The following is a 72,089-nucleotide window of genomic DNA, read 5'->3' on the forward strand; positions in this document are numbered from 1 at the left end:
TCAAGTATGATATAATCAAATTTGTCAAAAATTTCATTTACCGTTCTTTTGTCAGTTTCACATTCAAGGAAACGAGGTAGAGACCACAAGAATTATTCAAGTCAAGACATCAATCAATTGAATATCACCAATTGGAACAAGTCAAATGAAATTTTAACATCCATTCATTCATCAATCTCAATGCTTATAACTCAACACCTTACCGGGATTCACTCAAATCACTAATGTGTTTGGGGTAAAGAAACGCTCAATGTCAGAACCGACATGATATTACCATAGGCCTGCAAGTAAATCAAATCTCCACTACTAATAAGAACAAGATATAAATCAAAGGGTCTTTTATTGGTTATAAAGGGGCTTAGGTAAAGGTGGGGAAAAGGCTAATTAATATGGCTAGAATTCAAGGAAAGGAACTAACAAATAACAAGTTCAACTACATCAAAACATTAAGCACAACAAGATAAAAAGACAAATTGTTAAACAACAAAATTCTTTTCGAAATGCATTTTTTTGTCTTTGTTGTTGTTTCGTTTTCCATTTTTTCACGACTTTTTTCTTTTCTTTTTTTCTTTCGAACAACTTTTTTTTTCAAAATACTGTTTTTTTTGATGAAGCATACAATGGTAAAATTATCACTTTTCCTGAAAAGGGTAGAAAAGAGGGATAAAATAAAAGGCTCGGGTTTATGAAATATGGTTGAAAACAAAGAATGAGAATATGCTCAGAGGTGGTTAACTAGGGAAATTCATGGGTAGGAAATTTAGTGGGGAAAATGGAATGGTTAATCCTAAGGTGCCCAAATCATTTTTAAGCATCATGTTCATGTGTAATTCGACAGTATTTAACATGCAGGTTCTAGAATATTAACGCCAAATTCGACACACTCAATCCAATAAAATGAGAGTGCAAATGATATGCTCGTAAAGGCTCAAATCTCACCAAATTGTTTTCATGCATTGAGCTAATCACATTACAACCAACAAAGTCATGGAATATCACAAAATATCAACTTATCATAATTCATGCTATCCATTATCAAGAACATCCTAACTTAAAAATCATGTGTTCCCAAACAAGCATAGCATTCCAAAATATTCATCAAGAGAAGAATTCAATGTAATTTCCGCAAATCCAGCCAACACATACTAGCATCAAAACATAAAGATAAGCAAGGGAAAATTCAACCTACACTCTACCCCCTCACTTAAAGCGTTTTTCCCTCAAAACGTTAATATAAAATGGAAGAAAAGGAATAGAGGACTCCCCGGAGTTAGTGTCAACCACGGCCATGGCCTCAGCCGCGGTAGGAGGCGCTAGGATGTAGGTAGGATAATCTCAGTGATGTTTGTCTCAATGGAATGGAGGAGGCTGTGGACTTCATCCATATGAGAATCCACATCCGGGCGGGGTACTGCAGGTGGCAGCACCGGCGTATTATGGTGCATGAAGACTCGCTCACTATGAGGAGTGAGGATACCTGGTGGAATGAAGTATGGTACGTTCAGGGTTCCAGCAAGTAGGCCCATCAAATCCAAGCATCGCTCATCCAAAGCATATGTAGAAAAAGCATAAGTAAATCGTGTAACGTCAAAATTAGCGATGCGAGAAGCTAAATGAGTAATGTAAGAGCCAAGGATAAGTGGGCAATGGATCGAATAACGATCTCAAAGGCACGAGCAAACCAAAATCCCAAGTTCACATGCTCGCCAGCTGACATGTACCATAAGAAGAATAGCTCAACTTGGCTTAAGAAGGAGGAGTTTCGGCCGGAATAATTGCAAGCGAGGAAGTGATGGATGTAGCGCAAGGCTGGGTCATGGATAAGATGGGATCGAGTCAAGCGAGCGTTGAATGTATGGCTAGCTAAGCCGGTAAGAGCTTCATAGGCCATGTCGATATCGAAATTCTGCAGAATCTTAAGTAAGCAGTTAAACACTCATGATTCGTGACATTAACCACGAACCCCATAGCAAGATTAAATTCCGATATAGACATTGAAAAATAACTTCCACATAGTCGGAATGCAATAACATCAGCTGAATTAAATTAGAAGACGTTGCAGCGAAAAATTAAAAATGCCATCGAATTCAAACACAAGTTCATAAAGCGTTCCACAGTTAATCATCGGATATAAATTCCAACTAATGGCAGTGAAATATGCGTGAACAGACTCATGTAATGCAATGTTTCTAAAGTTTGAGTCGGAATATACTAAGTTACACAGAAAGGACGATGTCTTACCGACTCAAAATGTACCAATTCGTTATCTAAAAATTACAAATACCCGTGCAGCGTCTCTTCGGGGGACAGCGTATGACCGACCCTTTGGTTGTACTTCGGGTCTCGTAGGCTGGCGGTGGGCTGTCAGGAGCATCACCCAGGCTAGGAGAATGATTCGGCGAAGCATCACACCTCATTGCTGTCGAGAGCTCGATGTCGTAGGTGATGGATCGGGGGTAAAAATTAGCAGCAAAGTCCCCATAACAAGGTTTGATAGCTGACGGATTCATCAGTTTCAGAACGTGATTTATCAAGATTGTAAAGTATTTAGATATTTTTCGGAGGCACTATGTAATCAGAAAGGTATTCAGAATCCTATGCAACATAGTTACTTATGTCATTCCGAAGCCTACCATCGTGTTCCTTGTGTCATTTCGAGTCTACCAGTGTCTGTCGCATCTCCGTCATCATCGGCGCGTGAGGGAGGTGGGGAAGTCAAAGTTTTCGACGTGTTGAAATCGAGATCTCCGCCGTTCAAATTTTGAACCGAGCTTGTTAAGTGTCTCAAAATTACTTAAATATTGTTAGGAATTTTTCGGGAATTTTTAGGGCGCCTTATGACTGTTCACGCGCGCCGACCCTGCGTGTGGGAAGTTTCGTAAATGGGGGAATATAGTTTGACCCGTTTGACCCGACCGCCGACTGCCCGAACCAATTGCCGATTCGTTGATCGTTTAACCGTTGATCGTTGACTTGACCAAAAAGTTAAAATTTTCAAAAAGTCATATATATGTTTTTCGACATCTTGAGTTCGATTCCGAAGTCTGTTTTCCAAATTCGAACCTGAAAGCCTCGAAATTGTCAATCAAACCCGTTGACTTTTGACTTTGACCACCTCTCGTATAAAACTAAAAGCGACTTGATAAAATAAACAGCGACTTGATAAAATAAAACATGAAATAAATCCGGAGCATCATAAATCAAATATCAGTAGCAAAAGCAGTAAGATTATAAAACGATAAATACTTCTAAAATAAGGGCACATGCCACTATATTAAAAACAGTTTGGAAGACAAACTACTACAACAGAATTGTTTGAACTAAATGTACCAATCTACAAGTGCCTGATACGGAGTGTCTATCCGAATATGTGAAAGGGGTAAAACAATTTGAAAGTGAGTTAGAGGCTCAGTGTGTCCCAACAGTGTAGAAATAAAAATATACATTTATGATTTTTAAAACCAGTAAGATCAAAGTCATTAAAACATCATAGTTTTTAATTTAAAACAACACATCATCCTTCAACGAATGGCATGTGCAGTTCCCTAGAACTGCACAGCCTAAGGGAGTACCTCAGGGCTTGCGAGCCTACCCAAGACAATTCTCGAGGCCACAAAGGCTTACCCAAGAAAATCACAGGGCCGCAAGCCTACTCAAGGGTCTCTTCAGGTCCTATAATTACCAGGCGATGCTGAACCTATTTGAGGAATTACCAACATCGACTGAACCTGTCAAAGTCTTCATACCAAAACCCAGAGTACCCCGAAGAAAAATTTTTGAAAAATTTTGACTTTTGGTCAAAGTCAACGGTCAACTGCCGATCAACGACTGTCGGTCAACGGTCAACGGGTCGGGCAGTCGATTCGGGCAGTCGGGTTGGATGTGTCAGGTCGGGTCGGACCGGGTCGGGTCAAACGGGTCAAAACTATTTTCCCCCATTTACGAAACTTCCCACGCGTATGGGCGGCACATGAACAGTAATAGGGCATCCCAAAAATTCCCAAAAAATTCCTAAAAATATTTTATGCGATTTTGAGACACTTACCAAGCTCGGTTCAAAATTTTGAACGATGAAGAAGTCAATTTCAACACGTCGGAAACTTTGCATTCCCCACCTCCCTTACGCGCTGGTGACGATGGAGGCGCGACGGACATCGGTGAACTCGGAACGACACAAGGAACACGATGGTTCGAGAGGTGTAAAAAATGGAGTAACGATCGATGATGAGTTAACAATTTTCACACTAGTGGTATTAAAAACGTCAAAACTTTGAATCAAAATTCATGACGTTAGAGAACGTTTCGATACGATCAATTTACGGGGTTTTGTTCACCACTTGATAATAAACACGATGGTCGTTTCGTATCAACGATCGGTGGCCAAACAGTGGAGAGATTGAAGCTCAAAGGAAGGGTACGGGGGAGGAAATTTTGTTAATTTGATTTCTCATTTAGTCAACAGAAACCAAATTCACGTATATAAAGGAGTGTATACCGACACTAAATGGTCAAATTCAAGGCTAGGTCCCTAAATTTTCTTCAACTTTAAAATAGCCTACAAGTTCTGAAAAGTTTTAATTTGATCCTCAAATTTCACCCAATTGCTTAAATTTTTAAAAAAAATTCTTGGGTTATTACATTTACGATTTGTATCGATCTATCACAATATCGAGGTAACACGAATTGTACAAGTCCCAGCAATGATACCTTTCAACCGGTCAAAACGTTGCACTTCAAGGGTATTCACTCTTTAATACAGACAATTCTTGTCAAATGATCATCTTTTGAATCATTGCTGAATGGATCTTAGGGAGACGAACATGTAATTTCAATGGCATTTATTTCACTCATGTATTGCAACGATATAAGAAATATCGATGTGCTTGATACGTGGTTCATAACCCTTAGGGATGGTACATCATATAAGATTATCAGTGTTTCCAGACTTATCCAAGTTATTCACTTAATTCAAGGTCATCGGGGGTACTTAGGTCATTTAATGGTCAAGTCTATCCTCGTTACTTCGGAGTTACCAGAGTAATTTGGTCATTTCTGAAATTTAGACACATACAATTCTTCCATTCAGTTCAACTAGGTTATATAATTTAGTCATTCCAGGGCTTAAAGATAGTTTAGATTATTTTACTCTTCAGGGGAATTTTTGTCATTTAGCGGTTTAAGGATATTTCATTCCTTTCATTCAGTCATGTCTTTCCATTTAATAAAATTTGTCTGAACAATGTAAACATAAATAATACTTTTGATGTTTTAGCCTTTAGGTATTTGCTGATAAATCGATAATTCTAGGCATTGTACCTTCTCGGATGTAAGATCTGATTAATAGTGACTTTCCAAACATATCAGGAATTTAACAGGTGAATCAACAATTTATCAGATTAAATATGAATTCTCAGGGTATTTTTCACTGTAAGGGTCAGTCTGAACCATTTTACTTCACAAGGTAATTTCGTAACTTCTTAACCAGGCGATTCCGATATTAAAGCTTTTAACAAGAACAAATAGAATTTACAGATTATGAGGTTATTTCATTTTCCAGATAATCACTGAACTTTAAATCATTTCTTATCAGTCTTCTTGTGTCTATGGATATAGTCTGAGCCTTATTCAATTTACTTTATTTCACTAGAAAATGATCAACTACATACATGTGACCAATTATATTCATCCAAGCAGTAATCAATACCAACATGTTCTATAAAGCATGAAAAGGTAGTAATGTATTACCTTGATTTCTATGCCCTACCGATCGAACATTTAAACTCCATTTGATCACTCACAAACTTGAATTTAACGTCCAATAATTCCTCAAATACATAGCAACCAAATTTACGTAAGAAACTGAACTAAATTGAGAAATCATATTGAATCTGAAGGTAAATCACTTAAAAACGGTGTATCGGGTGTGAATTTGGAAAAAGTTAAACAGATCTGGTCAAAGTCAATGGTCAGACTGGTCAAAGTCAACGGTCAACAGTTAATCAGTCAAGTCAATGAGTTGACTCAGTGAGTTGACTCAACCAAGTAACTCAGTGAATTGAACAGACCAGGTGGGTTGGTGAGACAAGATGATAGAACGGCGGCGGCTCGCACCGTTGACCTTGGGGTTTTGGTCAGACGACGTCGGTGCTTCAAATGGAGGTGGCGGTGACACTCACTATCGATCGATTGATGAAGAAACGACGAATGAAACGACAACTTCTCTCTCTCAATTCGGCAAAATGGTTGCCGATTTCGGTGAGCCAACAGACAGGGTTGGGTCGCGGGAGGATGTCAGAGCTGTTAGTGGTATCGGCACCATCCATAATTGGCTGGAGATGGATGAACGGAGCTAGAAATAAGGAATAGTTAAATGAGGTTTGGGGTTTCAGATTTCACAGGAGAGGGCGTTTATTTTTCACTACAAACTAAAAATAGGATAATTCAGGTTTGAGTCCCTGAACTTCCCACAAGTTCCAAAACAGAACTGCAACCTTTTAAAAACTTAAAATTTAGCCCTCATCCTTCCCTTGATACCACTTTAATTCGACACTTTAAAATTAATAAATTATAGCCCCTAAATTTAGGGTGTGTACAATCATATTGAGAATAGTAATATCTTTTCATTTCGGTTGGAGTAATAAATGACTGCTTTAATGCATGAGAGGTCATTTATTCTCGATTGAAAATAATTCGATATTACCGTTTTCTCTCTAATCAATATTGATATTTAAGACGAAATAGTAATATCTTTTCATTTCGGTTGGAATAATAAATGATTGCTTTAAGGCATGAGAGGTCATTTATTCTTGATTGGAAATAATTTGATATTATCGTTTTCTCTCGAATCAATATTGATTTTTAAAACGAAATAGTGATATCTCTTCATTTCGATTGGAGTAATAAATGACTGCTTTAAGGTATGAGATGTCATTTATTCTCAATTGGAAATCATTAGATTATCGTTTTCACTCGAATCGATATTGAATTTTAAGAGGAAATAGCTATATCTCTTCATTTTGATTGGAGTAATAAATGACTGCTTTAAGGCATAAGAGGTCATTTATCCTCGATAGGAAATAATTAGATATTATCGTTTTCTCTCTTAGAATTATTTTGTGTTATTATTTTGAATTAATAATGAACTTTATAATGGAATTTTTAATATTTCTTTATTTCGATTAGAGTAAGAATCGATTGCTTTAAGGTATGAGATGTCGATTCTTCTCGCTAGGAAATAATTAAATATTATTGTGATTCATCCTAAAATTCAAAGAATATTACTTGTAGAGGATCTTAAATTAAATTAGACTTGCAAAGACAACTAATAATCAACTACGTATCGATTTAGGGTGTTGTGGTGGTGGTGGTAATCCTTCCCCACATGTAATTGACTCCCGAACTCAAATTTTGGTAATGCACACTGCAAATTTGTTGTTTTAATTAAAATAATTGTTTTTTTTAAATGAAAAATACTTTTTGGGTGCCCAATCACATTCTAATCAAAGGTTGGTGGCAACTCCTCGAACCACATTTTATCGTTAACTGGTCATCAGATTATTCGAAACGAGACCCCTTTCTTTTTCCAAAAACCGTTTCGACATAAAGAAAATGAATAATTATTAAAATTCATATGATATTTGATATCACATTTGTTATAACATTCAATTATGTTATTACTACTATTATTGTTATTATTATTTGAATGAATATCACATGATGAAAAACGATATAAGTGACGATATCACACAATTTATTTTCGAGAATAATGGATTTTGTGATAAAGCGTGATGGTAAAATAAATGTTATGTGGTAAACTTTAAAATAACCTTTTCATTTTATATTATTTATAAATTATTATTATGGACTCTTTTATGGTATAAATAATTTGTTTTGAGAAATTCATAAAGGGAACAAGACGGTTGAGATTTTGGAGAAGTACAAAGCAAATGACTTTGGATGAAAAATTCTTCAAATCAAATAGTTGTAAAATTATTATTTAATTCTCACATCTACGGAGGATAGAGAAATGTGGTCTCAAAATATACGGATTTTAATTACTATCAGTAAATTATTTTAAAGAAAATTTATTATTGTTAGTATATTATTTTTTAAACTAACCATGTAGAATCTTCGTATGAGTTTAGAATTAATAAATTTAATAGAGGTGTTATTTCAAATGAAGTGATTGTTGCGATAGATATTGAGGTCATATTGATTAAAGATGTTGATACAAATATTGAAGTCATTGGCATGGTGAGAATGAACGAGTCTACTTAAGAATTATAATTCTATCTGCGAGGTCAGATTATTTAGACTTGCTGACAATTTATTATGCTTTATAAATACATGAATTAGATTAAATGAGACTTTTAAGTTAACTTTTAAAACTTAGTGCAAATATTATATACTAACATAAACCATTAATAAAAAGACTAAGACAATTAATGATAACTAAGGCTAGGGCAGTAATGAATCTCAAAATGTATATACTTAATATGATATTAAGAGACCATAATAATAAGAGAGAGAAATTCATAAATGTTCAATTAGAGAGTAGTGTGATATTGTGAAAGTATATGTCTAAAGATTAATTCTATGAAAGACCTGATATTTAAACTTGCATAGTGTATAATTCCAAAAAATCTGCATGATGTATTATTTATTACGATAAACACTGTAACTCTCAAATTAGGGGCTAAATTTTAAAATTATAAAGTGGTGGATTTAATTGGTATTTTGGGAAGAAAATTGAGGATTAAATTGTAAATTCGCAAAGTTAGAATATCCTTTTATAAGGTGCATGAAATTCAGTGGCTAAACTATTAATTTAACCATTTTTATTTTAGAGAGAATTATAAACCCTCTCCCCCAGTTGTTTTTGCGTATTTTCCCCAATTTTCCCTCTCCGTTGACCCTCCTTTCCTCTATGATCTACTCACCGTCCGACGTCCGTTTGACGAACCAAAACCACCATCGTGTTCGTTTTCGACCGATGAACAAATCCCCTCAAACCTCTCGTCGTGAATCGACGTCGTTCGTCGTTAATTTTAGTCGAAAGTATCGTCGGTTTTAACTCAATTTCCGTTGGTTTTCCTTCAATTCACGTCGATCCGGCCATCTGTTTTTGACACCTCTCGCACCATCGTGTTCCTTGCATCGTTTTGAGTTCACCGGTGTTCTCCGTTTCTTCGTCGTCGCCGGTGCGTGGAGGGGTGAGAAAGTCAAAGTTTTTGATGTTCGGAATCGAGCTCTCCGCCGTTCAAAATTGTGAACTGAGCTTGGTAAGTGTCTCAAAATGCCTTAAAATAAATTTTAGGAATTTTTTCGGGACTTTTTAGACACTCCACGACGTCGCACGCGCAGCCCCTGCGCGTGGGGAAGTCTTGGCCACAGATAAAAAAACTCGGGTACTAGTTTTGTAAATATTTTTAGAATGGTGCCTAATATGTAATTAATTTCTGTTAGGGTGATATTTGTGTAAAATCGTTAACCATTGACAGTTGACCGCTGTTGACCGTTGGCCGTTGCCAATGACTAAAAAAGTCAAAATTTTTTAAAAGTCATATTTTATGTTTTTTTATGTCCTGAATATGTTTTTGGGGTCTGTTTTGCCAAATTCGAACCTGGTTCGTTGTTTTTGACTAATTTATTACCCGATTCGATTCGTTTTTCACAATTAAGTTTCGTTTCTGATGTAATTTCTGTTGATATGTATTTGAGGAATTATTGGAAGTTGATTTTAAGATTGGGGGCGTTCGAAATGGAATTTTTATGGTCGATCAGTATGGCACGAAAATCAACGTAATACTTTACTACCTCTTTATGCTTATTGGAATATGTTGATATTGGTAAAAGCATGAATAAGATAATATTAGTCTCATATGTGTAGTTAATTAATTTCTACACTCAATCCGAATACGATAAAAATTCGGTAACTGATTATGGTGCATATGACTTTTATAAGAAATTGAGGAATTGTTAGAATTAAAATTACAAGTTCTGTATGTAGTGATAAAGGAATCAGCTTGAATCTGTAACATATAATTTATTTCATCAAAGGTGTTTGGATGGGAAATTTTGAGAATACTCCAGTAGGGGTAAAATTACAAAAATACCCTTATGTTGTAAGATGACAAGAATTGTCCCTGGAAGTTGGTTAATAACTCTGAAAAGACATATTGGTCCGGTAAAAATACAGATGTGCATAAGAAATGATAGTTTTGCTTAGAAGATTTGGATAACTGGTTTTTAACCCCGTGAGGGTTTGCGCAAGATGCTAAAAGTCTGTTAAGGGAATCATTTCAAGATCAGAGAATGTTCGGGAAAGCAATTAACCATAGGATCTCTAAATTATAATTATTTTCGTTAAAAGTTAATACTGAAGTTATCTGGTTAAGAAATTACGAAAATGTCATTGAGAGGAAAAATAGTCAGAATTGACCCTGAATGAGAAAGTACTTCGAGGATTCGTACTTAACTCGATAAATTACATATTTAATTGTTAAGATCATGTCTTTGTACAGAAAATTCCTAAAACCTGTTGGTAACTTCTGATAAGACAATTGACCTGAAAATCTCCGAGTTAAGAATAAATTATCGAGGGTGCTCTTCTGTCAGAATTGTTTGAAAGGTATGGAAAAGATGATACGTTTGAATTAAATAATATGATCATATGGAAGGAAATGATTGAAATATGCCAGATCTGTAAAATAACCAAAATACCCCTATAATGGAAATGACCCAAGAATATCACCAAGCTCAGGAATGATGGGATATCCTTGAGCTCTGTAATGAATGGAATAAAACTGAATATCAAAATGACCAAAATACCCTTATGGCCTATACTAAGTAAATGTATTGGATTAATTAAGGAATCCAAATAAACATCGATGTTGGACTACCTTTAAAAGTATGAAAGACAACATTATTGAGCTGATCAACCCTAATGATATGTTAGTACTTGAACTATATATATATATATCACTTGAATCCGTGTTAATCTTCTCAAGTTGGTTCGATGATAATTTTTTGAAGTACTCAGCTCAGCTCAACTCTAGATCACATTCGGTACTAAGAATTGATATTTGTTAGACAAATCAACCATGAAGACAAAATTGAACTGAACGGAAGTACAATATGTATCTGAAATTCAGAAACGTTTGAATTACTCTAGAAAACCTTAAAGTAACTTGAACAAACTTGACTGCTAAATGATCTAAGTAACCTCAATGACTGCGGATTAAGTAAGTGATTTGGATAAGTGTGGAAACTCTGATGAGTTTATAAGATGTACTGTCCTTATCAGTCATGAACTAAAAATCAAGCACGCCAGTATTTCATGATATCATGGAAGTGTGGAAATGAAATAAAGACCATTGGAAGATCTATTCAACGATGATTCTGAAGATGATCTATGGACAAGAATTTGTGGTATTAAAGAGTAAATACCCTGGAAAGACAATGAATTGACTAGTAGACAAGCAATTGTTCTGGGAGCTATTCATCTCAAGTTGTTCGATTATCTGATCAATCGACATGGTTGTAAAGGATTCTGAATACCCTTCTGATTACGTTCAACTTACGAAAACTATCCGAATAAGATATGATCCTGATAATTCATATTCTGAAAAACTGATGATTATGTCAGTTAATAAACTCTTCCAATAGTGATTTTAAATTCTGATATTCTATATGTAAACTGAAGATCCGTTTTTCTTTGCCGATAAGATTATTCATTATTTCTGAATAACATCTGGAAACTCTAGTATGTTCTCTAATTACATGAATGTTTTATCTGATTTTCGATTTGAATTACGATATGATTTCTGATATGGATTCTGTTCTGATATATGATAAATGATATATGATATGAATTTTGTTTTGATTTCTGATATCTCTGTTTACTGACCAAAAAAATGTTTTATTTGGGGGTATTGTTGGAGGAAGAATATATGCAGGCTCCTCGACTTTATGCTCAGGGCCTAACTGTTGTGCCGGGGTTGTATGGTTCTGGGGAACCTACACATTATGGACGTGTGCGGTTGAGGGAATTACTATGATTTTTGAATTTTAAAAATATGTTTTAAAAGGATCTGTATCTTTTCACTGATTTTGCGGGAACACACTAGATAACCTATTCTGATCTCCTGAACCTAGACATCCGAAATATTTCCATATGAACTGAATACTATCTGTTACTACCTGAGATATCAATGGGATCTCAGCTCAGCCTACAAACCTGTAAATATCTGAACCAATAACTAAATATATGTTTATCTATATCTGCACGTTCTTCAGCATCATCTGGTAGTTCTGTATTACTGAGCTTTTCAAAGCTCACTCTGTTACTCACCTTTTTAGGTTAAAAGAATCATACCAATGTATCTATCAACATCAGTATAAGAAGTTCTTCCAGCGTTGCTTGCAGAGTATGGTACATGTGATTAGGGGGCATGTAATTGTATTTTTTTTAATAGGAATCTGAAAATCTATTTTATTTATGAATATTGATAAATGATTTTATGAGTTTACATGTTTTGATAAAAAGTTTTAAATATTCTGAGATTTCACAGTGGGTCGCTCCGGTGGCCTTAATGTGACACTCTAGATCAAATCGGGTTACCCGTATCGGTCTAAGAGGGTTACATTTAGTGGTATTAGAGCTTAGGTTTGAATCAAAATTTTTAAGAAAGACTGGCCGGTCGAATTTCAAAAGATGTCTGATCAGTACATGCCTCTAGACTACAATCGTACCTCTCTGAGTTGGAACTCTAAGGTTGAATCCTTATCTGTAATGAGGAAACTTAAGTTTTCATCCGTTAGGACTCTATCGTTTTATAAAGGAATACCAGTAATGTCTATTTGAATTCTGTAAAGTACCTCACGAACCATGTGAGAGTTACTCATCTAAGAAATTCTGACCCGACTCTAGAAATAAAATTGGGATATGCTACTGTTTTATGAGCTTATTCCCGTAACCAAGGCTGAATTGATTCCAAAAGGATAAATTTGTTATGATTATTTTATTGGAATGAGGGAGAGTTCTGATAAGAATGTATGCTCAACTAGTTAAGGATTAGTGGAGGATCAATATTTCTATAAAATCTAGTTGAAGATATGGAAATATTGATGGGGTTTTCATTTCTGCAATTCTGTGACATGAATGAATTTCGAGGACGAAATTTTTGTAAGAATGAGATAATTATAACACCCCAAATTAGGGAGGATTAAATTATAAAGTCACAAAGTTAGAATATCCTTTTATAAGGTGCATGAAATTCAGTGGCTAAACTATTAATTTAACCATTTTTATTTTGGAGAGAATTATAAACTCTCTCCCCCGATTGTTTCTGCGTATTTTTCCCAGTTTTCCCTCCTCGTTGACCCTCATTTCCTCTCCGATCTACTCACCGTCCGACGTCCATTTGACAAACCGAAACCACCATCGTGTTCATTGTCGACCTATGAACAAATCCCCTCAAACCTCTCGTCGTGAATCGACGCCGTTCGTCATTAATTTCAGTCGGAAGTATCATCGGTTTTAACTCAATTTCCATTGGTTTTCCATTGATTCACGTCGATCCGGCCATCCGTTTTTACACCTCCCGCACCATCGTATTCCTTGCATCGTTTCGAGTCCACCGGTGTTCTCCATTTCTCCGTCATCGTCGGCGCGTAGAGGGGTGAGAAAGTCAAAGTATTCGATGTTCGGAATCGAGCTCTCCGCCGTTCAAAATTGTGAACCGAGCTTGGTAAGTGTCTCAAGATGCCTTAAAATAATTTTTAAGAATTTTTCCACGAAATTTTGGACACTCCACGGCGTCGCAGGCGCCGCCCCTACGCGTGAGGAAGTCTTGGCCGTAGATTAAAAAACTCGGGTACTAGTTTTGTAAATATTTTTAGAATGGTGCCTAATATGTAATTAATTTCTGTTAGGGTGATATTTGTGTAAAATCGTTGACCGTTGACCGTCGTTGACCTTTGACCGTTGACTTTGAACGTTGACTTTGACCGAAAAAGTTAAAAAATTCGAAAAAGTCATATTTTATGTTTTTTGATGTCCTGAATTCGTTTTTGGGGTCTGTTTTGCCAAATTTGAACCCGGTAAACTGTTTTTGACTCATTTATTACCCGATTCGATCCATTTTTTGCAATTAAGCTCTGTTTCTGATGTAATTTCTGTTGGTATGTATTTAAGGAATTATTGGAAGTTGATTTTAAGATTGGGGGCGTTCGAAATGGAATTTTTATGGTCGATCAGTATGGCACGAAAATCGACGTAATACTTTACTACCTCTTTATGTTTATTGGAATATGTTGATATTGGTAAATGCATGAATATGATAATATTAGTCTCATATGTGTAGTTAATTAATTTCTACACTCAATCTGAATACGATAAAAATTCGGTAACTGATTATGGTACATATAACTTTTATAAGAAATTGAGGAATTGTTAGAATTAAAATTACAAGTTCTGTGTTTAGTGATAAAAGAATCAGCTTGAATATATAACATATAATTTATTTCATCAAAGGTATTTGGATAGGAAATTATGAGAATACTCCAGTAGGGTAAAATTACGAAAATACCCTTATGTTGTAAGATGACAAGAATTGTCCCTAGAAGTTGGTTAATAACTCTGAAAAGACATATTGATCCGGTTAAATTACAGATGTGCATAAGAAATGATAGTTTTGCTTAGAAGATTTGGATAACTGGTTTTTAACCCCGTGAGGGTTTGCGCAAGATGCGAAGTCTGTTAAGGGAATTATTTCAAGATCAGAGAATGTTCGAGAAAGCAATTAACCATAGGATCTCTAAATTATAATTATTTTTATTAAGAGTTAATACCGAAGTTATTTGGTTAAGAAATTACGAAAATGTCCTTGAGAGGTAAAAATAGCCAGAGTTGACCCTGAATGAGAAAGTACTTTGAGGATTCATACTTAACTCGATAAATTACGGATTTAATTGTTAAGATCCTGTCTTTGTACAGAAAATTCTTGATTACCTGTTGGTAACTTCTGATAAGACAATTGACCTGAAAATCTACGAGTTGAGAATAAATTATTGAGGGTGCTCTTATGTCAGAATTGTTCGAAAGGTTTGGAAAAGATGATACGTTTGAATTAAATAATAAGATCATATGGAAGGAAATGATTGAAATATACCAGACCTGTAAAATAACCAAAATACCCTTATAATGGAAATGACCTAAGAATATCACCAAGATCAGGAATGACGTGATATCCTTGAGCTCTGTAATGAATGGAATAAAACTGAATACCAAAATGACCAAAATACCCTTATGGCCTATACTAAGTAAATGACTTGGATTAATTAAGGAATCCAAATAAGCATCGGTATTGGGCTACCTTTAAAAGTATTGAACACAACTTAATTGAGCCGATCAACCCTAATGATATGTTAGTACCTGAACTATATATATATATATATATATATATATATATATATATATATATATATATATATATATATATATATATGCATGTTCGTCTTCTCAAGTTGGTTCGATGATAATTTTTGGAAGTACTCAGCTCAGCTCAACTCTAGATCACATTCGGTACTAAGAATTGGATATTTGTTAGACAAATCAACCACGAAGACCAAATTGAACTGAATGCAAGTACAATATGTATCCAAAATTCAAAAATGTCTAAATTACTCTGGAAAACCCTGAAGTAGCTAGAACGGACTTGACTGCTAAATGAGCTAAGTAACCTCAATGATTGAGGATTAAGTAAGTGATTTGGATAAGTCTGGAAACTCTGATGAGTTTATAAGATGTGCTGTCCTTATGAGTCCTGAACTACAAATCAAACACGTCAGTATTTCATGATATCGTGGAAGGGTGGAAATGAAATAAAGACCATTGGAAGATCTATTTAGCGATGATTCTGAAGATGATCTATGGACAATAATTTGTGGTATTAAAGAGTAAATACCCTAGAAAGACAATGAATTGACCAGTCGACAAGCAATTGTTCTAGGAGCTATTCATCTCGAGTTGTTCAATTATCCGATCAATCGACATGGTTGTACAGGATTCTGAATACCCTTCTGATTACGTTCAACTTACGAAAACTTTCCGAATAAGATATGATCCTGATAATTCATATTCTGAATAACTGATGATTCTGACAGTTAATAAACTCTTCTAATAGAGATTTTAAATTCTGACATTCTATCGGTAAACTGAAGATATGTGTTTCTTTGCCGATAAGATTATTCAGTATCTCTGAATAACATTTGGAAACTCTAGTGTGTTCCCTAATTATATGAATGTTTTATCTGATTTCTGATTTGAGTTATGATCTGATTTCTTATCTGGATTCTGTTCTGATATATAATATATGATATATGATATGAATTATATTTTGATTTCTGATATCTCCGTTTATTGACAAATTTTTTTTATTTGGGGGTATTGTTGGAGGAAGAATATATACAGGCTCCTCGGCTTTGTGCTCAGGGCCTAACTGTTGTGTCGGGGTTGTATGGCTCTGGGGAACCTACACATTATGGACGTGTGCGGTTGAGGGAATTACAATGATTTCTGAATTTTAAAAATATGTTTTAAAAGGATCTGTATCTTTTCACTAGTTTTGCGGGAACACATTAGATAACCTATTCTGATCTCCTGAACCTAGAGATCTGAAATATTTCCATATGAATTGAATACTATCTGTTATTACCTGAGATATCAATGGCATCTCAACTCAGCCTAAAAACCTGTAAATATCTGAACCAATAAGGAAATATATGTTTATCTATAACTGCACGTTCTTCAGTATCATCTGGTAGTTCTGTATTACTGTGCTTTCCAAAGCTCACTCTTTTACTCACATTTTCAGGTTAAAAGAATCATACCAGTGCATCTATCAACATCAGTAAAGAAGTTCTTTCGGTGTTGCTTGCAGAGTATGGTACATATGATTAGGGGGCATGTAATTGTATTTTGTTTTAAATACGAGTCTGAAAATCTATTTTATTTCTAAATACTGATAAATGATTTTATGAGTTTACATGTTTTGATAAATTTTCACAGTGGGTCACTCCGGTGGCCCTAATGTGACACTCCAGATCGGATCGGATTACCTGCATCGGTCTGAGGGGGTTACAAACACTATTCTAATTTATAAATACTATAATGAGCTAAGATATTTTTGTAACTTAGTGCATAAGTTATAGAGTAAAATTTGGTAGAACTAAAATTCCAATTTTTGTCATAGAAGGCAGAAACCTTTTGTGGTCTCTTCAAATCAATAATTTTGACTAATCTAAAAGGGCATGGGATATACAATATTGCTACTAGAGATTTCTCAATAAATATTTATCAATAAATGTTTATAAAAATATTTATCAATGTATTTTTATTAAAACAAACAATAAATATTTACATCAATAATAAAAATAATAGAAAAAAAAAACATCATAATACACAAATAAAATTATGATTTAACATATTTATAATGTTTTTTAAAACAAAATAATTTAAAATTTATATTATACAATATATTCAATGTTTTTATTAAGTTAAGGTGATTACAAAGTAGTGCATGTTCTAACTACTCTCAACCATTTGACAATGAACGTACAATCACCCTTGCAGTCACTGATGCTCAAACCCGTGACCCTCTAGGAACAACAACGATTCTTTTAACTACTAAGATAAACTGATTTGTGGAATTCAAATTAATGTTCTTAATAATTATTTTTTTATTATCACTAATATAATTAGAATTGAATCCAAACATACATCTCATTATATTATCTCACTCTTATAATAACTAATTATGTTCACCGTTTGCTTTTAGTCGTCTAACTCACCCTCCCGGAGAAAAAGAGCTTTGTTAGTCTTTCCTCACTAAACCAATTAATGCATTATCGTGTATAACATATTCAAATAAATCCATTATTACGTATCTACGGGTGCTTATTGAGAGAGTTGATCGCATGTTCAATAGTGCTTGATTCGTGCTCGTTAAAAATTTTTATTGCTCTACTCGATTCATTGCTCTTTAAACTCATTAAAATTTTGCTCGACTCTTGCTTGTTAAACTCGTTGTTCATTAAGCTCGTTGCTCATTAAGCTCACCATAATTTTTACCTTTTTTAATTATAGGTAAAATCTATTAATAGTATATAGAGCTTAATATAAACATAAATTAACAAATTTAATAAAAAAAAGCAAAAGAGTGTATGAAGCAGTTTTAAAATGTAAATTCCAAAAAAATAATCCACATATACACCAAAGTAACAATTCACAAATACACCAAACTAATATATTAAAACCAATGTAACAATTCATAAATACATCAAACTAACATATTAAAAATATTCTTGAAAAATACAACAAGACATATTCAATCCTACTAATAAAGAAATCAACATTTCTTCAATCTATTCATTGTTACTTGTTGTAACACCCTCAAACAGATGTGAGTGACCCGATCTGATCCGAGGTGTCACATTAGGGCCACCGGAGCGACCCATGGTAAAATTCCAGGAAAAAATAAAATTTCTGTTAAAACGCTTAAAATCATAAAACAATTTATAATTAAAATACAAGTTCAGAAAACATTCATATATTACAACAGAATTAAAATCATACAAGTTTCAGACTCAGTATAAAAATCAAATGTGACCTACATGCCCCCTAATCACACTTGTACTATACTCTTCAACCCAAGCCAAAGGAACTCCTATTACAGATGTCGATAGCTGCACTGGATCAATTCTTTTAACCCGAAATGGTGAGTAAAAGAGAGTAAGCTTTGGGAAGCTCATTAATATAGAACTACCAAGTGATGCTGAAGGACATTCAGATAAATGAAAAAGCATAAATTTTCCTTATTGATTCAGACACCTATAGGTTTTCGTGAGTAGCTGAGGTTCCACTGATATTTCTTCAAGTAAAAGACAATAAGCTTACAGTTTAGAGGAAAAGTTCACATGACAAGGTTCAGGAGATCAGAATAGGATGTCTAGTGTGTTCCCACGTAACCAGAATAAATAAAATCATAGATTATAAATAGTGATATTTTATTTCAGTAAAACAAATTTTTAAAATCACCGTAATATCCTCCATCTGAATACTCCATATGCAGTCCCCCATAATTGCATCCATAAGGGCTTACCCTAAGCACAAAGCAAATGAGCCACCCTAAGGGAGTACCTTGGGTCCTATGGGCCTACCCAAGCGTTACCTTAGGTCTGTAAGGAATTACCAGCTTGATCATAGTTGAACCTCCGTACTCCAGACTCCTACCCATACAATATCCAGTAGAAATTAGATTTAGCACTACCCTATAATACAAAATCATGATCTCATAGAATATTGTAAAAATGACTAAGTAGTTAATTTAAATCAAATGAATTCCCTCCACCCATACACCGTATGCAGTTCCCCAGAAACTGCACCCATAAGGACTTACCCTAGGCCCAATAGACCTAGGGGCCAACCTAAGGGAATGCCTTGGGTCCATAAGGAATTACCAGCTTGATCGAAGTTGAACCTCCATACTCCAGCATCCTACTCAAAATAGTATCTCAATAAAACAATTCATACAGTAAGTAGTGAATTTAACAGTCCATAAATTGGCATATTCATATCTTCCAGTGAAAACAAGTAACCATATAACATATATAAGATAGCCATGGTACATAAACAATCGACTTGTATATCAGTAAATTAGTAAATTAGTAAATCAGTAATTTCGTTAAATCACATTTCAAAAGAGATAAAACAATCATATAGCACATAACGAACATACCAAAAGATTCAATTTTTTTCGGAGGTATTTGATCGTTAACAAGAAGAGGAAACATATAATTTCTATAGATTAATCGAATTTCAAGTATGTTGTCCCTATATAAAAAGGGTTCAATTACTAACAGATCTAATCATACATTTAGGAATTTATACTTCAGTACCATTTAGGATTCAAGTGCATCAGGAAGGTATTCAGGAACCTTACATCAGAATAATTTAAAATTCATATATAACTAGAGTAAGTCTATTATTCATGCAATCAGGGGCATTTTGGACATTTTATTCTTAGAGAATTCTTAGTAATTTAGCCTAATAATGGTTGGATGATAATTTGCAATATTTATGATTATATCAAATCATCATACTTGAGTCAAGTTGCACTAATCAGATTCCAACACTTCAAAACTTGGCAATCATTTGGGTCAAGATACTTCCTAGATATTCCCTCCTCAGTACTGATTGCACTAGTTGAACGAATCTCCTTTATAATCAACATCGAATAGATCTTCAAAAGAAAACATGATGTTTAATTTATTTATGAATTGCAATAATATCCAGAATGGTCGAAGTACTTGGGTCGTGATTCACCTTAAAGGGCGATACAACACTTAAGTTTATCAGTGTTTCTAAAATTTACCAAGGACAACCACTTATTTTAAGCCTTTAGGTTAGTAGGCTGCTTCAACAATCGAGGTTACTTTAGTCGTCATAGAGTTCAAGGTATTCTATTTTTTTAGGGTTCAAGGTATTTTGGCAATTTGAACATTGGGGGTTATTTTAGTTGTTTCGTAGCTTGAGGAAATTTAGGTAATTCTGATCAATCCAAACATATTTACCTTTTCTGGTAATTTGGTCAGATATGTCATTACAGGGTTATTTTTCACTTTTAAGGGCAATCTTGGTCTTTTTTGCAGTGCAATGACATTTTTGTAATTTTACTATATATGGTTATTTTTTTCATTTTGATTTTAAAATAATACTTAACAATTTAACGATAATTTATCCTATTCAAGATTTATATTGAATTATCATGATTCTGGGTCAAATAAAGTTGAACAGATCTCAACACCGCGGTACTCACTAATCATTCAGATTGATATCCTTCAAAATATTCACTTCTCAATACTGATTATACTATTTGAACTAGTCACCATCATACACCATTAGAACGAATCTTGATAATACGAGCATGTATCCCAATGATATTATTTATTTCTGTATTGAATTGTATCCAGAGAGACCGACGAGCTTGGGTCGTATTCCAAGACTTTTAGAGGCAGTTTAATGTTTAGGTTTAAGGTATTTCAGGGTTTATCCAAGGTCATTCACTTATTCCAAGTCATTTCTATTATCATAGGTAAATCATGTCATATTTTTATCTGAAGGGCATTTTTGACATTTTACCAGGACCAATATAGGTTTAGAATATTTAATATTTATTTCCAATGTAACACCCGTAACCCGTATAATTATACCTATACAGATTACAGATGTTATCCCGAATTCTCGAAAACCATTACCTTTTCAAAATCGATTTAAAATTTATTTTTAAAGATAGTAAATGATATTATAAAATTATCATATCATAAAAATTACGTTTTGTTGTAACCAATTTAATTCAAAATATTTTTATTTATGAATAGTAAATAGTACCCGAACAGTGAACAGGTAAACAGTGGGGGAATCGATTCCCTGTAGCAGGGGAATCGGTACCCCTTTCATCACTATTAAAAATCCCAAAAATTTATTCAACAATTAATTTATACATTTCCAAATTACATGCCACTATCTAAAATCAAATTCCATCGTAGGATGTCTTACTGATATTTAAATATACCTCTCGATGTTTGCTGTCGTTCTGAACTCTTTATTTTTATTCTTTGCTTGTTACCTACGCGTGAAAATCATCACACGCTAAGTATAAACTTAGTGAGGCAATTAAAACATTTAACAGTGCAATACAATTCATGCATGATTTTCAATATCAAAAATCAAATTTCCATAAAATCATTTTACTAACATATACAATATTTTACCATGATCAAAATAATATAAAATCTCTTACCATTTATCCTATAAGCTCGTAAGCTTATTTTACCAAAATACTTACCGTTTAAAATTCCATAAGCTCGTAAGCTTATTTTTCCAATATACTTGCCATTATTCCGTAAGCTCATAAGCTTATTTGCATGGTTACTATTTATTAACCAATAAAACATGATCCATAGCCAATAGCCCAATATTAAACCTTGAGGACTCTGGGTATACGAGTAAAATACTTGCACCGTAGTGCTAAACCTGCACTAAGCTTACGCCATAGTGCTAATCCGGACAATACACATAAGGTCGTGCCCACCACCTACACTAAGCTTACGCTATAGTGCTAATCCGGACATAAACCTGCACTTAGTGTCCTTACACACTATAGTGCTAATATAAACCTGCAGCTGCTATACTCTATGGCATGCCAACTATACCATGTCCCTCAATGACTTACTTGGGCATATAGTCTATTTTATTCGATCCATCCATGGCAAGGTATATTATCAAATTTAACATTGGGCAGTTCATACCCGAAAACATTCATGGTAAAATATCACATTTTTTTTCATGATCAATGCATTTTAATTTCATACTCTGACATCTCAATGTCAATTTATAAAAAATGATATAAAATCATGCCGATATAAACAAGGTCGACTTATCGCAAGTCTTCCTTATGATGTATAAAACATCCATGTATAATTTCATGCATGTATTGCACTCACCTTGACACTTTATGTCTTTCAAAATATATAAGCCTCACTATTGTCCACCATAAGCCCTTTTATATTTGATTTGCTTCGATTACAAATCAATCACAATCTGTATAAATCATCAATTCATAATAATCCATATATTAGTATTTTACTAACATAAATACATTCCACCCTATCTCCATACTATATTTGAAATTCATCATCTAACAAAATATTCAACTCTTAATAATTCCTTATAACATTGGAACCAACTTTTCCAATTTACTCAAAATGGTCTTCACCATTTTACCACTTAAATTCTTAATACCAATAATTCCAACATTGAAATTATTTCCATTCAAATGCTTTTATAAAAGCATAAATACATTTAAGTACACCAACTATGAAATTGTTGTAACTTAAATCACCAATCATTTCAATCTTCCCAAAATAATCAATTTCACATCTAACACTCATTTCAATTCTCAAACAACAATTTCCAGCATAGTACATCAATTATACAACTCTTACACAACAACTCATTAATTTTCCAGAATTCAGACAACTCGCACTACCCTTAAAGAATCATTATTCTGTATTGATATAGACACTGGAATTCAATTACGTTTCTTCCTTTAAAAACTAGACTCGAATATGAATCTATCCATATAAAGAACTCCTTCTAATTCATTCTGTACAATTTATGGTGAATTTTCAAAGTTCACCAACAGAATCTGTTTTGTACAGAATTCTGCTGTCCGACTTTTCTGACCTTTCCTCAGTTAAAAATTCATATATATTTTTATACAACTTGAAATTGATCTCCGTTTGTTTTAAACAAAACTAGATCCATATATGAACACAATATATAAAAATAACCTCCAAATTATTTTTATATATTTTCTGGTGAATTTTCGAACCTACTGCCAGAATCAAAATCCAAAATGTTTACTTTAACTTCATCCTTAGGTTCTTCATCATTTCTTACAACCAATTCTTTAAAATCACTTAACTCTTCAAAACCCATAAAACACAAGAATCAAAATCCCCTTCATCAACTCAAGATAAATTTGAACATGAAACTCTAGTAATATTCATGTCAAAATGTAGAGAATTGAAAGTAGAATATTTTTCCTAACCACACTTTGTCTAATTCTCAAGAATTTGCTTCAAATTTAAAACTAAAGATGCTTACCTTCAAGATTGGAGCTGCCGGCCCTTTGATGAAGAAGAAGCTGAATTGCTCCACTATATTTGATATTCTAATGATATAATATCTAACACATGCTTAATATATATATTATAATAGAATATTGTATTCCATTCAATAGGAAATTTCACTTTTGCCCTTAATGAATTTCCATATTCCCCATATAACCTAGCAATCTGATCAATACCATATTTCAAAGTCAAAAATAATTTATTTTGTCTTTGACTTCCGAAATTCACCTTGAATTTTCAAATCTTGCGTTTTAGTCACTAAATTCCACTGTTTCGGTTAAATCTGAAAATTTGCACATTTCCAGACCAAATTTCTCTGATCTAAAATATTAAAATAATATTTCCAACCATTTTATAACATCCTTCAAATTTTTGTAAAATTCCAATTCGATCGGAATTTACCGATTCCTTACCGACTTTAACTCTTTCTTTACTAAATTCCAAATCCAACAATATGATTTCCATAAAACTCCAATCTCAAGAGTAAACCATATATTTATGGAATAAAATTCTTTTTAGGAAATTATCAATTACTTCCCTAAACTTTTTCCCAAACTTTCTACTTTGACCATCAAACTTTCAAAATTTTCATTTTGGTCATTGTCTAAATTTTTGGGGTATTACATCCAACCCAATCATATTTATTTATGCATTAACCAATACCGAACTTATACAATACAACATGCAATGAGTAGTAAAGTATTACCTCGATTTACGAGCTGCATCGATCGACCATTTAAACTTTATTCGATCTCCCTCAAACTTTAAGTCCACGACCCATAAAGTCTCAGATACAAAGCAAACGAATTTAGTTAAAAACATAACTTAATCAAAAAACCAAATTGAATCCAAAGATAAAACACTAAAAAAATGGCTTACCGAGTTCGAATTTGGCAAAACGGACTTCAGATTTGGACTCAGGACATTGAAAAACATAAAATATGACTTTTCAAAAAAATTAACTTTTTGGTCAAAGTCAACGCTTGTCAAAATCAAAGTCAACTTTGGTTAAAATCAACAGTCAAGTCAATGGTCAGTCAAAGTCAACGAGTTGACTCAACTGACTTAACTCATCGAGTTTGACTTAGTGAGTTGACTCTACTCGACAAGTTCGGTCTAACTGGACTGATTCCAGAAGACTCCTAGACTGGCAAAGAAGTCCTACGCTCACTGTCGCCACGTGGCGGCGCTTGCGGCGGTGACGGGGGTCGGGGGCGACAGTCGAGCACTCTAAGATTTCCAAAATATCAATACCAAGCCATATCAACGTTCACATACAAGCCAAATTCATCAGAACCAAAAAAGAAAGACCGAAACACTTACCCCGATGTTAGACGGACGAAACCGGTGACGTCGACGTGACCCACTGGTTGGGTCTTGATCAGAATTGCATATTGAGTTCGATGATGTAGGTGGTGTTGCGCTCGGGCCACAAAGGTGGCCGAAATCGACAATTTTCAGAGTTGAAAGTTTGGTTTTCGGCATGACTTTGAGTCGTTCTCCACTACAAACAGCGAAGTTTCTCAACAAGGTGGTAGTCGGGTTTCGTTTGTAGTTCATCGATGAACACGACGGCGGTGGCAGTGACAACCACGATGGCCGAACGACGGTGGAGGATTGGCAAGGGTCGATGGAAGTATGATTAGGGGTTAGGAATATGGGAATTAGGGATTTTGGGGTTTGGTAACCCGAACTTAAAATGATATATATATAATAAAAAAATCATAAACAGTGCCTGAGCCTAAACGGCTAAGATGTGGGAGACTACCTGGGAACAAGGGTTTGAATCCACGTAGCATCAACTTCATTATTTATTCTATTTTATTTTTTGCCGACAAAAAATTGGTAAATTCAGGACTAGGTCTCTAAATTTCCTATATATACTAAAACGGGTTGCAAATTCCAAAATTTTGCAATTTGATACCTAATTTCATTAAATAAATTTTTATTTCAAAATGGGGTTGTGACACTTGTAATCACCAAACAATAAAATTGGAAGAATAATTTCCTTTGCTTGATCAACATAGTTATCCGGCTAATAGAAAACATTTATAAAATCCTATAATAAGCAACTAAAACAAAATATTCTTACCTTGTTATTTAGGGTTTGATTGTTGGGTGCAGTAAAATAACAATTATTTAGGGTTTGATTGTCGATTCAAGCTTTGACTGAGTTTTGATCGAGTCAAGTTCAAGCTGCTCATGAGCTGTTTAACTCATTAATCACCCTATCTGTATCTATAAATACCTAACCCAACTTCATCCCTTCTACAAGTCCACTTTCTTTTGTGTTTTAGGTTTCAATGGCAGTTTCAAAGTTGCTATCTCTTGCTCTATTCATCACTTTCCTCGGTGTCGTCAACAATGGCCGAGTGGAAGCATCTCACAATATTTATCCACAATTACTGTCTATAACTGAACTTAATGTTTTGCAACTTCACAGAACTGGCTTCCACTTTCAGCCTCCTAAGAATTGGATCAACGGTACGTTTCCTCCTCTCATCTGCAATCTTTTTTCCCTTTTTGGTATGCCTATTAATCTATTATATATATATATGTATATATAGTTATTGCCTCTTCTTCATGCATTGAATTGCTGAAAATAGTTGAAGGGATTAATTTTTCCCTAAACGTGTTGGTTTCTCCTAGATTAATATGCTGTGTCCCACTCCATTTCCTTTTAGTTTTTGTTGGATTTTCAGCACGGTGTTTGAGTGTCATGCATGCATGGTTTTGCTTTCTCGCAAGGTTAATTTTGCAGGTTGATTATTTGCAGTCTTTCTATGGTATTCAGATTCCTTTTTAAAAAAAAAACTATATATATATATATAATTTTTATATTTTAATATTGTATTGTTTGGTTGATTTTTTGTATATGTTATATACAATACAAAAAGTATGGATATTGATCCAACAAATCACATAAAATACTATAGTGGAAAGAGTATAGTAGAGAGGCGGATGTAGTCAAGTAGATCAAGGCAGTGGATTGCAAAGTGATATTATAAAGGGTTTTAATAGTAATTCAAGGATGGATCTAAACGGAGCGGGTGGGATAGTCTCATCCTAAAAGTTTTAAATTCTTGTATATTTTAGATTTTTTCTATTTTTTATTAAAAATATATTTTTGCTTCCTAAAATTTTATAAACTTTTTTTATTTAAAATTTTATAAGTTTGACCCCTAACATTAAATCCTAATTCCGTCCCTAAATGGTACGAAGATGGTGTAAACTGAACCAGAATGCCTACTTCCTTTGGAGTTTTAGTGGGGTGGCATCACGCGTGAGAAGTAAAGTTTAATCCATTTATATACGTGTACAGTTTTCCACTCCATTTTAAAGTTTCTGTTGTTGCATGCTGTGCTGCTTTTTTCTTGAACCAAGAATTAAAAGACGAGTTTTTAGTGTTAACCCTTGCCTTTTTACTCCCATTAATCACAAGGATAATGACAGATTATGTATCCAATTTTTCTTACTATTTGTAGACTAAAGTATAGTACAGTCTTTTGAAGTGACGAGTTTAAAAATATTTTGTAAGGTATGTATTTTATATGTTAATAACATAAAATTTATGTCTCTAAAACCTTGAACCCTTGAATGTGTAGCTTTAAACACTTCTAGATGGTTGCAACTAAATAAGCCTGAAAATAATCCAAGCAAAAGTGTTTATATTCTTGTGGAAGCAAAAAGAAATTGGAAAGAAAATGATTTATAAAGAACAAGACAAATGAAATTAAAAGAATGCTGTGTGTATTCTTCAAAGTAGAAGTAATTAAATGAGGTGAGAGTAGGCTTGAAGCCCCCTATAATAAATGGCTAAGATTAAGATATATCGACGAATTAGATCGAATCATATCTACCAGATCTCTTAATTTAAGAAAATCATATCAAGCTAATCAAAACATACATTAGATAGAATATTACAACGAATATGGAAAGAATCAAAATGATCATGTACTAACCAAGTGATTTATTTGTCATAATAGTGTAAGGATCTTCATCTCCATAAAATGGGTGAATGTGAATATAAATAAAATTTTATGATGAATATAATTAATTAATAAATAAATAATTATGAAAAATTTAAATTTCAAAATAAATACATATCCAATTTAACGATAGATTACAATATTAGGTGTACTGAGTTTGATTAGGTATTAACTAATGTTTGTGTGGCATTGATTTGCAATGATGATATCTTGACATTTGTTCTGTCGCTCGTAAGTGAAATCCCATACAGTGAAAATGACATTTGATTTAGACATGCATAATCAATGTAACGCCCTTCAGCCTTCAAATGTTTTCTTAATTTCTGCTTTTGAAATTCTCTAATTAAAATAACTATTTCTTTTATGATAGTTTATTTCTGTCATTTGAGGTGAATCTCTGTGTACTTTCTTGGTATATGTAAACTGAAAAACAAACAATTATTTAATCGCATAAATATATATTTTTTCTTTCTATTTTCTTGACCTTTTAGCTGAGAATCATATCAGAGTTGAAATTCTCAACAAGAGAATATGATTGCATGAACTTTCTCGGTTTCCAAACAGAAAATGTGACAAATATTGCCTAAATTGCATCTCACCTTTGCAATTTCCCGAGCTAACTAGCTTTTTGTGGTTGATGGAAATCACTTTTACTAGTGGAACACCTAAGAATATTCCATTTTGCATAAATTCAATTTCATCGGTGCTGTATATATCATTGTATTTCCTGAGCTGAGCTTTTGGTAATTTTGATTGATTGATTTAAATATTATATTAATTTAGTTAATTCATTTAATTGAAATATAAAATTATTGTATTTAGTTAAGAAAATATAATATTATAAACACATTTTTAATTAAAGCTCAGCACCTTTACTATTTTTCAATAAAAATTTACATAGAATTATAATATATTATTACTTTAATTATAATTTATATATTAAAAAATAAATATGATATTAAAGTAAATTTACAAACTATAATTATAATAAATCATGAAAAGCAAGTGCATCACCTACCATAATTATAGTTATAATCATAATTAGTAGAATAATAAATAAATCATTAGAGTAAATATAACAGTTATAATTTTAAAGTATGACGTTTATTATTTCACTTTTAAGAAAAAATATATTTTATTTTTATTTAGATTTAAGTTTTATTTAAGGAAAAATTATCTAAATAAATATAAATAATAAGTTACTCCATAATTTTAAATTATGTGTGTAATATATGATAAACTAAAGAAATATGTTGTAATAAAATTATACTCTATGTTATATGATATTTACATGGTTTGAAATGTGAGGTTACTGCCGCAAGAGAATATTTAACTATCAAACATAACCATTTTATGTTAAAATTTAGGGTAAAATATGCGTTTAGTACCTAAACTATCAATTTTGATATGTTTTAGTACTTAAACTTTCATTTATCTAATGTTTAGTTTTTGTTTCATTTTAGTACCTCACCGTTAAAACTTAACGACTCTGCATTTTTATGGATAAATTATACCATTCATCACTCAACTATCTTCTCACTCCTATTTTGGTACTAAAGTTTAAAAAATTTAAATTTAACTACTCAACTTTCAAATTACTCCTATTTTAATCACTCTAATTTATTTTATTAATTATTTTTGTAACATAACATTTTTTATTATGATTTTATTAATATATAATTAAAAATAAAAAATAAATTTGAAAGTTAGAATGATTAAATTAGGAGTAATTTGAAAGTTAAGTAATTAAATTAAAAAAATTAAACTTTAGTGACCAAAATAAGAGTGAGAAGATAGTTGAGAGATGAATAATGCAAATTACCCATAAAAAAAAGGTGTGCAAATCACCCGTTAAGTTTTTAACAGTGAGGTACTAAAACGAAACAAAAACAAAACGTTAGGTATTGTTTTGAAAAAAATGAAAGTTTAGGTACTTAAACTGACCAAATTGATAGTTTAGGTACTAAACACCTAATTTACCCCAAAATTTAAAATTAGGCCCCTTAGAATTTTTTTCCACTTAATTTGATGTTCTTATTCCTTGGTAATTTACCTTTATTGCATGGAATATTTGGGCAATAAGTTTAGTATAATGAAAGTACAACTAATAATTGTAGTAGATGTACTTTCTTTTTGGTACAAGAAATAGATGTACATAAGAGGTAAAATGCCCTTTTTAAAAGCATTAAATTTTTTATAGTCTGATACTTTCATTTATTTAGTAGTATGACAATACCAAAATATAAATATTCCGTTGTAATCTTGTAAATGATAGTTTAATGACTAATTAACCTCTTGTTTTGTTTCGTATTTGTTTGCCCCTTGGGTTCCTCAATCGTCAAACAGATCCAAACGGTGAGTTTCACTAACATGATCCTATAAGGGTAAATTACAAATTTGATAAATGAATGTTACTCTCTCTCCTATTTACTCATTATACTTTAAATATTTTCAATTTTCTTACTGAATTTAATTGGGTTTTACTGGTCACTAACGGCGTTATAAATGAGTTGTTCTATAGATGCAAAACGACGTCGTTTTAGATATTTTTTTTAAAATAGTGTCGTTTTAAGGCATTTAACTATTTAACAACGGAGTGACAAAAAAACCTAATGTATTAAGTTCAATGATAAAATTGAAAACTTTTAAAGTTCAGTGAGTGAAATAACAGAGAGAGTAAAGTTCAGTGATAAATTTTGTAATTTACCCGTCCTATGGACGTCATACCTTAATTATTCTTTCATTTCTGTCTCATGCAATCCTCCTCAATTTGTGTAGCTCCAATGTACTACAATGGAATATACCATTTATTCTACCAATACAACCCCAAAGGTGCAGTTTGGGGCAACATTATTTGGGGCCATTCAGTTTCAAAAGACATGGTCAACTGGGAAGCACTCGAACCTCCAATTTACCCTTCACAACGCTTCGACAAAAATGGTGCCTGGTCTGGTTCAGCCACCATTCTCCCCAACAATAAACCCATCATTTTATACATCGGGGTCGATCCAAATAACAGGCAAGTCCAAATCTACGCAGTCCCAGCTAACTTATCTGATCCTTATCTACGTAGATGGCTCAAGCCAGCTCGTCTCAACCCGGTGGTCGATCCAGACCAAGTCGTCAACGCCAGTGCATTTCGTGACCCATCCACTGCTTGGTGGATGAACGGCCATTCGAGAATGGTAGTCGGCAGCAAAAGGAACCACAGAGGGATAGCCTATCTGTATAGAAGCTGGGATTTCTTTCATTGGGTTAAAGCTAAACACCCTTGCATTCAGCACCCCATACAGGCATGTGGGAATGCCCTGATTTTACCCGGTTTTGTTATCCGGTAAACAAGGTCTGGACACCTCTGTGGTGGGAAAACATGTTAAGCATGTTCTGAAAGTGAGCTTGGATGTTACCAGATACGATTACTATACGGTTGGTACGTATTTAACCGATAAGGATAGATACTTGCCGGATAATACATCAGCTGATGGCTGGGCCGGCCTTAGATATGATTATGGGAACTTTTATGCCTCAAAGACGTTCTTTGATCCTGCTAAAAAGAGGAGGGTTTTGTGGGGTTGGGTTAATGAATCTGATTCTACTTCTGATGATGTTAAAAAAGGATGGGCTGGAATTCAGGCACTCACTTAATCTGTATATACATGTATATGTACCTAGTATACTCAGCTATGCTAAATGGCTAACAATTTGTTTTTCCTAGGCAATTCCAAGAACAGTGTGGCTTGATCCCAATCAAAGGCAATTGATGCAATGGCCTATTCAAGAGTTGGAGACTCTCAGAGGGAAAAACGTTAAATCAGCCATCGAAAGCTTAAGACAGGCCAACATATTGAAGTCAAGGGAATTACTGCTGCTCAGGTTTATCATTTATTTTCATGGAAGATATAATTATTTTAAGTTGTCAACCTTGTATTTGAATTGATCTACTACAACTGTTCACAGGTTGATGTTACCTTCTTTATTCCTCGTTTGGATAAAGTTGAGCCATTTAACCCCAGTTTGACAGATGCCCAACTTCTCTGTGCCAAAAAGGGTTCAAAGGTTCAAGGTGGAGTTGGTCCATTCGGGCTTTTGGCTTTAGCTTCAAAAAACCTGGAAGAATATACTCCAGTCTTCTTCAGAATATTCAAGACTTCAACGAAACATACAGTTCTATTGTGTTCTGATGCAAGAAGGTAAATATGTCATTTTGTTTATGTCAATCAAATTTCGATCTCGACTTTAATTAATCTTTTTGCAGTTCCTCGTTGAAGGATGGTCTTTATAAACCATCGTTTGCCAGTTTTGTGGATATAGATTTGGCTGATAAGAAGCTTTCTTTGAGGAGTTTGGTATGAACCATTATGAATCAAGAATCATTTTCAGCTTTATAACCCTTAATTTACTCTATTTGTTTTTTGTTGCAGATTGATCATTCTGTAGTGGAAAGCTTCGGAGCCGGAGGAAAAACATGCATAACATCAAGGGTTTATCCTACATTAGCAGTGCTTAAGAATGCTTATTTGCATGCATTCAACAATGGGAGTCAGACGATCGTTGTTAAGAATCTTAATGCATGGAGCATGAAGAAGCCTCTAAAGATGAACTGAAAATTTATGGGACTACAATTATGTATGTGCTGTTCTCATGAGTTGCACGTCTACTGATTAGTAAGTGTTGCATGTCTGATTGTGCAATATAGCGATAATCTTAAGGTTGTAATGCTAGTTTATGTTGGATATGATATTGATTTCGGATTTTAACGTTATTCAAATTCCATAACATATAGATGGATTTGTTCTAAAGAACTTGGCATCATCAGTTAAGCTACGAAACATACATTTGAACATCTATTTTAACTTAAACTCTGCGTCAATTACCAAATCAAGAATCCATACATAAAATCTCAACAAAATAGAATAATAGCAAAGGACTAAATGGAAATATTTTCCAAGTCTGGTATTCAAATTGTTTTAAAGCAGAGAAGATAAGCCATGTCATAGTCTACTTGATCTTCTTCTTAGGCCTCAACTGCAACAAGAGAAAATAATATTTAGCTTCATAGCAAATTTGCAACAAAAAGGACTTTCAGTACACAATAACAACATTCAATAACCTAAATATATATATTACACAAACCTGATTGCTGTGACCACACTTCTTCTTGCGGCAGTTCACAGCCCTCGGATGCAGACGAGCATAACACCTAGCAAGGAACATCATAAGCATTAATTAATCCTGAAACATATCCAAATTTCAAGTTGACAACAACCGATGTTGAGCAGAACAACAATCAAAGAGCATTCTACTAATTGGTTCCCGACACTACTCTCTTCAAAAGCTAATTATTTACTTGAATCTTAACATATATACAACATCAATCTCTGTAAGAACAACTATCTATGAGTTCTTAAACAAGCCTCAATAATTAAAATAAATAAATCTCGTGATTTCTCAAGACCCATAAACAAGAAACAGAGAATAAATTATAATGTACCACACTAGAAAATCAACTGCCAAGGGAAGTTTAGACCAGTTGACAAAGTTGAGAATGGAAAATTGAATTTTGGGAACTAAGATGCCCTCCTTTTCAGTCGTTAGTTCAAAAGAGGGTTCAACTTGAAGTCCCATTCATGCTTTATACTAGTACAAAATACTAAAAAATGGGATCAACTTCTTGCATTTTTTAATTATGCCATTCATGAAAATCAGCTGCCAGAAAAAGTAGATCAGCTGACAAAGTAGAAAAATTGTTACAATAATTATTGGGACGTCGTATGACCTCTATCCCATTTCAAGTAAGCAGTAGAGGTTAAGTCAGGTCCCCATTTGCAAAAATTAAAACAGGAAGACAAAGAAAAAGAGCTTTACTTGCGGCAAATCATCTTGTCTTGGTTGTATTTGCGAGCCAAAGCCATCAAAGAAGGCTCAATAATTCCACCCCTCAACCTCAGAACGAGATGAAGCGTTGATTCTGCATCGAATCAAAACAAGACCCAAAGTATGTTAATCAACTGAGTAAAAAAAATGTCGTTGAAAACGGAAGAAGAACAAAAACCCAAAAGATTAACCTTTCTGGATGTTGTAGTCAGCCAAGGTACGGCCATCTTCGAGCTGTTTTCCGGCGAAGATGAGACGTTGTTGGTCCGGCGGGATTCCTTTTTTTTAGTTCAGAAAAGCAAAACATTCAAAGAAAAATCAATTCAAGAAGCTAAGGAGAAAAGAAATGGAATTTGGAAATAACAAAACATAAGAGTGAAAATTACCTTCTTTGTCTTGGATCTTAGCTTTGACATTGTCAATGGTGTTGCTGCTCTCAACCTCGAGGGTTATGGTCTTGCCAGTAAGGGTTTTCACGAATATCTGCATCTTTTCCTGCCTCTCTCTCTTCCTCAGCAAAAACAATGAGTGGCTCCAGCTGTTGATTCATAGGGTTTTATATTCATTTTTCTAGGGTTTCCTCCTTGAAGGGTGAAATAGTATTAGGCCTTTTTCTTTGAGACCCTTCGGGCCTTAATAATAACTATATAAACCCAATTTGTGAACTATAATTATTAATTTATTAAAGAATAGTCAACATTATTATTTGTTATGAGAAATAAAACTAGACTTGAAAATTTGATTTCTTTCGCTTGACTTTAATTTATTTTGAGATATAATTTTATAAACTCGAATGGATTAAAAAAATTTTAAATTTGAGTCGAGTTATAAAATAGAACTCGAATAGTCACTAGAATAACTTTTTTTTAATTAGTGGATTGATGTTTAAGTTTGAGTCAAGAGAATCGACTTTGTATGATATATGAATAATATATATATATATATATATATATATATATATATATATATGTGTGTGTGTGTTGTTTATAGTTATAGAAAGCCGTTTACATTGGAATCAAATAGTATCATAATATTATAAATATTTACAATTAAATTTAAATAAAAACTCGAACCACTCAACTCGACTATAAAAAATTTCAAATCAAATATTATTTATAAAATATGACTCGTCAATTCGAATAACTCAAATTTTTTAACTTGACTTGACTCGACTCGATCAAATGCTTACCCCTTAATATTGATATTATACAAGGCCAAAAATCGTAAGAAACGTTTGATTGAATTACTATTTTAATTTTGTGTTTATATATATATTTTTAATGTTTCCATATTTTCAAGTTGGTCATTTATCTCTTTTTTTTTATCTTTGTGATCGGTGATAGCACCAACCGCTGATATTTATTGTTTTTCTTTTACTTTATTATAGTGTTTATGTGTTTTTTTATTAATAACTATGCCTTTATGACACATCTTCTTCTGTCTTTATGGTAATTTTTCTCTGCCTTTATGGCACGATTTTAGTCGTTTGACTATTGTTTTCGTTTATCATTTTTTGTTGGATTTAGCATCGCCACGACTGATCAAGATGAAACTTATTTGTTATCATGCTGATCTTCCTTGCTTTGAACTCTCAAATTAGATTTGGATACGCACTTTACATTTGTAGATAGTATTTTCACGTCGCTTGATTCTAATTTGTGGTTTGTTAGTGGTCTTTTAATAGTTTCATCCCCTTTTATGGTTTGGTTGCCGATGATGTCAGATATATTCGTATCTAGCTTTTATTTGAGTTTATTTGGTTAGGTTTTTAAATTTTTTTCATGTATGATCCTTATATCTTAAGTGGCTAGTTTTCTGTGTTTAAGAAAATATATTTATTATATGTTTAGTTTACGGTTGTGATTTCATTGTAATTTGGATATTTTTTATTTTTAATAAAATTAGTTGCTTCTATAAAAAAAAAAGTTGGTACTTCATCTATTTTTAAAAGATTAAGAGATTAGACGGGAAAATATTGAAATAGATGAAGATTAGAGTTTTGGTTTACGAGGAAATATGAAAATTTTCATGTCATTCAATCATGGTCTAGGTTGCATTTAGACATTTATCAGCTTTTTATATGAAATTATGGTAACATATGGTGTGTGTTTTGTAGACACTCATTTTCGTCCATATATTTTGTTAAAATTAATTATTATTACTATTATTATTATTTAACTATATTATTTTTATTTTTATTTTTCTTATTTTTGCATGCCATTACAACAAGCCCAAGTCAGGTCCAATTACAAGAGGCCAACCGGCCTAAACCCTAGTCCAAAATTTTAGGGTTTTCTAAAACCCTAGCCTAAACCTAGCCTTACGTCGTCGCCTCCACTGCCAACCAAGAAGAGATTTGCGCCACCGCCACCGTTCTGGTCACCCACTCCTGTCATCCAGTCGCTGCCATTTCAACTACCCCGACATCACAATCTCGTACAAAACAGAGAATAAAATCAGTAAAAAAAATCAAATCCAAACAAATCAAATATCATAAAAAATCACACCAAATCCCAACCAATCTCGGAATATATGGGATCTCAACCACCTACCATCATCACCTTCACCAAAACACAAACCCTATTTAATACATGAAGAAGAGAGTTCAAACCAGAGGGGAACGAAACAAAAAAAAAAAGAGGAGAGACCTGAAGGAGAAAGAAAAAGAAGAAAGAGAAGGAAGATATGGTTTTAAAAAAATAAAAAGAAAAGAAAAGGGGATCAATTCGAATGAGAGAGAGAACCTGAGCAAGAAAAAAAATAAAATAAAGGGGTGAAGTTCAAATTAGAAGAGGAGCAAAAAAATGGGTTTTAACGAAAAAAAATTTAAAAAAAGAAAAAACAGAGAGAAAAAAAAGACCCAAAAAAGAGAGGAATAAAGAAGGCTCACCGAAGAAGGGTCGCCGGAAAATGAAGGAACCCAAAAGGTTTCTTTAGATCTACGTCACTCCTGTAATTTTGGAGCCATTCAGACTCTAGATTAGTGTTCCGAGAGTTGAGGCGAAGCAACCCATAAAATTTGGGCTAGAAAAACCGTCAGAAGACGGCGGGGAACATATACATACGGTGGCTGGTGACTGTCTCTCTCGTTGAGGTTTGAGAGAGAGAGAGAGTGGGCTAGGGGTTAAAAAAAGGGGAAAAAGAAAAAAATGAAATGAGAATAAGAATGAGGAAGAAGGGCTAAAAAGGGGTTATGTAACTCACCCAAAATGGTGTAGTTTTGAGAGTTAGGGTTTTTTGAATTCATGCATGGGTTAATCACATAGAAAAGGTCTCTACTTTTGTAAGCTTTCCGTTTCAGTCACTAATTGAAAGTTTGTTTACTTTTAATTTGGTGTTTAAATTTTACGCGTGTTGCATTTTAGTCACTACTTTAATTGTTATGGATTATTTACGTGTTTAACTCCTATTAGTTTAGTTTTCTTAGATTTAGTCATTGTTAAAAGGTTTTTTAGAGTTTCTAATTTTCCTTCTTATTTTGCGCGTGTTATATTTTGGTCAACGTAGCTTATTTTTTTTTGTTTATTATAATTTTAGCATTTAGTTTTAAATACTTTTATTTTGGTACTAAATATATGAGTTTATTACAATTTCTGTGCTTGTAATATAGATTCTTGTATGTACAATCTCATAAATATGTTGGTTCACAAATACGCCGATTTTTATTATATATATTTAATTTTCCTTTTCAATTTTTATGTAATCATTAGATTTGGTAAGTATCTTTATTTGTAAATACTTTCTTAAAATATGCATGTTATATTATTAATTCATGAATAACTATTTATATTAAATATTTTATTTTGAAAATAAATTAAAATTACTTACGTTTTATCCCTCTTTGAATTTAATCTTTTTTATTAATATATTTCCTTACATTTGCTTATATTTATAATATATATTAACGTGAATATATATTTATGTTTATATATTTTTGTATTTGTATATTAATTGGTATTTTAGTTGTGGTGTGGTGTAGTATGTATTATATTTTGTATGTAAAATATATATAGTAGGATGCATATTTTCTTTTAGTGAATGAACAATTGTTTTAAGTTTAGTCACATGGCATCATTTTTGCATAAATGTGATACCCTCACAAGCATAACTCGATTTAATTCAAATAATTGGTTTAAAGGGTAAAACCCTTTTATTTTAAGGTTTTTGCGAAGTGATTGTCTTAACGTATAAGAAAGTCGTTTCCGATAATTTTAAAATGAAAGTGTATCCCGTTAAGTGAAACCCTAAAAATTGATCATGTTTAAAATTTGGGAACAAAAGAAAATAAATGTTCATCTATTTAAAGTCTTCGAGAAAATATCGTTAGAACTTATAAAAGGTTTGATCTCGTTGTCTTTAAATAATCGAACATCATTCTTCTTTCTAAAATGATTGATAATTCATATTTAATTCATTTTTATTTTCACTATCATTCATACATTTGAATTAATAACGAATTTAGAAAGAATTTGTAATATTTCTTTATTTTGATTGAAGTAAAAAATGACTGCTTTAAGGCATGAGAGGTCGTTTCTTCTCGATAGAAAATAACAGTCCTAAAATTAAAGGAATGTGTTTAAAAAGAAATCTTAAATTTAATTTGTTTTATGTTATTTTATTTGTGCATTTGAATTTAGAATTAATGAACTTTAGGAATGAAATTGTAATATTTATTTATTTCGATTGGATTAGGAAGAGAATGCTTTAAGGCATGAGAGGTTGTTTCTTCTAGATAGGAAATAATTAAATATTACTATGTTCGTCCTAAAGTTCAAAGAATATTATTTGAAGAGATCTTAAATTAAATTAAACTCGAATATGTAAATTTCATTGCAAAGACAACTAATTAATCGACTAGGTACCGATTTAGGGTGTTGTAGGGGTGCTAATCCTTACCTACGCGTAACCGACTCCCGAACTCAAATTTTTGCAAAGACTAATATCATGTCAGAGCTCAAGGACATTTCATGAGAATTGCACTGCCTTCAAGCATCAAGTCCAACATCTTTTGGATCATGGAGTATTGGAGTTTGAGATAAAAGGTCGACCGAGTTTGGTAAATGATTGTCCTGTTAAAATTGATCCAAAAGTGTTCAAAGGTAAGGGTATCAGTGGGGGCATCCATGAGGAAAAATGTTTACTAAAGTACAAAGCTCAAGTACATCATTTGAGGATTGAAAATGATAAAATGAATAGAGAGAGATGAAAACCAGTGTGATGGTTTTCAAAGGATCAATCAAGCCTTTAAAAAATACTGGTATAGGAAATGCCTCAGAGGAGTTTGCAAAAGGGGTCACTAAACTGAAAAATGATGTTGAACAATGGAGAAAGAATTGCAAGGTGCATGAAGGTCGAGCCAAGAAGTTCTTTTATGATTTACAGATTGCAGAAAAAGGTGCAATACAACCGTTAATGATTTGGGAAGATGTCAAGCCAAAAATAAGATGTTGAATATGTCCAGATCCAATATGGAAGCTTCATATCAGCACGCAAGCATGAGAATGATGCTGAGCTAGAAGCCACTAGGGCCAAGAACAAGATATTAATGAAGCTTGTAGATGATTATGGAGATCTTGTATAAGAACTTTGTAACCACAAAGACTTTTTTACAAGGAAAAATGAACAACATTGTCTACATCTCTGAGAATTGACACATAAGATAAAGGGAAAAGATGGCGTCATGAAAGAAGCTATTACCCAAGAAAGCAATATGGCTCACAAAATGGTTGATTTAGTTGGCTTTGCAAATTGGAACTCAACACTCGAGCATGAGTGGAAGTTAACTTGATTTTTGAAAGAGATAGCGAAGTTAGGAGTTAAAACTATCCCTTATATGTAAAGTTTGTTTGATGTATTGTAACATCCCAAAATAGGGATAGTGACTAAAATGTGAATTTTGAAAGCTTTGTGGTTAATTTCAAAATAAGTTAAAAGTTTAGGGGTTTAATTTTAGAATTTTGATGTTGGATTTAATAATAAAGTTTGAAAGTAATAGGGTTAAATGGTCTTTTCAAAGGAAAAAATTTATCTTCCCTTTATAAGAGAAGTAAACACGTGGAGATGGAAAGAAAATTCTAGAGCATTGGGTTATCTTCTTCCGCTTCTCTCCTGTGGCTCCATTGGTAAGGTAAGTTGGTCTCCAGTTGGTTAATTCTTTCGTTTAATGTAGGTTTTGATTCTTGGAGTGACAAAAAGATTAAGGTTAGTAAATAAGTTTTAAAGTGAAAATTGCCTTGTCACTAGCTAAACTAAGAAATTCGGAATGATAGAAATGAATTTGGAACATATTGATTATTGGTTTAATTATTGAATTCAAGCATGTTTGTAAGATATGGGATGTTATGAGGAGTTAAAGTGAAATAAGTTGATTTGTGTAAGTATAGTTAAGTCTCAAGGGTTAAAACAAGGTTAAAAAAGAATAATTAAGTATATATGAGTGAATTTTCATGTTTAAAATATGAATTCTGGGCAAGGGGTATCGGTACCCATTCATCAAGTCGATACCTTAAGAGTAAAATCTGGGAAGACGTTCAAAGGGTACCGATACCTTAAGGAGTGTATCAATACCCACTTGAAATGAAAAATTATCGAATGTAATTTGGGTATTGATACCTAGGTAGTGTATCGATACCTCAGTTAAGGGATGTATTGATACCCTATGGGGGTACCGATACCTACTTTAAATAGAAAATGAATTTCGTCGTTCTTTTAGTTTAAGAAATGAAGGATTAAAGTATGCTATTTAGAATATTGATATGTATAAATGTATGATTATGTAGATATCCAGTGTAAACAAGTTCTAGAACGATGAAAGGTTAGAATTGATCAAGAAGAGAAAGTAAGCCATAGGAGTAATTGATAGCAAGTGAGGCATATGAGTGCACATTATTTAGTATATGATGTTTAATGGGAAATAAGACTTGCGATAAGTCTATTTCCAATATTAAAATGAATGAATTCATAGATAGTAGTATGTGTTATTATGATTTATATGTATAACATGTTACTATGTATGTTACATGATTTGTATAAGTATGTTAGTGTGATAAGTCATGTGAAACAGTACAAATGATCTATATGATCTATAAGAATATGAAATAAGCCATGTGATAAAGTCATAAGGAATGAAATGAACATGTGACATAGACTATAAGCTAAAGAATTAATTGATATAAATATATATGAACATATAGTATAACTTATGATGAATTAGGTATTATATGATTTAGGTATGGAAATGATCTATGTGTAAGCGAATTACGTAACTATGTGATTATAAGTTTGTGAATATAAGATAAGCCACGTGATTATGAGCTAGGTGAAATAAGTGATGAGAATGATATAACAAGAAGTTATAAGAGTATGTTTATGAGAAGATATAAGAACAAGTTAAAAGTCATGTGAATATGTGGAATGATAAAATATAAGTTATGTGATAAGATATATGTGACAAGTAATATGAATTGACTTGGAAAGTTGAAATAAGGTATGTGATATGATATGAAATAGATGTTTACACATACATGTGTATGTGACAAAAGAAAAGGAACAAGCGATTATAAGAGATGATAGGAATACATGAATATACGAAACATAACAATAGTGCCCATGATATGTGACATGAGAGCTATAGGTATAATTGGCATGCCAAGAGTCGAGGGTTACTTATGTCCTTTGGGACATATGGACAGTTACCTATGTTCTTCGGAACATATGGATAGGTCATTCGGGACACATATTTCATATGTCGCTTAGTGGATTTATATGAGCTATGGTGACAGCATATGCATGCACAACCTCATAGTACTCGCATATTTTGAGTTCTCAATAATGTACATGGGCTGATAAAGAGATAACCCTGAATACAATATGTAATATATATATATATATATATATATATATATATATATATATATATATATATATATATATGATGTGTGATATGAATAGTATGAAATAATATATGTGTGTTATGGGTTACTGCATCTGTTATAAGAATGAGTTAAAAGATATATGATATGAACATAAGAGATTATACGAACCAGAGATAAGAAATATGAATGATAATAGTGTATGAGTATGATACAAACATAAATGATGACATGTATGTATTTGTTACATGAAAGTTATATGAGTTGCATGATTTGATAGCATAAAATAGTCATGCATGGTTAGTGAATATAAATTACATTAGATGTGTATTTATACCTCACTAAGTCATAGACTTAGTGTGTGAGTGTTTCACACATAGGTTCCAAAAAGCAAGAAGAGAAGCTAAGAGGAGCAAGACAGGTCAGATTCTCCTCTCCACAGTTCAGATCAGAAATGTGTTTAAATTATATGTATTTTGTTATAGTAAATGTAGTTGGCATGCATTAATATATTTGAATTGAAGATGCTCTGATAGGTTTTGTAAACCAATTGTTTTTAATTAATGTAAGTGAATACTTTCTTAAATTGTAAATTTTACCAATTTTTAAAGAAAAGTGTTTTGAAAAGTCAATGTGACACCTCAGACTCAGATTCGGGTCAGATACGGGTTGGGGGTGTTACATTTAATGGTATCAGAGCTAAGGTTTAGCCGATTCTAGGCTTAAACCGAAGTTAAATGAGTTTTAAAATGTGTACATGACAACGCAAAGTGAATAATTTCTGATCTAATAAGTGTAAGGAGCTAATAGAATAAGATTAGTATGAGATAATTATGAGAATGATCGAAGTGAATCGAGAGGTGATAAACCTGATGGTGGTAGTAATTCACCTGCCCTGGCCAGGCATGATGAAGAGCGGGCACCTTAGGAAATGCTTTGAAATAGCAAAGGTTGTTTTTAGGAAGTTAAAAATATATTAGAATAATGTTATAGGGTCTCCACTGTTCTGAAGCGGAGAAGTTAGATGAAGTAGTTTAGCTACACAGATGAGTTAAATTATAATGAACAGATGTTATCACAAGAATGATAGAAGATGCAGTGATGTGGTTATTAGTTTATAAAGTTTGAGAATAAGTATTCAGTGAGAAGTTTATATGAAGCCATAGTTTATGAATTTAAAGTAGGGAATCGTAATGTGTATTGATAAGAGTACAGTTTGATAAATAATTAATAGTAGTCAGTTAATTTGAAGGAAAATGACGTAGATATGGTTCAAAAGAGTTTAAGAATGGGTACATTTATGATTAGTTTATAAGATAAAGGAAGTTGGAATGTGGAGTCTGAACAAAGAAAATTCATGGTGTATGAGAAAGGATTGCGAATTTGATAAGTAAGTAAGTATAGATAAGTTAATTTCGACTGGAAAGAATGTATATGAATGGTTCGATGAAGATTTCTGCTTTAGATTAGAAGAACTGGTGTTGATTAACAGAGTTATGAGATAGTAGTGTATAAAGTTAAAGGATTAGAAAATGATGTCAGAGTAAGTTAACCAAGAATGATGTGGATTCGGATATAGGAGTATTCTGAATATGGAAATGTAAGGTAGTAAAGGAGATAAAGATTTGTATGTTGAGGGAAATACAAGTACAAGAGATGATAAGGAATAAGTTTCTGTATAAGTAAAGTTGACTATAAAAGTCGTGGAAATGTGATAAAGAGTGATCGTTAGGGATACATTTAAGTGATATAAAAGAGTATGAGAGTATGGACAAACGATATGGTTTATTTATGTTATAAGGATATTTGATAATGAAAGGATAAATGGATAAGGAAAATGCAAAGAAGGAGTTTAAAGGATCAAGGGTGACAATAATTATATGGAGGAGTAGATTATAAGTTTGATTCAGAAATAATAAAAGTATGTAAGGTTGTATAAAGAGATTATTGATTTTGGTAAAGTGTATGTTTTAATATATGATGAAGGTTTAAGGTTGTGTTTCTTGGTCAAGTAGACATAGTCAGAGGAGTAAGAAATGATTTATATGTATTAAGGAAGTTTAAAATACAATTGAATTATTATATACTCTTGTGATCAAGTTATCAAGAACAAGCATGCTATTTAAAGGGATAAGGAATTAAAGGTGGAGTTATTATTGTAAGTCAATTAGAGATTGATGAAGGAAATCAATTTATTTATGATCTTGAATGATAAGAATGAATGATATTTATATGATAAGTGACATGATACGGATTTTCAACGGTTAAAACCAAGTGTTCAGTAGAAGAAGAGAAAAGATAGAAATTATTGGGTTCTTTGGAAATCAAAGACAAGTTATTAAGTTTGAAGATATGTGGGTAATGTTTCTATCAATATGTTCAGTGAAAATTCGAGGACGAATTTTCTTAAAAGGAGGGGAGATTTGTAAAATCCCAAAACAAGCTAGTGACTAGAATGTGAATTTTGAATGCTTTGTGGTTAATTTCGAAATAAGTTAAAAGTTCATGGATTTAATTGGAGAATTTTGATGTTGGATTTAATAATAAAGTTTGAAAGTAATAAGAGTAAAATGGTCTTTTCAAAGGAAAGATTTTATCTTCCCTTATAAGAGAAGTAACACGTGGAGATGGAAAGAAAATTGGAGCATTGGGTTATCTTCTTCCTCTTCTCTCCCGTGGCTCCATTGGTAAGGTAAGTTGGTCTCCAGTTGGTTAATTCTTTCGTTTTAAATAGGTTTTGATTCTTGGAGTGACAAAAAGATTAAGGAAAGCTTAAGATGGCTTAAAACTCAAAGAGAATTAAGTTATGTAAAATTAAAGGTAAAGAGTTTTTAAGGGAATTATCGAGGTTGGGTTAGTAAATAAGTTTTAAAGTGAAAATTGCCTTGTCACCAGCTAAACTAAGAAATTCGGAATGATAGAAATGAATTTGGAACATATTGATTTATTGGTTTAATTATTGAATTCAAGCATGTTTGTAAGATATGGGATGTTATGAGGAGTTAAAGTGAAATAAGTTGATTTGTGTAAGTATAGTTAAGTCTCAAGGGTTAAAACAAGGTTAAAAAAGAATAATTAAGTATATATGAGTGAATTTTCGTGTTTAAAATATGAATTCTGGGCAAGGGGTATCGGTACCCATTCATCAAGTATCGATACCTTAAGAGTAAAATCTGGGAAGACATTCAAAGGGTACCGATACCTTAAGGAGTGTATCGATACCCCCTTGAAATGAAAAATTATCGAATGTAATTTGGGTATTGATACCTAGGTAGTGTACCGATACCTCAGTTAAGGGATGTATCGATACCCTATGGGGGTACCGATACCTACTTTAAATAGAAAATGAATTTTGTCATTCTTTTAGTTTAAGAAATAAAGGATTAAAGTATGCTATTTAGAATACTGATATGTATAAATGTATGATTATGTAGATATCGAGCGTAAACAAGTTCCGGAACGAGTGAAAGGTTAGAATTGATCAAGAAGAGAAAGTAAGCCATAGGAGTAATTGATAGCTAGTGAGGCACAAGTTAGTGCACATTATTTAGTAAATGATGTTTATGGGAAATAAGACTTGCGATAAGTCTATTTCCAATAGTAAAATGCATGAATTCATAGATAAAAGTATGTTTATTATTATTTATATGTGATAACATGTTACTATGTATGTTACATGATTTGTATAAGTATATGTAGTGTGATAAGTCATGTGAAACAACACAAATGATCTATATGGTCATATAAGAATATGAAATAAGCCTTGTGATAAAGACATAAGGAATGAAATGAACATGTGACATAGACTATAAGCTAAAGAATTAACTGATATAAATATATATGAACATATAATATAACTTTATGAGGAAGAATTAGGCATTATATGATTTAGGTATGAAAATGATCTATGTGTAAGCGAATTACGTAACTATGTAATTATAAATTTTGTGAATATATAAGATAAGCCACGTGATTATGAGCTAGGTGAAATTAAGTGATGAGAATGATATAACAAGAAGTTATAAGAGTATATGTTTATGAGAAGATATAAGAACAAGTTAGAAATCATGTGAATGTGGAATAATAAAATATAAGTTATGTGATAAGATATATGTGACAAGTAATATGAATTGACTTGGAAAGTTGAAATAAGGTATGTGATATGATATGAAATAAATGTTTACACATACATGTGGTATGTGACAAAAGAAAAGGAACAAGCGATTATAAGAGATTATACAATACATGAATATACGCAACATAACAATAGTGCCCATGATATGTGACATGAGAGCTATAGGTATAATTGGCATGCCAAGAGTCGAGGGTTACTTATGTCCTTTGGGACATATGGACAGTTACCTATGTTCTTCGGAACATATAGATAGGTCATTCGGGACACATATTTCATATGTCGCTTAGTGGATTTTATATGAGCTATGGTGACAGCATATGTGTGCACAACCTTATAATACTCGCATACTTTGAGTTCTCAATAATGTACATGGGCTAATAAAGAGATAACCCTGAATATAATGTATATATATATATATATATATATATGATGTGTGATATGAATAGTATGAAATGATATATGTGTGTTATGGGTTACTGCATCAGTTATAAGAATGAGTTAAAAGATATATGATATGAACAGAAGAGATTATACGAACCAGAGATAAGAAATATGAATGATAATTGTGTATGAGTATGATACAAACATAATGATGACATGTATGTATTTGTTACATGAAAGTTATATGAGTTGCATGATTTGATAGCATAAATAGTAATGCATGGTTAGTGAATATAAATTACATTAGATGTGTTTTTATACCTCACTAAGTCATAGACTTAGTAAATGTAGTTGGCATGTATTAATATATTTGAATTGAAGATGCTCTGATAGGTTTTGTAAACCAATTGTTTTTCATTAATGTAAGTGAATACTTTCTTAAATTGTAAATTTTACCAATTTTTAAAGAAAAGTGTTTTGAAAAGTCAATGTGACATCTCAGACTCAGATTCGGGTCAGATATGGGTTGGGGTGTTACATTTAATGGTATCATAGCTAAGGTTTAGCCGATTCTAGGCTTAAACCGAAGTTAAATGAGTTTTAAAATGTACATGACAACACAAAGTGAGTAATTTCTGATCTAATAAGTGTAAGGAGCTAATAGAATAGATTAGTATGAGATAATTATGAGAATGATCAAGTGAATCGAGAGGTTATAAACCTGATGGTGGTAGTAATTCACATGCCCTGGCCAGGCAGGATGAAGAGCGGGCACATCAGGAAATGCTTTGAAATAGCCAAGGTTGTTTTCAGGAAGTTAAAACATATTAGAATAATGTTATAGGGTCTCCACTGTTCTGAAGCGGAGAAGTTAGATGAAGTAGTTTAGCTACTATACAGATGAGTTACATTATAGTGAACATATGTTATCACAAGAATGATAGAAGATGCAGTGATGTGGTTATTAGTTTAGAAAAGTTCGAGAATAAGTATTCAGTGAGAAGTTTATATGAAGCCATAGTTTATGAATTTAAAGCAGGGGAATCGTAATGTGTATTGATAAGAGTGCAGTTTGATAATAAATTAATAGTAGTCAGTTAATTTGAAGGAAAATGATGTAGATATAGTTCAAAAGAGTTTAATAATGGGTACATATGTGATTAATTTATAAGATAAAGGAAGTTGGAATGTGGAGTGTGAACAAAGAAAATTTCATTGTGTATGAGAAAGGATTGCGAATTTGATAAGTAACTAAATTATTGATAAGTAAGTAAATTATTGATAAGTTAATTTTGACTGGAAAGAATGTATATGAATGGTTCGATGAAGATTTCTGCTTTAGATTAGAAGAACTGGTGTTGATTAACAGAGTTATGAGATAGTAGTGTATAAAAGTTAAAGGATTAGAAAATGATGTCAGAGTAAGTTAACCAAGAATGATGTGGATTCGGATATAGTGGAGTATTCTGAATATGGAAATGTAAGGTAGTAAAGGAGATAAAGATTTGTATGTTGAGGGAAATACAAGTACAAGATGATAAGGAATGAGTTTCTGTATAAGTAAAGTTGACTATAAAAGCCATGGAAATGTGATAAAGAGTGATCATTAGGGATAAATATAAGTGATATAAAAGAGTATGAGAGTATGGACAAACGATATGGTTTAGTTATGTTATAAGGAGATTTTGATTATGAAAGGATAAATGGATAAGGAAAATGCAAAGATGGAGTTTAAAGGATCAAGGGTGAAAATAATTATATGGAGGAGTAGATTATAAGTTTGATTCAGAAATAAGAAAAGTATGTAAGGTTGTATAAAGAGATTGTTGATTTTGGTAAAGTGTATGTTTTAATCATATATGATGAAGGTTTAAGGTTATGTTTCTTGGTCAAGCAGACATAGTCAGAGGAGTAAGAAATGATTTATAGGTATTAAGGAAGTTTAAAATACAGTTGAATTATTATATACTCTTGTGATCAAGTTATCAAGAACAAGCATGCTCTTTAAAGGGATAAGGAATTAAAGGTGGAGTTATTATTGTAAGTCAATTAGAGATTGATGAAGGAAATCAATTGATTTATGATCTTGAATGATAAGAATGAATGTTAGTGTTTATATGATATGTGACATGATACGGATTTTCAACGGTTAAAACTAAGTGTTCAGTAGAAGAAGAGAAAAGATAGAAATTGATTGGGTTCTTTGGAAATCAAAGACAAGTTATTAAGTTTGAAGATATATGTGGGTAATGTTTCTATCGATATGTTTAGTGAAAATTCGAGGACAAATTTTCTTAAAAGGAGGGGAGATTTGTAAAATCCCAAAACAAGCTAGTGACTAAAATGTGAATTTTGAATGCTTTGTGGTTAATTTCGAAATAAGTTAAAAGTTCATGGATTTAATTGGAGAATTTTGATGTTGGATTTAATAATAAAGTTTGAAATTAATAAGGGTAAAATGGTCTTTTCAAAGGAAAGATTTTATCTTCCCTTTATAAGAGAAGTAAACACGTGGAGATGGAAAGAAAATTCTGGAGCATTGGGTTACCTTCTTCCTCTTCTCTCCCGTGGCTCCATTGGTAAAGTAAGTTGGTCTCCAGTTGGTTAATTCTTTCATTTTAAAGTTGGTTTTGATTCTTGGAATGACAAAAGATTAAGGAAAGCTTAAGATGGCTTAAAACTCAAAGAGGATTAAGTTATGTAAAATTAAAGGTAAAGAGTTTTAAGGGAATTATCGAGATTTTGTTAGTAAATAAGTTTTAAAGTGAAAATTGACTTGTCACCAGCTAAACTAAGAAATTCGGAATGATAGAAATGAATTTGGAACATATTGATTTATTGGTTTAATTATTGAATTCAAGCATGTTTGTGGGATATGGATGTTATGAGGAGTTAAAGTGAAATAAGTTGATTTGTGTAAGTATATTTAAGTCTCAAGGGTTAAAAGAATGTTAAGGAAGATAATTAAGTAGGTTTGAGTGAATTTTCATGTTTAAAATATGAATTCTGGGCAAGGGGTATCGGTACCCATTCATCAGGTACCGATACCTCAAGAGTAAAATCTGGGAAGACGTTCAAAGGGTACCGATACCTTAAGGAATGTATCGATACCCCCTTGAAATGAAAAATTATCGAATGTAATTTGGGTATTGATACATAGGTAGTGTATCGATACCTCAGTTAAGGGATGTATCGATACCCTATTGGGGGTACCGATACATACTTTAAATAGAAAATGAATTTTGTCATTCTTTTAGTTTAAGAAATAAAGGATTAAAGTATGCTATTTAGAATACTGATATGTATAAATGTATGATTATGTAGATATCGAGCGTAAACAAGTTCCAGATTGACTGAAAGGTTAGAATTGATTAAGAAGAGAAAGTAAGCCATAGGAGTAATTGATAGCTAGTGAGGCACATGTTAGTGCACATTATTTAGTAAATGATGTTTAATGGGAAATAAGACTTGCGATAAGTCTATTTCCAATAGTAAAATGCATGAATTCATAGATAAAAGTATGTGTTTATTATTATTTTTATGTGATAACATGTTACTATGTATGTTACATGATTTGTATAAGTATATGTTAGTGTGATAAGTCATGTGAAACAACACAAATGATCTATATGGTCATATAAGAATATGAAATAAGCCATGTGATAAAGACATAAGGAATGAAATGAACATGTGACATAGACTATAAGCTAAAGAATTAATTGATATAAATATATATGAACATATAATATAACTTTATGAGGAAGAATTAGGCATTATATGATTTAGGTGTATATATATATATATATATATATATATATATATATATATATATATATATATATATATATATATATATATATATATATATATATATATATATATATATATAAGATAAGCCACGTGATTATTAGCTAGGTGAAATTAAGTGATGAGAATGATATAACAAGAAGTTATAAGAGTATGTTTATGAGAAGATATAAGAATAAGTTAAAAGTCATGTAAATATGTAGAATGATAAATATAAGTTATGTGATAAGATATATGTGACAAGTAATATGAATTGACTTAGAAAGTTGAAATAAGGTATGTGATATGATATGAAATAGATGTTTACACATATATATGGTATGTGACAGAAGAAAAGGAACACTTGATTATAAGAGATGATAGAAATACATGAATATATGCAACATAACAATAGTTCCCATGATATGTGACATGAGAGCTATAGGTATAGTTGGCATGCCAAGAGTCGAGGGTTACCTATGTCGTTCGGACATATGGACATGATTACCTATGTCCTTCGGGATATATGGACAGTTACCTATGTTCTTCGGAACATATGGATAGGTCATTCGGGACACAGATTTCATATACCACTTAGTGGATTTTATACGAGTTGTGGTGACAGCATATGTGTGCACAACCTCATAGTACTCACATACTTTGAGTTCTCAATAATGTACATGGGCTAATAAAAATATAACCCTGAATACAATGTATGTAATATATATATATATGATGTGATATGAATTGTATGAAATGATATATGTGTGTTATGGGTTACTGCATCTGTTATAAGAATGAGTTATAAGATATATAATACGAACATAAGAGATTATATGAACCAGAGATAAGAAATATGAATGATAGTAATATATGAGTATGATACAAACATAAATGATGACATGTATGTATTTGTTACATGAAAGTTATATGAGTTGCATGATTTGATAGCATAAAATAGTCATGCATGGTTAGTGAATATAAGTTACATTAGATGTGTTTTATGCCTCACTAAGTCATATACTTAGCATGTGAGTGTTTCACACGTATGTTCGAGAAAGCAATAACAGAAGCTAAGAGGAACAAGACAGGTCAGATTCTCCTTTCCACAGTTCAGATCAGAAATGTGTTTAAATCATATGTATTTTGTTATAGTAAATGTAGTTGGCATGTATTAATAGATTTAAATCGAAGATGCTCTGATAGATTTTGTAAACCAATTGTTTTTAATTAATGTAAGTGAATACTTTCTTAAATTGTAAAATTTACCAATTTGTAAAGAAAAGCGTTTTGAAAAGTCAATGTGACACCTCAGACTCGGATCTGGGTTAGATACGGGTTGGGGGTGTTACATGTATCGAAACCTTTGTGTTCAGTAAAAGTTGTTTGAAGATGATCACTCTAGAATGTCACCTTTTGCGTACATGCATTTGCATCACATTTGTTTATTTAAATTATTTTACATGCATTAGTTATGAAACATGAAAATAATTTATGGATAGTTATGTGAAAGTAATACCAAGATCATTCTTTCATACTACTTCCTCATCATCATAAACAAATAATGGAAACAATAGAGCGATCTCATGAGGAATCACAAGATCAGTTGCAAGAGCAGTTGACTGGGTAACAACAAGATATGGGGAATCAAACATCGAGTTCTCTACAAGATGTATCGAATCAAATGATCCAGGTGCTGACAACCAAGGCTGCTGATAGAGAGAAAATAATTGCTAAAAATATGTGTTGTCAAACTAATCCGTCGAGAATGACAACCTACCCTGGAGCATCCCACTCAAACCTAGGGAAGAACCTCATTAATCATAAGCAATTTGAAGATAAATTCAAGCGGTTGAAGAAAGCAATTGGAGCTATGAAAAGAGTTAATGCCTCCCACAAAGAACTAGAAGCGAGAGAACTCAGCATGGTCCATGATCTGGTCAACCCACATTAATTTAGGGTGCCTAATTTTGAGAAATATGATGACACCAGTTGTCCCCCTAATTCATCTAAAAATATTTTGTAGAAAGATGGAAGGGTATTTAAATGATGATAATCTACTGATTCATTACTTCCATGATAGTCTTGTTGGGCCAGCTATAGTATGGTATAACCGTTTGAACAGAGAGCAGATCAAGACGTGGGTTGATCTAGCTTATGCCTTTTTGGGGTAGTATCGATATGTTAAAGGCTTAGCCCCAAAACATCAACTTCAAAGAATAAAGATGAAAGCTATAGAAAACTTTAAAGAATATGGTCTAAGATAGAGAGGGATGACAACACAAGTTCAACCTCCCATGTTAAAAGAAGAAATAACATACATGTTTCATAATTCTCTTACAGCTCATTTCTTCGAGTTAATGTTGGCAAACTCAACAAATGACTTAGAGGATCTTGTGACAGATGAGGAGTTAATTGAAAATGCAATCAACAAAAAAACTTGAAAGTCACTTCCAAAAGCCCAACTGATCAAAAAGTGAAAACTGGCGAGATGAATGAATATCATGTCCAGAGCCCCTATAGCTGCAAAAGAAAAGGAGCATCTAGTCGTTCGAACCGACCAAAGAAAGTCTCACGATCAAGAAGTACTTTGAAAGTTTTCCAAACTTCTATCTTAGATCTATACCCCCATTTGATTAAAGGTCAATACCTCACATCGAGGCCAACGAAAGTTCCACGGAATCCTTTTGCCCATGGCTATGATCAAGATAGTGTTTGTGATTTCCACTTGGGGGCATTTGGGCATTCAATGAGGAATTGTAGGCCGCTGTTAAATGAGATAGAAATGCTTGTTGAAAATGGAACGTTGACACAAGAATTGGTGAAGTAGCGGATGACAAACTCGATTGGGGCATAAAAGCACAATATGTAGCATCCGATCGAGTCAAATGCTACTACATTAGATGAACAATATGGGGCATCCTAATTATGAAGAGATCATTTCATCCATCATGAAGCTTTATTTCACTTGCATTGTCTTGTTTGAGTTTTTTCTTTCTTTATTTATTTACATAGATATCTTGTAAAAATGTTTGTTGATTAAACTTATGCTACTTTTTAAGGTTATGATCAATGAATTAAATTTTCAATCTGTTAGTTATTTGAGTATCAAATGAATTAAAGTTTCTTTTAATTTTTCAAGAATTATAGATCTTTTGCAAGTGGAAAAATTAGACCTTTCATATCAAGTCCAAACACAAAAGCACAATTACTCATTTTTTACCTGAAATAATTCATGCTCACTACCAAAACCAAATTTTGACACTACATCTATCTGAGTCACCAAGGTTATACCATTACCTATCTTTGAGGCACCCAAATTCATACTTTGAGGCAATAAAGTCGCACCCTAGTCTTTTCAGACACAAATCATCTTTTTTACGCCAATAAAACCTGAAGGCCTTAAGTGCAAAACTTTCATTTGTCCGTGAATCTTCTTGCAAAAAGAAGTGAGATGGGGCATTCTAGATCATGTTTTTGAAGATAAGCTAGAATGATTGAAGTATACCATGCTCAAATCAAGAAGAAGAAGAAATAAAAAGAACGATTTAAATAATTCTATCATGTATTAATTACATTGTTTTCATGTAAATAAAAGTTACTCATGAATCTTTATCCCCTAAGGATACCTTTTTTTTCAAGGATTTATGTGTATGAAATGATGAATGATTTTATTTCAATATTCATTCACAAAAAGAGAAAAATATATATACCTTGTTGTCCCCATTTGAGCCTGAGTTATTTTTCTACAGATTCAACCCTAACCAAGGACCACCCTTCACATTAGGGGCAAAAGTGAAGGAAATCTTCTCGCATGAATGAAGACCATCAATTCATGTCAAGTGAGAAATAACAAGGAATTGCAAGGTAGATCAAATGCAGAGTGCATAGATCAAGCCCAGTTGAGAACAACGAAAGAAGTTCTAAATACAATAAATAAGAGGACAAAAGGTGCTCAAAGCAATTGAAGTCCTAAACTCATCAAATAAATTCATATTCAAGATAGAAATAGAAAAAGAAAAATAAAGAAAAAGAGAAGAAGAAAAAGAAGAAGAAGAAAAAAGAGAACATATCAAGTACTTCAAGACGAGTGACTCAATAATCCTCAAACCACAAGGTTGATCAAGTACGACTAATTCGAAGATCCATATTCAATAAGAATATCAAGAATGTGATGCCATAGCGAGAGGGAGATGAACTCTAGGGTGAAAACCCAAAAATGGGTAGTTTAAAGGGATCCAAGAAAATGAAGAAAATGGAACGGTTGTAAGCATATTCAAATCAGACAAAGCAATATTGAAGATGTCAGCACAAGTTGACCATTGGTTCAATCACCATTAAACACTTGTTTAGGCCTATTTATCATTTTCTTTCATAACCGTGAGCCCTGGCCTATATTATGTGCCTGAAAAGTCCCTTCTAATCATACATGGATTTCTAAGTGGAGAGATTATCTTTAGATTTCATTCTGCCTCTTAGGGTTAATTTTATTTACAAAAATAAAATAGTTTTCTAAAATCTTTAGTGCATGATAGAGAAAAATAACAAAATGAGGGTTCAAGAAATAAAATTTTAGATGACGTCTTGAAACCAAAGGAGAAATCGAGTTGAAAAGCTAAAAAGGCAGCTCGAATATGAAGATTGACAACTACTGCACAAAAGACGATCTTATACATTTCTTGATAAAGCACTGCACAACCCAAAAGAGCTCACGAGGGCTTGGAACCAGTGAACATTTCCAGAAGATAAGCATAATGGCTACTTCATCATATCAATGAACACCATAGTCAAGAAAGCTAGACCTTAACCAAAGAAACCAAGCTGAAACACATTGCCTCCCCAAATCAACCTGAAACAATCTACCTTCCCAAGTTAACCTAAGCCTTATATCAACATTCATATTGACACTTTTCAAAGGGCTATAATTCTTAAAGAATCAAAAGAGTAATTGATTTGTTTGATATTCAATGAAATATTGTTTTATAATTTGTTTCAATTGTGAGATCATTGCATGGGTTACCATTTTTCAAAAATTCTTCATCAAACGTTTTCAAATTTTGAAAAATTGAAAGAGGTAGAAAAACATTTTCAAACAGGAAAATCTCTTGAGAATGAAGGAGGTCATTGAAGATGATGAGACTTGTTCTACCTTAAATGAAGAAGTGAGAGGAAAAAATAAGAGCCAAAGCAAGAAGAAAAAACGACATAGGAGAAATGAAGACATTCTTCGTTTTCTTTCGAAGCAATAAAGTTTGAAAGATCAAAAGACTCAAGAAGAAAACTTCTCATACTTTTTTATGACATCATCAACATCAATAATAGATCATGAAGCAGACAATCGCCTTAATAAGAAGTTCTTGTGATTTTTGATAAATGATGCAAGAGTAAGACCAGTCAAGGATGAAATTTTGACACCCAAATAGGGATGAGTCATGAAAGTACCCACATTGGGGCGTGACCAAAGACCCAAATCATGTTTAGAAAACAATGTTCAGACCAAAAAGACATTGAGAATAAGCCTCACAACTTGGAGTGTCAAGGGCAAAACATAAACTTGAGAAGAGCTTACCTTGTACAGCAAACCAGTCGAGCATCAATTAACTGTAGAGTCCTGGAAAAACAACTCTGATAGCACAATTGAGTCAATGACAGAATGGGGCTACAAGGTCATATTTCTGACCGCAACAAGAATTCAAGAAATGAAACATTTCTTCTAATACTTTAAGGCAGATAAGAGGCAAAGAAGACACAAAGACATAAGATGATCGAATGGCTCTTGAAAAATGCAAGATTGAAATTTTAAGTTGCTACACTGATATCTGAGTAAACACTAGAGAATAGTGATCAAGTGGAAGAAGACCGGGTTCTCCACTTTGGAGTCAAAGAAAAATTGAATCAACATTTATGAATTTATGAGAACTTCATTTGCATAAAAGAAAATGAATTACATTGATACATTTAATTGCATTCACGTTTCACATATAAACACATGGTTTTTTTATAGATTTTCCAATGAAAAGAGAAGATTCATGATGTCAAAATCCCAACAAGTGAAAGCCAAAATTCAAACCTCAAATATAGGGAACCATGTTTAGAAAAGAAGAATCTGAAGAACAAAGGGGCCCAATACACAAAAGAAGCATTACTTTGAAGTGGGGCATGTTACCGACCATTAAGATGATTTCATATAATTTGAAAAATAAGAAAGCAATTTTCAAAGTTTCTCATTTAGTATTTTCATAATGTGAAATTTTTGAAAAGTAGGAAAGCGATTTCCAAAGTTTCTTACCTAGTAAACTATTTCCAAAATTGGTAAGACCTTCAGGTCATCAATAAGTCTTTCGAGCAAGATCATTAAATCCTTTGGGCCATCTGTCAGTCTTTCAAGCAAGATGATAAGTCTTTTGGGCCAGCTATAAGACTTTCAGGCAAGATGTTTTCATATAATTTGAAAAAAGATAAAGTGTAACATCCTCAATACCGGGTTATTGATCAAATTGTAAAATTTCAGAATTTGGTGACTAGAGTAGAACCGTGGATTAGTTTAATGATTTATTTGGAGATAAATCACAAAAGTTGTTAGTAATTATAAGATGAATTGAAGGGCAAAAGGGTCATTTGACAAGGAAGATTTTTATTTTCCTTATAAGATAATGAAATCACGTGGGAAGAGAGAAAAGGTTCCAAAGTTCTATTCTCTTCTTCCTTCTTTATACGTGAAGGCTTGACTCAAAGGTGAGTTTATTTGTTTGTTGATTAATTATTGATTTTAAGGTTGGGTTATGATCATTAGATGATAATTAAGCTTAAGGAAAACTTAATTTGTTCTAAAACAACAAGATGAAAGATATAGAATAGATTAAAGAAAATGAGATTTTAGATGAATTTATGGAAAAGAGTTAATAAGTGAAATTTGAGAAGGAATTTGACTTGTCATCACTAAGAATAAGAGATATATGAAGTTAGAAAGAATTAATAACAAAGTTGAAAGTTTAGTAAGATTCTTAAATTTTAAGAATCATGATGAGATATGGAAGATAAAGATGGTTTACATGAATATAAGTTGGTTTAAGTAATGATAGTTGAATTTAACGACATAATAGGGGCTTAAAATAGAAGAAGAATTGAATGAAGAATTGATGATTTTCGGGCTTAAAATGCAAATTCTGGGCAAGGTGTATCGATGCACATTGAATGTGCATCGATGCACTCTTTAAAGAAGAAACATCGAATGCAATTGGTGCATCGATGCATAAGGAGTGCATCGATACATCCCCTTAAAATGAAAACACTGAAGGTGATTTGTGTATCGATGCATGGGTAGTGCATCGATGCATGGGTAGTGCATCGATGCACTGTAGAATGCATCGATGCACTTCAAGGGGAAATAGAAATAAACCTTTCTTTTGGTATAAGAAATGATAGATTAGATTATATTAATTGGATACTAATATGTATCAATGTATGATTATGTAGATATCGAACACGAACAAGTTCCGGTATGATTATCAAGTTAAGATTCGATCAAAAGAAAGGAAATAAAAAAAAGGACCGAAACTTAGTGAGGCCAAGGTGAGTGCATATTCGATAGTATATGATAGATGATGGAAATAAGACTTACGACAAGTCTATTTCCTATAGTGTTGCATATGAATTTATGAATAGTAACTTGTATTTAATATGAGTGAGTGTATGCTTGTTTATATGAATTGATTTGTTCTTGTATGTGATATGTGAATATGAAAATGATCTATGTGCATATGTGATATATATGATATACAGGAACATATGTGAACAAGAGATGAAAATGATATACATGTTATATGAACACATGGGAAGTGTTATAAGATAAGTGACATATGAATATGAAATCATATGAACGGTGATATGTACATGTGAATATGTGACATGATAGATTACTAATGCCCATGTTATGTGTAAAGAGAGCTAGAGGTATAGCTGGCATGCCAAGAGTCGAGAGTTCATAGGTCCTTCGAGACATACAATGGTCCTTCAGGACATTTCATAGTGGTCCTTCGGGATAAATTCATATCCCCTAGTGGAACCCCATACGAGCTGTGGTGACAACATAGTGCACAACCTCAATAAACTCACATATCTACAGTTCTCATATTTATGCATGGGCTAAAATAAAGGATATAATATGAGAAAAATGCTATGTGATACTATATGTTTGTTAGGTAAAATGATGTGTATGTATGTGAAAGTATGATAATAAGATGATAAAGTTATGAAGTGAGGGATGATATGTGAGCATATGGATAATTATTTTATAGATGAATATATGAAATGTGCATAGTAGGAATTAGTATATGTATATGTGGGTATGATGCTTGTATGTGATATGTTAGTAGAAATTGTTCAAGCATGATTACGAGTTAGAGTTTTATTATATGTTTTATGCCTCACTAAGTCAACGACTTAGAGTGTGATTATTTCACACGTAAGTATGAGAAACGAGAGGGGAATAGCGAGAAGCAAGACAAGTCAACATTTTCCTTACGATGATCAGATCAAAAACATATTGAACATATGTATTTTGTTTATAGAGTTAGTTGGCATGTAGTTATAAGATTTTAAATCGAATATGCTCTTATGGTTTTAAAGAAACAATTTGATTGTAATTATTAATGTAAAATACTCATTTTCTTAAAGGATGAAATTAAGATTTTAGTGGACTTTTAAAGAACAGAGTTTTGAAAAGTCAATGTGACCCCTCAGACTCGGGTACGGGTTAGGGGTGTTACATAAAGAGATTTTCAAATTTTCTCATTTAGTATTTTTAGAAAACGAAATATTTGAAAAATGAGAAAGCAATTTTCAAAGTTTCTCATTTAGAATTTTCAGAAAATGAAAATTTTGAAAAGTAATAAAGTGATTTTCAAAGTTTCTTACCTAGTAAACTATTTCCAAAATTGGTAAGTCCTTCGGGTAATCAGCAAGTCTTTCGAGCATGATGATTAAATCCTTCGAGTCATCTGTTATTCTTTCTAGCAAGATGATAAGTCCTTCAGAGTTGTTTGTGACCGAGCAAAAATTTTTGTCTATTTTTCTTTGCTCTATCCTTGTTCACACAAGAATGAGCAAAAAAATGACAATTGTAGACACTCGTTTTTGCCCGGATATTTTTTTTAATATTAATTATTATTATTATTATTGTTATAACTATATTATTTTTATTTTCTTATTTTTGTAGGCCATTACAATAAGCCCAAGTTGGGCCCAATTACAAGAGGCCAATAGGCCCAAACTCTAGCCCACATGTTTTAGGGTTTTTTGAAACCCTAGCCTTCCTCTGTCGCCGCCACAGTTTGGTTCACCCACTACCGTCATCCAACTGATGCCATTTCAACTACCCGAACGTTATCATCTTGTATAAAACAGAGAAAAAAATCAGTAAAAAACAACCAAATCCAAACAAATCAAAATCAATAAAAATCACACCAAATCCCAACCAATCTCGGAAAATCTAGGATCTTAACCACCCACCATCATCACCCTCACCAAAACATAAACCTTATTTAATAAATAAAAGAGAGAGTTCAAACCAGAGGGGAACGAAACCAAAAAAAATAGGAGAAACCCGAAGAAAAAAGAAAAATAAAAAAAGAGAAGGGAGATTTGGTTTAAAAAAGAAGAAAAAAAAAGGGATCATTTCGAAGGAGAGAGAGAACTCGACTAAGAAAAAAAAAAATAAAGGTATGAAGTTCGATCAAGAAGAGGAGCAGAAAAAGGGGTTTGAAGAAAAAATGAACTTTAAGAAAAGAAAAAACAAAGAGAAAAAAGAACAAACCCCAAAAAAAGAGGAATAAAGAAGGCTCACCGAAAAAGGTCGCTAGAAAATGAAGGAATCGAAAAGGTTTCCTTAGATCTACGTCACTCTGGTCACTTTGGAGCCATTCAGACCCTAGATTAGTGCTCAGGGAGTTGAGATGAAGCAACCCATAAAATTTGGGCTAAAAAAACCTCCAAAAGACGACAACGAATGACGGCATATGGCTGCCGAAGGTGGCCACCACGGCGGCTGGTGATGGTCTCTCTCGTTGAGGTCTTAGAAGAAAAGAGAGAGTGGGTTAGGGGTTATAAAAAAAAGAAAAGAAAGAATAAATGAGAATGAGAATGAGAATGAGGAAAAAGGGATAAAAAGGGGTTGTTAGGATTGAAGAGGCTTAATTGGAATAACCAAAAAAATTCCAAAAGGGGTGAATTGACAAATATAATTTAGGGAGTAAGAAGAAAGAAAAGATGGACAAATTTTCATAGTGATTTATAGTAGTTTGACTTCTCAACCAAGTTTACCTCCACTACCTTAGTTTCTCACTAAGGATTTTCTAACAAATTCACTAATTTATTCTTTCTTTTTCAAGGATCAAGAGTAACCTTTACAAAACTCCCTAGATTTTAACATGCTCGGCTAGAACCAAAACCCCTTTTACAAAAGGAAAATAAAAGTAAACAAAGAAACCTCTATCAGGCAGGGTGTTTACAAAAATTAATCACAAAACACAAATATTTACAAGAGAATAGAAATAAAGAGTGAAAATCTCTTCTCTTGTGTCTGATTGCTTGGATAGGTGTTCTAACCCTTCTTCAAGTGTCTTGAACTTGTATTTATAATTTGGAATGAAGTTGTAGCCGTTTCTAGCCTTTGGGGATGTTTTTCATTGCAAAACATAACTGCTCAGAATAGAGGGTATCGGTACTCCTATAGGGAGTATCGGTACTACCTTTGTTATTTTTAAAATCAACTAGATGTTACTAGCTATTAAGCCCTGATGGTATCAATATTGTGCCTATGGTATTGATACTACAATGTAAAGTAGTATCGGTACCCCTTTGGGTATCGGTACCATTTGTGCATTCTGGAATTTGAGCAATATTGGTAGTATCGATACTACCTTGAGAGCATCGATACTTCTCTTACCTTGGGTATCGATACCACATGAACAATATCGATATTGTTCATATATTATCAGTACTGTAAGAACATTATCGGTACTACGTACGAAAAATCAGTTTTGTGCTCAAATTCACTTTTAAAGGACTTTGGATTATTTCTAAAAACTTTGAATAAATTCAATTCAAGTCAAAAAAACATTTTGCCTTAATTTTTTATATCAAAATATAGTTCAACAATCTCCCCCTTTTTGATATAACAAAACATTTGAAAATTTTATTTTTGGCAAAAGCTCCCCCTTAATAAAACATTTAATGTAAAAGATACCAATTGTTGGAAAATGTTCAGCTTCGCTTTTTTTCATTAAGAAATTGAATTTTTCAAACTCATACTTCTCCTCCTTTTCGTTATATAAAAAATAATTCAACTTTAAATTTCAAAAATAACATTTGAGAGTAAGTGGTAAATTTGACATTAAAAGAATTTGAAAAATTAAAAGCTTCCCCTTACAAAGTGCATTCCAAACAAAAAATTAACTTTAAGAACTTGACACTTAAACAAAATTGAATTTCACAAAGAATGACAAACATGTTAGTAGCACATGAAATTCAATATATCCAAGTCTAATAAACTTTATGCAATACCAATTGTTGAATCTAAGTATATGTGAATAAAGCTATCCAAAAATGTTATGCATTTGAGAAATTTGACATCAATTGTTAGAGAGATATCATTTTCATTTTAAACCACACGCATAAACATTTAAATTTAGGTCAAAAATTAAAATTTGTAAAATCAAAACATTTGAAAAATTGATATCAATTGTTAGAGAGATATCATTTGCATTTAAAACCAATTTTGACCATAATTCATTATGATGAACTAAAAATTATGCAAAATCATTAAAATTTAAAATGTTCATCATAAAACTTTTTCAACATACATGATATGAAAAACATTGCATAATCATTTAAGATCAAAACTCATGCATTCTTAACACAAATAGGCAACCAATTAATCAAAATAAAATCATTAAGCTTAGAGGCTACTCATTCCTTTTCAAGTGTGGCTATAACATTCGAATATCTTCACTTTTATCATAATTACTCCCACACACCTACAAGAGCCATTTAAGTAGATTTTGCTATCCGAATTGCTTTGGATCCTTGGACGTTAGTTTCAATGCCCCTTGTTCCCTTAGGAACTCATACTTGTCTAATTTTAAAAGATTTTCTTTTCTTTATAGGACAAGCATGTTCCATATGACCACGAAAATGGCAATGTGAGCATTTTGCCATTTTAAACATAATGAGTTGTTTTTAGAAATCAATTCTTTTTCTTTTGTTAAGTTTTCAAGCTTAACTTTCAATTCAAAATTTTCTTTTTTCTAAATCATTGATTTTGATTTTTGAAATTTCAAAATCATTTTTCAAAGTTTCATTTTGATTTTCAAAATCAACTTTGGCTTTCAAAATAAAATCATTTCAACTTTATATTTTGAAATTAATTTATTATATTTGGAATTTATGGTCTCAAATTCCAAATATAACTCATTATAAGCATATTATAACTCATCAAAAGAATGTGAATTTAATTCATTTGAGTTAGAAGATACACTGGGCTCTTTATGAGCCATTAGAGACACCACCTTTGTTGGTTCTTCTTTCTTGTCTCCATATATTTCCTCGAGCTTATTCTAAAGCTCCTTGGCATTCAAACAAGAAAAAACTCCTTCATAGATATCAGGACCAAATGAACAAAACACCATGTGCATGACCTTGGCATTTTTTTTAGTTTTCTTTTGTTCTTGGCAACTCCACTTCTTCGTCTTCTTCGTTTGAGAAGAGTATCTGCTCTCGATCATCTCCCATGCATCAAGATCATTGGATTGAGTAAATAACTTAATTAATTTCTTTCAATGACGGTAGTTTGCTCCATTGAAATGTGGAGGCTTGTTGATCGGTTGAGAGTCTTCCATGAAGAACGAGCTGGATGTGTAAGTCATCTACTCGGTTGCTTCGAGAAATTGGTGGAACTTCTTCTAGGATCGTCTCAATGTGGTTAAACCTTCTAATGAATTAAGCTCTGATACTAGTTGGTAGGATTGAAGAGGCTCAATTGGAACAACTGAAAAAGTTACAAGAGGGGTGAATTGGAAAATATAGTTTAGGGAGTAAAGAGAAAGAAAAGATAGACAATTTTGCACAACGATTTATAGTGGTTTAACTTCTCAACCAAGTCTACATCCACTATCTTAGATCCTCACTAAGGATTTTCTAACAAATTCACTAATTTGTTCTTTCTTTTTTAATGATCAAGAGTAACATTTACAAAACTCCATAGATTTTAATAGGCTTAGCTAGAACTAAAACCCCTTTCACAAAAGAAAAATAAAAGTAAACTAAGAAACCTCTACAAGATAGGGTGTTTACAAAGATTAAACACAAAAACACAAATATTTATAAGAAAATAGAAATAAAGAGTGAAAAGCTCTTCTCTTGTGTTTGATTGCTTGCATAGGTGTTCAAACCCTTCTTCAAGTGTCTTGAACTTGTATTTATAAATTGGAATGAAGTTGTGGCTGTTTCTAGCCGTTAGGAGTCTTTTAGAGCCGTTGGGGATGTTTTTCTCTACAAAACAAAACTACCCATTCCTATAGGGAGTATAGATACTACCTTTTTTATTTTTAAATTAACTAGCATTTACTAGCCGTTGGGCCCTGAAGGTATCGATATTGTGCCTATGGTATCGATACTACTATGTAAAGTAGTATCGGTACCCCTTTGGGTATCGGTACCATTTTTGCATTCTGGAATTTAAGCAATGCTGGTAGTATCGATACTACCTTGAGAGTATCGATACTTCTCTTACCTTGGGTATCAATACCACATGAAAAATATCGATTCTATTCATAGAGTATCGATATTGTAAGAACAATATCGATACTACGTACGAGAAAATCAATTTTGTGCTCAAATTCACTTTTAAAGGACTTCGAATTATTTTTGTAAACTTTGAATAAATTCAATTTAAGTCCAAAAACATTTTGCCTTAATTTGTTATATCAAAATGAGAAAATAACCTCAGTGACCAAAAATCCCATATAATATACGATTTTAACCAACTTTTTCCGGATTTGCCAAAATGACCAACAAAATCGCAATGCGATCGCTAATTCGCAACGCGATCTCCATTATCGCAAATTCGCGTTGTATTTTCGCAATGCGATAGTTGAAAATCGCGTTGCGATGGTCTACAGTATCGTTACGATTTTCCCAATTCGCAATGCGAATAAGTAAATCGCAACACGAATTGGGAAAATCGCAATGCGAATAAGTAAATCGCAACGCGAATTGGGAAAATCGCAATGCGATACTTACTATCGCAATGCGATAATACAAAATCGCAACGAGATACTTACTTTCGCAACGCGATACTGACTTTCGCAACGCAATTTACATAATCGCAATGCGATTTTCAAAGCGCCATTAGTATCCTGGCCAAGTATTTTATTTTTAAATTCCAAACATGAATATTAATATATTGGAACACTGAACTGTCCACAGTATATCCCGTAATCGCAACTCATAACCTAAAACCTAAAATCACAACTCAGTCCCATCTCCATCTCTCACTCTCTCACCCATCTCTGACGAAATCCGTCCCCATCTCCGGCGAAATCCGTCTATCTAAATCTCTCAGAGCCACCCTCACAATCAGAAATGGAAAATCAACCAAATCAACCAACGAGGGTTAGTTTTTTTAATTATTTTCTTTTTGAAAATTTTGCATTATTAATAGGTTTTTCATATTGAAATTGATGATAAGTTTACTGGTAATTTCAATAATAGATTAACCATTTCACTTAGATTGCTTATTAAATCAACCAAGAATCGCAACACGAAATGCAAATCGCAACGCGATTTTAGTTTCGCGTTGCGATTCTCTCGTTGCGATAGTCATTTTCGTGTTGCGATTTTCATTTCAGAAACTATTCTTCTTCTGCAAATTGAAACTTGAATGAATTGCATTACTTCAACCAAAAAACAAAGACAAATACGAAATTCACAGTGTTGCATATTTAAGTTTGAAGAATAAACTACTACTATTTATGTTTATTATTGTTTTTGGTATATCTTCACAGTGTAGTTTTTGGTATATCTAATTTAGTATGTTTATTGTTTTTGTAGAACTTTTATTCGGCTCAATTGACCTTGAGAAATAAAGTCAGCCTGGCCAAAACAATTGCGTGGAAGCTTTCACCTGTACAAAGAAAAATGTTTGAGGATACATGCTTCGGGCCATGGCTGAAAGTACAACATCCCGGTGGAGATGCGATGTTGACACACCTATTTCTTCAAACCATGACTAGAGATCTACCAGAGACTATACAACGTCGTGATGAAGAGATATGGTTTGATTTTCCACCGGCGTATACGTGTTTTGGGCGGGAGGAGTTTTGCTTAATCACCGGTCTACGCTTCGGACACGATGATGTAGGTCGGTACACTAGACACATTACCCGCCCATCATGGCTATCCCGGGTTTTTCCTGAGCTGGAGAGGCTGAGTCTACACGTAGAAGACCTGACAAGATTTTTGAATAATAAAGATGGTTTTACTCGGATGGATGACGTCGACGTTGTCCGAGTATGCCTTCTAATTCTTTTGCATGCCGGCTTTTTAGGCAGAGAGGCCAGACAACCTATTCCAAATGATCTAATCAAATTGGTAGAAGACCTAAATGCGTGGAACCTGTTTCCGTGGGGCTTGTATTTATGGAAAGCTATATGGAATAAGTTATCGTCTGCCTTGGATGATCGAAAAGTTTGCATGGCGATGGTTCCAAATACACTTTGACAGGCTTTATTTGGGCCTTTAAGGTAAGAATTTTTATAATGTTTCCAAAATTATAAGTAATTATTTAACAATTACTAATGTTTGTTATTATATTGTTTGTAGATTTGGATATTTGAGGCCTTTACCGCCATGAAGACATATGCAATAAAAACTTCAAATAATATTCCCAGGGCTATTTCCTGGAAGAGGAAACGAACCTTGCAATGGGAAGATTTACTACGGTATACGACAATAAATAATGTAAGTTAACATAAATACTACCATATGTTTATAAACAAGTTATTACTAGTACACATTTAACTTTGTTTGAGCTTTTATATTGTTAGGAGGCCAACACTCCTCTACAGAGGCTGACACCCACGGAAGCTGAGCTTGCCACTGATTGGTGGCAAGCTAGTAAGCATTTTTTTGATGGAACGATTGATGAGCAGCCTCCACTTCGGGAGCCATCACCTCGCCCAGAGCTATCACCCACCCAGAGCCATCATCTGATCGACCCGGCTATACACCTCCACAACGACAGCCATCACCTATTCTGTCACATCATCGAGCCTCTTCTCCACCATCACCGCAAGATAGGCGACCGGCAAAGATGCCACGACGTTTATCTCCCTGTTCTCCACCTCCACCTCAACGGGATGAGTTAGGGGAGTTACGTGATGAGGTCAATGCCTTGCGTGAGGAGGTCGGTACTTTACGCAAAGACGATGGTGCATGGCATGTTGAGGTGTCTACATTACGCGGTGAGGTAGCCGCTCTACGTGAGATGGTAGCATCGTTGCAGAATGAGGTTCATACTCTACGCAACGAGGTAAGTTTAAGATTTTTCATACTCGTAATTCATTCGGTTGCTGCCAATCTGTTTTTGTTAGTATTTGTTTTTGGTTTTGTTTTGTCTTTTGGTTGAAGTAATGCAATCCATTCAAGTTTCAATTTGCAGAAGAAGAATAGTTTACTTTCGCAACACGAAATGACTATCGCAACGCGGAAATGGCTATCGCAATGCGAAATGAAAATCGCAACGACAAAATCGCAACGCGAAATGAAATCGCAACGACAAAATCGCAACGCGAAATGAAAATCGCAATGCGATTTGTGTTTCGCGTTGCGATTTTGTCGTTGCGATTTTGTCGTTGCGATTTCATTTCGCGTTGCGATTTTCATTTCGCATTGTGATAGCCATTTCCGTGTTGCGATAGTCATTTCGCGTTGCGATTTTAAGTTTCGTGTTGCGAAAGTAAACTATTCTTCTTCTGGAATGTTTATATATGTTGTCATTTTAAATGTTTATATAAGTGCTTACTTCTGGAATGTTATCTGAGCATTTTGTGAACTATGATAGAATAATGATTTGGGTGAATACAATGCTAGTTTGAAACATATTTGTCTTTGTTTAATATCATGTCTGTTTATTTACTGATTTATGTATTAATTTTTTTTAGCGGCCCGATAAGGTGGATGCTTTACGTCGGGTTTTCCTTGCACGACGGAGTTCACGCATCAGACGGCGTGGACGTGCTATTACGTCTCCGTTCACCCCAATGGTGCGAAGACTCCGCAAGAAGAAGCCCGACTCACCGGTCATCCCTCAAGAGTCCCCTCAAATCGTTCAAGAGGCCCCTATTCTCACTCAAGATTCCCCCCCACCGTTCAAGAGGCCACTGTCATCATTGAAGAGGTCCCTCCCACCATTCCAGAGCCCGATTCACATGGGGTAATATATCGAAGTATTGAGAAACCCCCACCGGTTCCGGACATGATGGATGAGAGTTGGCTCTCGTATGAGTTACCGGCTAGTACCCTTCCGGTATCTGAAGTGGAGAGGAGACAACTACCGGAAACAATTGTGGATAATACCCTTTGGGCTAAGACCGCAGTTGATTTTTATCTACATGAGCGGAGCCAAGGGTGTTACACTGACATCAGCAAACTCAACGATGAAATGTTTTTGTTGCTTGATCGGTCTTGGTGGGGTGTGCTATTAGGGGTTGAAGACAGTGGCTATTTGGATGGGGAGGTAAGACTATATTTGTCTTATATATGATTTTGATTAATTTGTTTAAAAATTAATGTAATTCACTAATATATGTATTTTTTTGTAAAACAGCATATCGATGCGTGGGTGTCACGTCTACTAATAATAAGGAAGCTTAGGAAAAATAAAAAAAATTCGCTATATACAATAATGCCGACGGCTTTCCACGCAGTTCACTTGAAGAATCAACGAGATGAATCATTTTTGTTGGGCAATGGACAAGCTAAACTTTATCCTGCATGGTGGGAGGTCGATAAGGTTAGTGTTTATTTTTTAAATTTTTAAAGGTGTTAATAAATAAGTGCGCAAATAAATGAATTATTACTTATGATCGCAGGTGTTTATCCCTGTTTGGAACGTCGTCACTGGCTTCTCGTCCAACTTCAGCTCCCATCCCTGAAGATAATAGTGTATGACAGCATGATCAATTACATATCACTGTCTGATTTGAGAGATATTTCAAGGGATGGAGCTCTCATTTGGCTAAATTCTTGGATGGGATTAAGTATTGGAGTCATTTTGGACACAAGAAGCCAAAGAAGTTCAATGTCACAGTTGTCAGAGACGAGACCGCGCCACAGCAATCGCCGGGAGCCAGAGGGGATTGTGGTCCTCTCGTATGCCTTTGCTTGGCGCGTTTGACGACGGGAAGCACAGAGTTTTACCTCCCACCGATAGAGATAAAGCTGCAGTAGGCTTGTGGTTTCGGCATTATATGGCTAGAGCAATATATTCGAGACGCTGCCTACCTGCATCCGCGTTATGAAAGTGTCCATTGTTAATTGGTAAGTCAAATGCAAGTTTTGTTAACATATATACTCCTTTTGGTTTGAAAATGTTTGGTTAAGTACCTAGAATTCAATAATTTGCTGTTTGTAGGTTTTAGATGTGTAGGAAGTCTTGTTTGAGCAAATGTTTGGTTTCTGCAGGTTAATCCTTAAGTGAGCTGCGTGAAATGGATGTACGGGTCACAAAGTTGTTGATTCATTGATTCAATAATTGATGAAGAAATAAGAATAATTATTATTTTTGATTGTTTAATTGATTTGTAAAAGATGATTTGTAAATCTTGATTTGTTAATTGATGTGTACATAATTTGTGTTGAAATGTAATAGTTGATTTGTTGATTTTCAATCTGCTTTATGTTGAAGGCAAAACAGTCTATCGCAATGCGAAATGAAAATCGCAATGCGAAATGAAAATCGCAATGCGAAATGAAAATCGCAATGCGAAATGAAAATCGCAACGAGAAAATCGCAATGCGATTTTCATTTCGCATTGCGATTTCTCGTTGCGATAACCATTTTCGCGTTGCGATAGCCATTTTCGCGTTGCGATAGTCAAATGAATGTCTAATAAGTGATGACAACTGAACAGATCATAGCAATGTTCAAACTCAAGTTACTAATACATGCCTAACTGAAAATGTTAAAAGTGCACACATAAAATACATAATGCAAGTTTTGTTAACATATATACTCCTTTTGGTTTGAAAATGTTTGGTTAAGTACCTAGAATTCAATAATAATTGTTAAAAGTTTATGCATGTTAATCCTCGTTGCCTTTTTCATTTCGCATTGCGATTCTATCATTGCGATTTGCATTTCGCATTGCGATGGTCAATGATTGCCTTTCGCAACGCGATTCTGACTTTCGCAACGAGATAATACAGAATCGCAATGCGAGTTTCAAAGTTCGCAACAGGTTTTAGTTTCGCAAGCCAAATTTTGAGTGTATATATACGCAGCAGCAACAACTCATAACCTAAATCCCTAAATCGCAACTCATTCCATCTCCATCTATCACTCTCTCCGGCGACATTCGTTCAATATCCAACGACATCCTTCCCCATCCGGCAACAGGTCTTAGTTTCGCATCTCGTTTGTTTAGTTACAACCATGAAATCATCTAATGTTGATCATGTTTGGATAGATTTGTGTTTTGGAGGGTCATGGGAGAATGTTCATGGTGTTTTACAATATATGCCTTTACCCATGAATCTTCAACTAAAACTGTCATTAAAGAAGTTAACTTATGAAACCCTAATGTTACGTGTTTCAAAGAAATTGAATTAGAGCCCCTAAGTGGATTTAGGCTATCTTATCATAGAAATGGTAAAGTTTATTTGTTAACCGACAATGAAGATGTTGAACGATTCATTGCTTATATTAATGTTTCAAGTGATGATGTTACATTGTATGTTGTTGAACCTAGAAGTAGTATTGTTGGTCAGTAGCGGGTAGTAATCAACTAAGTGGGTCAAAAAACCCACAGCCTTTCTCTAATCCAAATCCAAATCAACTTTCAGCACCAAATTCCGGTTTTCGTATTGACCAATTAGACGATGATGAGCCAAGAGAAAAAATTGTGAGTACTAGTCAGTTTTCGAAATTTGATCTTGGTCAATACCTGGACTTTGATATTGGTCAATACACGGATTTTGATGATGTTTCAGAAGAAGAAACAGACCCTGCGTGTAATGATTTTGATATTGGTCAATACCCGAATTTTGATGATGAAACACCCGTTGCCGAGGAAGATGTGTTGATGATAATGAGGAGGAAGTTACGACTGTGAATGAACATGTTGACATCCATTCTGTAATTCATATAATCCTGAAGAAGAAAAAGAAGAAGAAAAAGTCCCCGAAGAAAAGAAAATGCCACGGGAGTATAACTGGAATATGCTAGATTACTTCAGTTACCGGAAGAAGAGTTGGCAAGAAAGCAGTTGATTGTTACACAAAAGTTATTCGTATCAAGAAAGATGATTGTTTTGATACAAAGGAAGACTTGAAGATAGCTTTGTATACGAAATGTGGAAGATGGCTATCAACTAAAAGTTAACAAATCAAGCAAAGATCGTTTCGAAACAAGGTGTACGATTGACAAAACTGTACGTGGCGTATGATTGCAAAGAGGATAAAAGATTGCGCAATGTTTCAAGTTAGGACTTTTATTGATAAACATACATGTTCAAGAACCCAAGTTTTTCCTCACCATAGACAGGCAAACAAAAAGGTGTTGGGTGGTTTTCTGGCTGAGTTAATGTTTTTGAATGGCAGGGTATATCGGGGACATGAAATTATGACTGACATGAATGCTCGGTTCAAGATTAGTATATCATATTCTCAAGCTTGGAGAGCCAAATGTTATGCCTTGGAATTGTTGAGGGGGTCGCCAGAAGCATCGTTTGCCCAACTGTCGGCTTATTGTCACGATTTAAAGCTGAAAAATCCTGGGTCGATAACTCATATCAAAATAGATAGAGATGGACGCTTTGAGTTGATGTTTATCGCCATTGGTGCTGCGGTTAGTAAATCAATATAATTATGTTGACTCATTTCTGTTAGTTACATGCATTTCACATTTAAATGATTATATTTCTTGTGTATATTATTTTGTAGATTCGTTCGTTTATTACTTGCATGCGCCCAGTTATTATAGTTGACGGAGCACATTTGAAAGGTCGATACCTTGGAGTAAACTTATTAGCAGTAGCCATGGATGCTAACAATGGGATATTGCCAATAGCTTACGGGGTTGGCAAATCTGAAACCTCTGATTCATGGACATGGTTTATGGGGTATCTTAGGGATTGCATAGGTCCTATTAGCAATCTGACAATCATATCCGATAGGGCAAACTCAATTGACAACGCTGTTAGAAGGTGTTTCCCAGATGCTTTTCATGGACTTTGTGGTGTTCATTTGTATAGAAATCTAAAATCAAGGTCTGCTGGTATAAAAAAGCACAAATGGACATACTGGAAGGCTGTAAAGGCTTATCGGGAAGTGGATTTCAATAAGCATATAAACTGTTTAAGACGTGTTTTGCCTCAGTGTGCTCAAACACAAGAAGATGTCGGGTTTGAAAGATGGTCAAGAGTACATCAACTTGGAGCAAGATATGGTTTCATGACGTCTAATAGTGCAGAATCAATTAACGCTCTAAGTCGTCATTCCCGGAAATTACCCATTACTATGTTAATGGAGTTTTTTCGAGCCTCTATTCAACAGTGGTACTACAAGAAAAGAAACCATGCAGGTATTATTTCTTTGAATTCGTAACTTATCATATATTTTACTAAGTATTATTTATTTAAATTTACAGGAACATTGGAACATCGTGTTACACCATGGACTGAAAAAAAGATAACGAAACGTGTTTGTGAAGTCAACGTCATGGAGAGTTGAACCATGTTCAACACTTTGTTTGAAGTACTGGATAATAACTTAAATAGGCTTGTCGATCTAAATGCAAGGACGTGTAGTTGTATGAAATGGCAACATCTGGTTATCCATGTGGCCATGTTATAAAAGTTGCTCTTCATCTAAACCAAGATGATTCAAGCACATACGCTATGGATTGCTACACTACAGAAGTATATCGACAGACTTATGCCGAGATTGTCTACCCTATTTCACATCCTTCTGAGTGGGACATACCAGATGACTTACAAACAGTTTTGCCACCAGCCATGG

The 72,089-nt window shown here is 33.2% G+C and overlaps 1 protein-coding gene and 1 pseudogene across 1 annotated transcript; one reads left to right on the plus strand and one right to left on the minus strand.

Moving 5' to 3' along the window:
• Positions 1–26,053: 26,053 nt before the first annotated feature.
• Positions 26,054–32,376, plus strand: LOC120180887 (annotated as a pseudogene).
• Positions 32,377–32,579: 203 nt separating this feature from the next.
• LOC120180872 (ubiquitin-60S ribosomal protein L40-like) lies at positions 32,580–34,154 on the minus strand. Its single transcript, XM_039186161.1, has 5 exons — positions 34,007–34,154; positions 33,812–33,898; positions 33,612–33,714; positions 32,880–32,946; positions 32,580–32,771 (listed from the first exon to the last, which is right to left on the minus strand). The coding sequence occupies exons 1-5, from the start codon at positions 34,107–34,109 to the stop codon at positions 32,745–32,747; spliced, it is 387 nt and encodes a 128-aa protein (XP_039042092.1). The 5' UTR covers positions 34,110–34,154; the 3' UTR covers positions 32,580–32,744.
• Between the last annotated feature and the right edge of the window lie 37,935 nt (positions 34,155–72,089).

Source organism: Hibiscus syriacus, unplaced genomic scaffold (assembly GCF_006381635.1).
Source record: "Hibiscus syriacus cultivar Baekdansim isolate YM2019G1 unplaced genomic scaffold, ASM638163v2 tig00112503_pilon, whole genome shotgun sequence".
Classification (NCBI taxonomy): domain Eukaryota; kingdom Viridiplantae; phylum Streptophyta; class Magnoliopsida; order Malvales; family Malvaceae; genus Hibiscus; species Hibiscus syriacus.

Excerpts from the sequence above, each read along its gene's own strand:
- LOC120180872 (XM_039186161.1), bottom strand. The coding sequence starts at position 34,109 with ATGCAGATATTCGTGAAAACCCTTACTGGCAAGACCATAACCCTCGAG. Across the intron at positions 33,715-33,811 it reads TGACTACAACATCCAGAAAG|AATCAACGCTTCATCTCGTT; the intron begins GTTAATCTTTTG and ends GATTCGATGCAG. Across the intron at positions 32,772-32,879 it reads AGTGTGGTCACAGCAATCAG|TTGAGGCCTAAGAAGAAGAT; the intron begins GTTTGTGTAATA and ends CTCTTGTTGCAG.